At 37.2% G+C, this 72,089-nt stretch overlaps 7 protein-coding genes across 8 annotated transcripts in view; 4 read left to right on the top strand and 3 right to left on the bottom strand.

The window, feature by feature from the left end:
• The window catches only part of LOC111912289 (mannose-1-phosphate guanylyltransferase 1), a 3,034-nt gene extending 1,446 nt beyond the window's left edge, over positions 1–1,588 (top strand). The window contains exons 3-5 of the mRNA XM_023908020.3: positions 107–232; positions 309–371; positions 469–1,588. Of these exons, the coding sequence (XP_023763788.1) occupies positions 122–232; positions 309–371; positions 469–1,380 (1,086 nt within the window). The 5' untranslated portion in view covers positions 107–121 and the 3' untranslated portion in view covers positions 1,381–1,588. The remainder of the gene's footprint in view (positions 1–106; positions 233–308; positions 372–468) is intronic.
• Positions 1,589–17,979: 16,391 nt separating this feature from the next.
• Positions 17,980–20,642, top strand: LOC111912287 (pentatricopeptide repeat-containing protein PPR5 homolog, chloroplastic). Of its 2 annotated transcripts, none has more exons than XM_023908017.2 (3): positions 17,980–18,112; positions 18,547–19,062; positions 19,139–20,642. In XM_023908017.2, exons 2-3 carry the CDS (start codon positions 18,700–18,702, stop codon positions 20,279–20,281), a joined length of 1,506 nt encoding a protein of 501 aa, XP_023763785.1. In that variant the 5' UTR covers positions 17,980–18,112; positions 18,547–18,699; the 3' UTR covers positions 20,282–20,642. The 2 variants fall into 2 exon arrangements, with proteins under 2 accessions (XP_023763785.1, XP_023763786.1); XM_023908018.2 differs by having other exon boundaries at positions 18,520–19,062.
• Positions 20,643–21,973: 1,331 nt separating this feature from the next.
• Positions 21,974–25,212, top strand: LOC111912285 (receptor kinase-like protein Xa21). The gene is made up of 2 exons (XM_023908015.3): positions 21,974–24,623; positions 24,718–25,212. The coding sequence occupies exons 1-2, from the start codon at positions 22,001–22,003 to the stop codon at positions 25,089–25,091; spliced, it is 2,997 nt and encodes a 998-aa protein (XP_023763783.1). The 5' UTR covers positions 21,974–22,000; the 3' UTR covers positions 25,092–25,212.
• A 40-nt stretch (positions 25,213–25,252) lies between these two features.
• LOC111912286 (CASP-like protein 5B3) lies at positions 25,253–26,802 on the bottom strand. Its single transcript, XM_023908016.3, has 3 exons — positions 26,439–26,802; positions 25,753–25,885; positions 25,253–25,608 (listed from the first exon to the last, which is right to left on the bottom strand). The coding sequence occupies exons 1-3, from the start codon at positions 26,567–26,569 to the stop codon at positions 25,408–25,410; spliced, it is 465 nt and encodes a 154-aa protein (XP_023763784.1). The 5' UTR covers positions 26,570–26,802; the 3' UTR covers positions 25,253–25,407.
• Positions 26,803–30,342: 3,540 nt separating this feature from the next.
• On the bottom strand, positions 30,343–35,355 carry LOC111912284 (delta-1-pyrroline-5-carboxylate synthase). The gene is made up of 18 exons (XM_023908014.3): positions 35,072–35,355; positions 34,260–34,331; positions 34,064–34,167; positions 33,697–33,961; positions 33,180–33,608; positions 32,944–33,108; positions 32,784–32,861; positions 32,613–32,702; positions 32,413–32,499; positions 32,220–32,306; positions 32,045–32,141; positions 31,841–31,944; positions 31,675–31,750; positions 31,445–31,595; positions 31,287–31,355; positions 31,135–31,201; positions 30,987–31,057; positions 30,343–30,885 (listed from the first exon to the last, which is right to left on the bottom strand). The coding sequence occupies exons 1-18, from the start codon at positions 35,129–35,131 to the stop codon at positions 30,762–30,764; spliced, it is 2,196 nt and encodes a 731-aa protein (XP_023763782.1). The 5' UTR covers positions 35,132–35,355; the 3' UTR covers positions 30,343–30,761.
• A 4,511-nt stretch (positions 35,356–39,866) lies between these two features.
• LOC128132240 (uncharacterized) lies at positions 39,867–55,270 on the bottom strand. Its single transcript, XM_052768674.1, has 3 exons — positions 55,005–55,270; positions 46,433–47,637; positions 39,867–41,721 (listed from the first exon to the last, which is right to left on the bottom strand). The coding sequence occupies exons 1-3, from the start codon at positions 55,199–55,201 to the stop codon at positions 41,684–41,686; spliced, it is 1,440 nt and encodes a 479-aa protein (XP_052624634.1). The 5' UTR covers positions 55,202–55,270; the 3' UTR covers positions 39,867–41,683.
• A 701-nt stretch (positions 55,271–55,971) lies between these two features.
• On the top strand, positions 55,972–57,265 carry LOC111912283 (probable glycosyltransferase At5g25310). Its single transcript, XM_023908013.3, has one exon. It carries the CDS (start codon positions 56,130–56,132, stop codon positions 57,159–57,161), a length of 1,032 nt encoding a protein of 343 aa, XP_023763781.1. The 5' UTR covers positions 55,972–56,129; the 3' UTR covers positions 57,162–57,265.
• Positions 57,266–72,089: the final 14,824 nt, after the last annotated feature.

Below are 72,089 nucleotides of genomic sequence, written 5' to 3'. Positions count from 1 at the left end.
AGTTTATCACCTTAAATAGAAGGGATTCGATTCGAGTCGTTTTCCATGTATGCAATCAGATCAAATTCTCTCCTTTTCAGATTCTAATAGTTTTCTTCTTCTTCAGTCAAATCTTGTCAATATGAAGGCTCTCATTCTTGTTGGAGGATTTGGAACTCGTTTGAGGCCACTAACTCTCAGTGTCCCAAAACCACTTGTTGATTTTGGCAACAAACCCATGATCCTGCATCAGGTACATACATATTCACAATATTTTCACAAAAATAATCTTTTTTCATTACATTAAATTATTTATGATTTGTTTTCAGATCGAGGCTCTGAAGGCTATAGGAGTTACTGAAGTGGTTCTTGCTATCAATTACCAACCAGAGGTAAAGTTTGAATCTTTTTTTTTTGTTGTTTTTCATTTTTTCATCTGTGCATATTCAATTATTCATAACAGATTGCAACATGAAATTATTAATGCAGGTGATGCTCAACTTCTTGAAAGATTTTGAAACCAAACTCGGGATAAAGATCTCATGTTCACAAGAAACCGAGCCCTTAGGAACTGCGGGCCCACTAGCCTTAGCCCGGGACAAACTACTCGATGATTCGGGTGAACCTTTTTTTGTTCTCAACAGTGATGTCATCAGTGAATACCCTTTGAAACAAATGATTGCATTTCACAAATCCCATGGTGGAGAAGCTTCAATCATGGTAACCAAAGTGGATGAGCCTTCAAAATACGGTGTTGTAGTCATGGAAGAATCAACCGGGTTAGTCGAAAAATTCGTTGAAAAACCAAAAGTTTTTGTGGGTAACAAAATCAATGCTGGAATTTACCTTTTAAACCCTTCGGTTCTTGACAGAATCCAATTAAAACCCACTTCAATCGAAAAAGAAACTTTCCCGAAAATCGCATCTGAAAAGCTTCTATACGCGATGGTTTTACCGGGTTTCTGGATGGATATTGGACAACCAAAAGATTACATTACAGGGTTAAGACTTTATCTAGATTCTTTGAGAAAGAATACACCAGGTAAGTTAGCATTCGGGCCCCACATTGTGGGTAATGTTTTGGTTCATGAAAGTGCTAAGATTGGTGACGGGTGTTTGATCGGGCCCGATGTAGCCATCGGGCCCGGGTGCGTGGTGGAGTCTGGGGTCAGACTCTCGCGTTGCACTGTCATGCGTGGGGTCCGCATCAAGAAACACGCGTGTATTTCGAGTAGTATTATTGGGTGGCATTCGACAGTTGGACAGTGGGCCCGGGTTGAGAACATGACGATTCTTGGAGAGGATGTGCATGTGTGTGATGAGGTGTATAGTAATGGAGGTGTGGTTTTGCCTCATAAGGAAATTAAGGTGAGTATCTTGAAGCCGGAGATAGTGATGTGAAGATATAAATATTAAATATTATATATTTAGTTGGTGTTTTTATTTAAAGGTTTAGTTTTTATAAATGTGTTTGTTTTGAGTGTGTGTTTTGAATTTTCATGTGTAAAAGTGATAAAAGGAGTGATTGTTAGAGATTAGAAGATTGGAAGGTCAAGTGTTTAAAGGGTCTGTACTTTTTTGTTATGAATAAAAGAACGTTGTTTTTTTATTTGTTGGCGCAATCTTTATGTTTATGTTGTAAATATAAATAAGTTGATTTGTTTCGGTGCAAATGATGGGGATTTTATTTACTTTCGTTGTTATGTAAGAAGTGAGAATGGTTGGATAATTTATGTGGGTCCCAATAGAATAGATTACAAATCTTGCGAAAGATACAATAACGTGGGTGGCCCATGTCCTTGAGGTGGCTCTGATTCCGCCAAAAAAAAAAAAAAATCCTCATTTGCTAAAATGAAATAATTTATGTATTAGAAAATAAATGTACTACCTAACCTAAGGGCAATATGGGGCTTTGGGCACCAGCTCCTTCTAAATTCTAATATACAAAATAAATGTTAAGCCGTTCACGTTTTGAAGAGCGAGAACTACAATTTACCTACAAACATTACTTAAAAAGAAAATAAAATTTTGGAAAATATACAAAGAGCATATTTGGCAATAAGTTATTATTATTATTATTATTATTATTTATTTTTTTAATGAGCCTAAAATTTTCATTTGAAAACAAAAAACTATTTAAAATAATTTTTAGAACTTTTATGTTTTATATGTTTTATGTGATGGTATATATTTTAAAATTTAGTTCATCGAACATTTTTATCTAAACAAAAGCTAGAATTTTCGATTCAAACTTTCAATTTACAGCCATAATTACCTTTTTTTTCTAAAAGGATCCAACACCAAATATCTACTCAATAACCACGTGGATGAGTAAGTTCCAACATGTTCTATTTTCATTATGCATTTTATACACAACATTCCCGCATACCCCACGTTCCTTTTCACTTTACGAGCATGTGGGGTTAAGTTTTCCTAACGCTGGACTCGGCATCCACTCCGCTTAGCCTAAGACCATATGGAATGGATGGTAAAATTCATAGGCAAAAATGAGGTCTTTTTTAACATGTTTGTGGGTACACCGTTTCATCACCCTAACATAACACATTGTGAAAATTATGTTTTTTCAGTATTACATTACCGTCGAAAAAGAAAAATGTATATGTGTGTATTAATCTAATTTTTCCACTCTCTCTTCTTCATCTGCTTGACACCATTCTCTCTCTTTTCTTTTTCATGTTAAATCCAAAAACATCTTATGTGGAACTTAGATAAAATTTATGTGGGCATGACAAGATGACACCATTCTCTTCTACCTAAATATCTTTGTTTGTTTACATTTAGTCTTATAAAAATTTGTATGTTCTAATTTGATGTTTTATCTTCTATAAATATAAATATCTATAAAAAATAGAAAAAAAATATCCTCTAGACCAAGGGCGGAGCTACCTATGGGTCAAGTTTGGCAAACTCTTGGTTCATGAAGTGGAGGCTAGCAGTAGTGTCCATTAGTCTGTTGATTGATCACAAAATATAAAAAACCTTTAAGATTGTTGTAAATCAAACTAAAAGACGCGCAAGGAAACCGACAAATAATATTGTGAATTATATGTCGATTAGTTGCGAATAATAAATTCAATTATTATTATTATATTTACCAAGTTTCGTCCAGAAACCAGGTCTATCCTTCTCGATTGGATCTGATTATAAGAAAGGTAGAAGAAGACTGTCCTGTTATTGGACGAATTAAACACAAGACAGAAAAGTAAAACCGACCTGTTGATTGCTGACTTGATCTTGAAGCAACTGCACAGACCAGATTCTTGTCCTTAAAGGTTTTTACTTCGCTTCTACTGGCTGTAAGCAACAGAGTAAAACCCCAGGATTTAATGCAGCTAGATCGATATTCCAACAACACTGGAAATCGACAAACACAAAGCGACTACTCGGAAACTAGAAGAAAAAACCGCAGAGAGAGGGAGAGAGCTTTCAGATTTTCGTGAGTGTTCATGTGGCTCCTAGGGAGCTGTATTTATAGGTATTGTAACCCTAGAAGGCATCAAACGGGCCCCCATAGGCCGGCCCCAGAAACCCTAGGGCGACAGCTTGCTCTCCAAGCAAGCCGTTTCCTGATCCTTCTAGAATACCCTGACTTGGCCTCCACGAAGTCAACGGCAGTCAACCATTTGACCTGGATCGGTCAAACCGACTTGACCCGAACTCGTCAAAAATAAAAGCTCCTCAGCTCCCAGCGACCGATGCGTCGTGCGAAGTGCAAAGTGCGCCTAAATCGCGCCATTTCGCGCACTCGCGGCGTCGGCTAGTGCTAGGCTAGGCTAGGCGCGCGCATGGGCTTGGCCCAATCCTTTGATCCACTAAAGCCTTTGAAGGCTTACCAAGGGAATAGGCTTATAAACCCTCAAAAGTTTCTTCTCCCCACCAATGTGGGATACAAAGGAAATTGCCAACTTGCAATTCCTTTATATATATATATATATATATATATATATATATATATATATATATATATATATATATATATATATATATATATATATATATATATATAAAATTCCAACAATTCCCCACCAAGTTGGTAAGTTTCCTTTCACTCAGACAGATGATGTCACTCGGGTGTCACGAAGATTAAACCCTAGTTTAATGAGAACAAACAAGAAGAGACCAATTCAATGGTATCCTTATAGGTTTAAACCATGAACCTAAATGACCTCTCCGGTTTACCCCCACACATCACAAGTCATATTTGTGTTCTCCCTGAGCGCTATTATGGCCATGCGCTATAAATCCTTTTCATGACCCTTTAGAAGATAAACCACTAATCTTCACTTGAGGCGGCACCACCTCTAGATCATATAGGCATAGTTTTACAACATCTTCTTTGCTTAGATGTCTCCAAAATTATGTTAAGAGTTGTAACTCAACCTCATTCTCGGCAACGACACACTATCCTACCTCACATGGATCTATCATGAATGATAGTACCTTCTATCGTTAGTGATTTCGTTGTTACCCTTTAAACTTGAAAATTAGGAGCACTAATGTCAAGTTGGGTTTCCATCACTAAACGATTCTATTGTGGTTTTAGACCCATGACTCTCGTGGTAGATGTAACCAAATCTCTCGTCAGAGGTTTGGTAAACGGATCTGCCAAGTTCCTACTTGTCTTGACATAGACAACCTTGATGGTACCACTTTCAATTATTTGTCTCACAAAATTGTGTCGCAGACCTACATGTCTTGACTTCCCATTATATACCGCATTATATACTTTAGACAGTGTGGCTTCACTGTCATAGTACATGGGTATTGAAGGCATCGGAATATCCCACAAACGTATATCCATAAGTAGATCTCGAATCCACTCTGCCTCTTTGCCTGCTGCTGCTAAGGCAATTAGCTCTGCTTCCATCGTTGAATGAGCTATGCATGTTTGTTTCTTGCTCGCCCAAGAAATAGCACCACCAGCTAGAGTATAAATCCAACCACTTGTGGATTTTGAATCACTGGTGTGATCAATCCAGCTGGCATCAGAATAACCTTCAAGTATTCCATTAGATGACAAGTATGTTAATTCAAAAGTACTTGTCCTTTTCAGGTATCCTAGTACTCTACCCACTGCTTTCCAGTGCTCCGTCCCTGGATTAACTGTATACTGACTCAACTTTCTTACAACGAATGCGATGTCAGGTCGCGTGCAGTGAGTAGCATACATCATGCTCCCAACTGCACTAGCATATTCCAGTTGAGCCACAGCTCGACCAGAATTCACCTTAAGTTTCACACTTGAATCAAAAGGAGTGTTAAATTCCTTAATGTTCAAATGTTTAAACTTTGTCAGAATTTTCTCTATGTAATGAGATTGACTCAGAGAAATCTGACCACCTGTCCTCTTCACCTTGATACCAAGAATAATATCTACTTCTCCAAGATCTTTCATCTTAAAGTTCGAGGATAGGTATTTCTTCGTCTCAAGAATACCTTCTAGGTGAGTGCCAATGATCAACATATCATCAACATAAAGACATATAACTACTATGTAATCAGATGTATGTTTAGAGTAAATACATCTGTCAGCACTATTGTGCTGAAAACCAAAGGCAGTCACAGTGGTGTCAAATCTCTCATGCCACTGTTTAGGAGCTTGTTTCAACCCGTACAAAGACTTAACAAGTCTACATACTTTGTTTTCTTGTCCAGGTATTACGAAACCTTCAGGTTGCTCCAGGTAAATCTCCTCTTTGAGATAACCATTCAGAAAGGCTGTCTTCACATCCATTTGATGAATGTAGAATCCCTTCAAAGCTGATATTGCAATGAGAGTTCTAATTGAACTAATTCTAGCAACTGGGGCATAGGTATCAAAATAATCGATCCCTTCTCGCTGCCTATAGCCCTTTGCAACCAACCTTGCTTTATAAGCAGATATGGATCCATCAGGATGATATTTCTTCTTGAATATCCATTTGGATCCTATGGGTCTTCTCCCCTTGGGTAGATCAGCTAACTCCCAAGTTCCATTACCCATAATTGAATCCATTTCGTCATTGATTGCTTCCTTCCACAGAGGAGCATCCCGAGATGTCATGGCTTCAGTAAAGGTCTTAGGATCATCATCCAAATTAATTGAAAAAATGACCTCTCTCGTCACTTTCTTTTGTGTTCCTTCGACCAAATAAGAATAGAAATCATCTCCGAAGGTTTTCTCAATTCTAGCCCTAGTACTTCTCCTTGGTTCCTCCACAATGGGAGGAGGTGGGAGTATTTCTCGAGAGGTACTTGTAGGTGTTGTATGACTAGAGTTTTCTTCATCCTTAGAAAACTTGTCCTCAAAGAATTCCACATCTCTGGATTCCACAACAACACCAGAATCAATATCTAGTAATCGGTAAGCCTTGCTATTTTGAGCATATCCAACAAATATACTCTTATTACCCCGTGCTCCCAATTTGGTTCGCTTAGGATCGGGAGTCCGATAATAAGCAACACACCCCCACACTTTCAAATAGTCTAGGTTAGGCTTTCTACCTTTCCACAACTCATAAGGGCTTGTAGGAATCACACGACTAGTGATCCTGTTATGAACATAACAAGCAGTTAATAGTGCTTCCCCCACAGATTGTTTGGTTGACCCGATTGGTTCAACATACAGTTGACCATCTCACAAAGAGTTCGGTTCTTTCTTTTAGCCAAACCATTCTGTTGAGGGGTGTATGGTGATGTTCTCTCATGTTTGATTCCATTCTCTTCGCAGAATGTGTCAAACTCTTGGTTGAAATATTCTCCGCCTCTGTCCGAGCGAAGAATTTTGATGTGTCTTTCAAGTTGATTTTCGACCTCAGCCTTATATCGTTTAAATGCATCAAAAGCTTCATCTTTTGATCTCAGCAAATAAACATGTAGATATCTACTGAAGTCATCACAAAATGTGATGAAATACCTTTTTCCTCCTCGAGTAAGGATTACATTTAACTCACATATATCAGAATGAATCAACTCAAGTAAAGATGTGTTTCTCTTAACTTATGGAAATGGTTTCTTAGTGAACTTTGATTTTACAAATGTTTCACATTTTTCAAAATCTTTTGTGTCATATTTTAACATACCTTTAGTTTGCATTTTTTCAATGTTCTTAACATTAGTGTGAGCTAAACGTTTATGCCATAAAGAAATTGAACAAACAATATAACCAGAAAAGTTCACTTCATTCACATTAACAACCAATCCATCAATTACATCTTTACCAACACTCGACACACTAGCAACACTAGAAACACTACACTCAACACTAGGACCACTCACATTACCCTCATCACTAAGACACAAGCGATACATTCCCGAAGTATTGTTCGCCCTCCCAACATGTCTTCTGCCTTTAATGATCACAGTTTTGCCTCTCTCAAGCACCATCTTGAACCCACCCTTGTCAAACTTGTCCGCAGAAACCAAACCCTTCGAGATGGTAGGAACATGAAGAACATCTCGAAGAGTCACCCGTTCACCACGTGTGAACTTCAACCGAACATCACCCTTTCCTAGAACTTCAGCTCTGTGCCCATCAACACAGACGACAACCGTCCTTTGTGGCATGGGGTGGTAGGTGCTAAAGCTTTCTCGATGCCCACAAACATGCACAGTGGATCCAGTGTCCACGAACCAACCTCGAGCACAGATTGCTCGAGTAAGAGAGGAGATCATGAAAATCTCTCCTAGGTTCACACTGGCCACCATGTCAGTCACCTTCTCGACTGCATGTGCAACCGGTACTGATTTGCGATTTTTGCATTCTCTTGCATAGTGCCCAATCTCTCCGCAGACGTGGCAAGGACCGACCCTTTTTGGCTTTGAGTTAGGATTCTGATGACCCGGTTTCTTGAAGCTTTGTTTCTTGGGTCCAAAGTTCTTCTTGTTCTGTCCCCCAAATTTGCCTTTGTGGCTAGAACTCCCAGCTGACACTTGATGCACACTTTGTCCAACTTTACCTTTCTTGTCCCTGATGCGAGTTTCCTCCTCAATGCGGAGGTGTTTCATCAGATCATCCAAGGAGCAGTCCTCAGACTTGTGCATCATTCTCTTAGAGAAATCTTTCCACGAGGGTGGCAGTTTTGCGATGATCGCACCAACCTGAAAGAGTTCTGGAAGAGAGATGGTGAGTGCGTTCAACTTGTTGACCATGACTTGGAGTTCATGCACTTGCTCCATAATCGATTTGTTATCAACCATTTGAAACTCAAGGTACTTGGACACAAGGTACTTGGACACAAGGTACTTGTTAGTACCTTCCTCATGTGCCTTGTACTTAAGTTCCAACGCATTCCATAGCTCTTTTGGATCTTTGACCGGCGAGTAAAGATCATAGAGCCGATCAGATAGGGAATTCTTGATGTGACCCACACACAATTCCTCGGATTCTCTACGCAGAATCCTTTGCTTTTCCAGTTTTGTAATGACCGTTGGGTCCACAGATTCCCCCTCCTTGGGAATTGGATTATCTGGAATTGGTGGCAGTTTTGGGTCCAACACAAAGGAGAGCTTCAAGACATGAAGCATGAACTTGACCTTTTCGGCCCAACGAGTGTAGTTTTGACCATCGAATTGGTCAAGTTTGGCAAACTCTTAGTTCATGAAGTGGAGGCTAGCAGTAGTGTCCATTAGTCTGTTGATTGATCACAAAATATAAAAAACCTTTAAGATTGTTGTAAATCAAACTAAAAGACGCGCAAGGAAACCGACAAATAATATTGTGAATTATATGTCGATTAGTTGCGAATAATAAATTCAATTATTATTATTATATTTACCAAGTTTCGTCCAGAAACCAGGTCTATCCTTCTCGATTGGATCTGATTATAAGAAAGGTAGAAGAAGACTGTCTTGTTATTGGACGAATTAAACACAAGACAGAAAAGTAAAACCGACCTGTTGATTGCTGACTTGATCTTGAAGCAACTGCGCGGACCAGATTCTTGTCCTTAAAGGTTTTTCTTCGTTTCTATTGGCTGTAAGCAACAAAGTAAAACCCCAGGATTTAATGCAGCTAGATCGATATTCCAACAGCACTGGAAATCGACAAACACAAAGCGACTACTCGGAAACTAGAAGAAAAAACCGCAGAGAGAGGGAGAGAGCTTTCAGATTTTCGTGAGTGTTCATGTGGCTCCTAGGGAGTTGTATTATAGGTATTGTAACCCTAGAAGGCATCAAACGGGCCCCCATAGGCCGGCCCCAGAAACCCTAGGGCGACAGCTTGCTCTCCAAGCAAGCCGTTTCCTGATCCTTCTAGAATACCCTGACTTGGCCTCCACGAAGTCAACGGCAGTCAACCATTTGACCTGGATCGGTCAAACCGACTTGACCCGAACTCGTCAAAAATAAAAGCTCCTCAACTCCCAGCGACCGATGCGTCGTGCAAAGTGCGCCTAAATCGCGCCATTTCGCGCACTCGCGGCGTCGGCTAGTGCTAGGCTAGGCTAGGCGCGCGCGTGGGCTTGACCCAATCCTTTGATCCACTAAAGCCTTTGAAGACTTACCAAGGGAATAGGCTTATAAACCCTTAAAAGTTTCTTCTCCCCACCAATGTGGGATACAAAGGAAATTGCCAACTTGCAATTCATTTATATATATAAAATTCCAACAGGACCTCCCTGAAAAAAATTTCTAGTTTCGCCCCTACTCTAGACACCATATGCCGAACACACTCAGGGCAATCAAAACACTAGTTTAAAGAATCCTTTTCGTCAAGAATAAGCTTGATAAATCTCTAGACAACCAACTATCTAAAAATTTTGATTCCTTATATAGGAAACTAGGTGAATCTCTCCATGTTGCACAAGAAATAAATACAAAGTTAAATATTGAATTTATATGCTATTCATAATAACTTGAAGTCGTTTGGGTCATAAGATGCTTTAAGTTTTAAGTAGAGACCAACCCATAAATTATTTTAATAGGGATCAAAATAGAACATATCCTAATAATTAATACTTGAATAAGAATTTAAATACAATTAACTAATATTTAACTAAAAATACAATGGCCATTTTTACTCAAAATGAAGACTTTTATTCTTAAATTGTGTATTATTTTTAACTATTCTTTAGCAAATTAATAAATAAAAAATAATTATTAGGCTAACTTTAAAACATAAGGAAATTGATTTATATTAATAAGCTCGAAATAATGTAAACAAATAAATAAACATAGTAATAATAATATTAAGTTTAGTTATTTGAAACAAGTTAAAATAACTAAAATATATGAATTTCATTAATACGAAGCTAACTTAAATGATATGTTAAATTTTGAGCTAACTATATTTGAAAATATTATTCATAAAGTTTGATATGAAGCTAATTTAGATGATATGTTAACTAATATTGAATTTAATAACAAAAACAAAGTAAAACTTCAAATATCTAAAATCAAAGTAGAAACATAAACAAAACTAAAAACTAAAATTATATATAATGTCAAATATTGACAATCTAGAACTAAATAATTTTTTAAAGACATCTTAAGGGTTAATATAATGAAATTTAATGCCAATTATTTACTCATTAAACGATAATGAGAATGTTAGAAGCATAAAAAAATTTAAACATTAAAGAAAAATAATAATAGTGAAAATTAAACTCATATAGTCATTAACTTTTTGAACTTCAAAAAACTCCAGAGAATATATAAAACATATAAATCATATTTGATCATCAACCAAAGAAAACACATTTTTTACAAAGAAACACATTTGTAACAACGTAGATTGTCTATCTAGAAATTGCCAAAGAAACACATATTTTTACAAAGAAAGACATTTATTTGGCTATTATGAAATTCCTAATAGCATAGACCTTTTTTTCCCTAAAATATCCTCTATCTAGAAGTAGCCAAAGAAACACACATTTTACAAAGAAAGACATTTATTTGGCGACTTTGAAATTCCTAATAGCATAGACCCTTTTTCTTTCAAAATATTCTTGTACTTGTTAATATGATTCATCTTGATGAAAACTTGAACTAATTCGCCCTGCCAATATGTAGACACCCAATTCACATATTAATTTATTTAGCATCATAATTATGCATCTATCCAGAATAACTAAAAAGAAAACATAAACTAGAAAAAGTAAACCTTGTTATCAACAAATATGTAGACACATGACTTTTTATCCTACACAATTGCACATGGATAACCCGATCATCTTTCGACGGATTAAGCGTAGTTATCTTTGCATATGTCATCTCTATAGTGAAACTTTTAGTAAAAATGAACATTTTTTGGGTGCTTGTAATTAACTATCTATATGTATATATTAGGTGAATGCCCGCGCGTTGCGCATAAACACCTATATAGTTGAAGTCTTTAAAATTTTATGGTTTTTTAAATATAGCAATAACATTGTTGTTAAATTTGATATAACAATTTGTATACTAAATTGATAGAATATATTGATTATTTTGAATTATATGATAATATATACATCTATTATAACTGCATAATCTCAATCGTTTGAATGACTTATACTCGTGAGTTACATGCGAATAAAATTAAATATAATATATGCTTTAATGTTATTTATAATTGTTGTTATTGTTAATTAATTTTTTAAAATTTATTTGCTTAATGCTTTTATTTCTATCATTATAATTATTTAAAACATCAAACAATATTTTTTGATTTTAAAGGTAACAATATAATCATTTATATAGAGTTATTTTTAACTATTGTTATTGTAAGTTATTGTAAGCTACTTATTTGAAAATTTTTAACGATTACAAAAATATCTTTAAGAAATATTTTAGTTAACTAAGATTACAATTTAGTTTTTGCATTTATCACTACAATTTATCACTTTTAACTATTTATAAAATATTCTTTGGTTTTTTAAGTGGAACTGAAATTTATATTTAAGTTGACACTGTAATGTTATATTTTAATTAACAATTTAAGTATTTTGTTAAAACTGTTTAAAAATTTTAGCTTTAAACTAATAATGGTTTACATATAACAACACTTTAAATCTAATAAATTAAGTATAATATGTTAAAAGTTAAAAACATAACTTTATAAGTAGAAGTACATATACTATTTAAAAGTTGAAATTTAGTTTATTTATGATTACACTTTAGGTTTGATATTTATTTAACCTTATTTACCAACTTATAATCATTATTAGAAAAACACTACAATTTATCACTTTTAAGCATTTACAAAATATATTTTGGGTTGTTTAAGTTAAATTAAAATTTATATTTAAGTTTACCCTGTAATGTTATATTTAAATTAATAATTTAAGTATTTTATACAAATCGTTCAAAAATTATATCTTTAAAATGATAATGGTTTAAATCCAACAATATATTAAAACTAATAAATTAAGTATAATATGTTAAAAGTTAAAAAACATAACTTTATAAGTAGAAGTAAATATATTATTTTAATATTAAAATTTAGTTTATATACGATTATACTTTAGGTTTTATATTTATTTAACCCGATTAACCAACTTATAATTATTATTAGAAAGAAATTTAAAAGTCATGGGAGATTCAAATGAATATGGTGAAAGGAAAAATGCATGGGAGTTTCAAATGAATGTGGTGAAAAAAAAAATATTTCCTTTATAATATAGTATGATTTGATAAAAATTGGTTAATTTCATTGATTGCTTATTTAATGTCACTACTCTTTTAACTTCCACGTAACCTTACATTTTTCACTTAAGGTCATATTATAAAAATATCATAATATTTATGATCTATAATCACAATATTATTAAAAGACAAATAAAAGGTCATTGGAATTTCAAATAAATAAGGTTTAAGTATGTTGGCCTCTAGTATAATACTAGGCGAATCCTCGTGCGTTGCGTGTAAATATAGTTATTTAATTAAGATAATAACGTTTAGCAAATTGTGATTTAATATTTATACATGAAAACCAATGTTAGTAGCAAAACAAAAACCTATAGTTAACCTATTAGTTTTATTAATTGTAATAAGTTTATATCATTGGTCATTTATTCTATTAATTGATGATTTTATAGATTGTTTTATGTTGTGTAAATTGTATGTGAAACGTACGTCGATTTCTATATATAACAAATGCAAAGTAGTATGAAAAAATAAATACTACCACTTTTGATGATTTTATAGACCACTTTAAGTTGTATAAATTATATATAAAACGTAAGTTGATTTGTATATAAAACAAATGACAAATAGTATTGAAAAATATGGCAACTTTTAATAACATAAAAACACTACTACATCTACTATAACATTTACATCAAATGGAATTTATTAAACACTTATAAATCATTCAAAATGAATATTTATAAATCGACATACCTTGATATATAAAAACATTGTTATAAAAACTGTTTTGAAATAACCATTCATAGGGCATAACTCATTTTTTTTTCAATTTGTTCATATTTGAATCACAAACTTTTCCAGACATATAATTTTATTTATCAAAACAAACTTATATATTACTAATATAGTTATAATGTGTATAAATAAGTGGAAAATAAAAAGGCATTGTACATTAACAACCATAAGTTAAAAAAACAACTCTTGAATGTAGTATAAAAAATAAAAATACATGACAAATTACATTAAATTTGAAATCATAACTACATTGAAATTAGAAAACTCTTGAGATGTAATCAGAGTTTCGAACTCATGAGAACTCTTGAGTTGTGCGCAATAATGCAATATGAATACCGACAATTATATGTTATAATAACAATTTATCGATATTTATCATTGAAATGATGATTTTATTATAAGTTGCGACTAATACTATAATTTTTAAGTATATGATAAGATAGATATAATAAGTTGTGTTTGAAATGAATGAAATAAACTTTTTGATTTAACATTTTTTAATTATAAGTACTTCTAATTAATTTAGAAATAATTTATTTGAATATTTTTTATTTAATGTACTATTATTATTATTATTATTATTATATTATTATTATTTCAAATAACAGTCTTTTTTAATATAATATAATTTATTTTTTAGTTTTATATTATTTTTACATAATTAAAAACTACATGTTTGAAAAAATTTCATTATTATATTTAAAAACTATCTATTTTCGTCTTGTAGTTTTATTTTTGTCATTAAATCTTTGAAATACTAGAATAGAATGAATTATCCAAGTAAAATGTTTATTTGAATTTCAAAGCTATAGTAATTGTTAAGTATTATGACCATTTTTTTTATAAAAAAAAAACATGTTAAAAGTGAGTTAGGGAGGAGGAAGTTTTACATTTGAGTTATATTTTTATCATTTATATTTTTCTTATTAAAGTAGTAATACTTTCTTTATTTTACTTTTCTTTACGGTTTAAAAATAATAGAAAAAATTAAAATTGATCTAATAGATCTAGAGTGCGAAAAATTGAAACCCAAATGATTCAAAGTATAAATTCATATATACCACAGGAACCATTTCTGTAATTGACTTAAACAATTATTTGAGTTTGATTGTTAAAAAACAAGAGTAAATTATACGTCCCTTATGTAGATGCTAAAATGCACGTTTTGGTCCTTATTTTCAAAAATTAACTTGGACTGTCTCTTATATCGTAAAAAAATACACGTTTCGTCCCTAATTTCATTAATCATACCTAAAAAGAAAAAATTACCCTTATCTATTTCTTTTTTGATTTATTTAAATTTGTTTATATTAATAACAATTAAAAAATAAAATAAAATAGGCCCAATACCACAACCACTTAACGACTCTAACCCCACCCACAACATTCATCAGTTCTTTTTCATCTTCAAGCTGCCAATGCTACACAAAGAGGGAAAGAGAGACGAAGAACGGTGTAGAAAAGGACATCGCCTCCGTCGCCACCTGTGCACTTCACTCCACCACCATCGTCGGAGCTATTGAGATAGAAAAGAACATCACCGTCGTTGCCACCTGTGCACCATCGTCTTCGTAATCATTATCTGCACACTTGGAGTTGGAGCCGCCAGTGCGAATATCGTTCTGATCTACACCTCCGTCAGACCTGCACATCATCGTCTCAGATCTATTAACTTCATTTTCTTCGGTGATTGCTCCACCATCAAACAATTTTGTCAGACATGGCTGGTGGCCCATCTCGGACAATAAAATCATGGTTTCCTTATTCTAATCCATTTCCAATTTGTTCATCTTCTTTGAGATCGAAGATGCTAATCTTTTCCATTACCACTTATGTGTCCTCTGTGATGGATTTGATGACATGATTGTTTCTTGATTAAGTGAAAAATTTTAGATGAATGGAAGGATAAAAGGGGTTAAAGATGAGATGAGTCGCTTCAGTGGAGAGAGTTTGTAGGTTGAGAAAACGTAATTGTTGATTGAAGCCATGGCTTACGGGTTGTATGATCATATGCAGTTTGGGTTTTTGCCATCGATCAGGAAATGTTTTTTGCTGAACTGAAAAAGTAATCCTTTAAGTTTTGGGGATTTCATCATTGCAACGTGGGATTTGAGTCGTAACAGATATCAAGTTTTTTTTTTGTTTGGTTTGGTGCTGATTACAGTCGGAGGAAGAGGATGGTGGCTATTGAAAATGTTTCCGACAAGCCGGAATGATGCAGTTAGTTGGGTGGTGATGATGGAGAGGAGACATGTTTAGGGTTTAAGGCTCAACTCTTTTTCTAAAGGCAATAAATAACTATTTTAGTTAATAAATAATAACTAAACAAAAAATGAATGAAAAAGAAAAGAAAAGGGCAATATAGTCATCTTATGCCTGTCAGGGACGAAGCGTGTAACTTTTAACAGTAAGAGGGACGATCCGAGTTAATTTTTGAAAATAAAGACTAAACGTGCATTTTGGCACCTGTACGAAGGACGAATCATGTAATTTACTCTAAAAAAACAACTAAGGATGTGTTTGATATTCGTCTGACCGAGTCAGGCCAGACATTTTTGGCTGACTCGGTCAGCTAAAGCTGTTTGGTAAGTCGATTTTGTGCGTCTGTCTCGGAATATAGTATCTGACTCAGTGAGAAGATGAAAATTGGTTGACTGAGAATGGGAGAGGAGTCTTCCAATTGTGCCCTTTCCCTACATCTCCTTTTTCAACGTTTCCATAGACACGCTTCTTCTCCGGCAACCAGCAACGACCGTCGACAATTTCTGCCTCCACCCAACGATTGACGCCTTCTGCCTCCTCTCATCAGGTAAAGCTTTCATGTTTGGTGATTTTGTTGTTTCCGAGTTTCAATTGATTTGTTCTACCTTTTGATTAGTGGCTGTGAGAGCCACAATTAAACAAATAAAAAGCAATAAAACCCTAATCATAAGATGAAATGCTTCCAACAAGAATGAACAACAGAGAAACTTACAATCGAAATTCTAACTGTGAAGTTGTAATATTTCAGACTTGAGAGTTGTGATTGTTAGAAAGGGATAATCGGAAAAAGGCGCTTTGATTGTGAGGAGGTCATTCACAAAATTTGTGGATGATGAAATAACCGTTCGTAGGTAAAGCTTTCATGTTTCAATTGATTTCCCTGTTGAATGTTTGGGTTATGATTTTAAAATCCACCCACCAATCACTCTATCACTCCATTGATTTTGCTTTTATTATCTTGTGGAGTTTGGTTGTTGGCTTAAAATTTGGGGTTTTCTTCCACATTTTGTTTGTAAACACTTTTGAGTTTTGAACCAGGTTTTTATTCTGAAAATGATATAATTTATAGGAATTTATCAGAGTTTTTTTTTCTTCTTGAAGTAATATAATGTGTAGTTTTTTTTAGATTTTAAGTTTTTCTAACATTTTTTATTGTTTTTTGCGTATGTGATTCGGTTTCAAGTGCGATTGGTGCTAACTTTAGTCCTCATATCATCAATGTTAACACGGGAGAGGTAAATTGACTATTTTACCCTTATGAGTTTTGTGAAAAATTATATATGATAGATGTGCAAATACAACATTGGACATGATTTTTATAAAATATACAATGAAAAATGATATAAAGAAAAAGTATAAAAATTTTATAAGTTTGCGATGATTTAAATTGGTTTGTATGACAACTTTTATTTGGATTTTTAAATAATTTATGTGTAATTTACATTTTGTATGACAGTTGGTATGTTTTTATAATGGTTTGTATGACAACTTTTATTTGGATTTTTAAATAATTTATGTTTTTATGTGTAATTTACAACATCAGGGTAAAATGGTCATTTTCACCAGTCAGTAAATTCAGTCAGATGTACAATTAAACAACATGGTTTCTTACTCAGTAAGAGTTTATTACCCAAACATACCTTTCTTAGCCAGCACTTTCTCGGTCAGCAATTATCAAACGGGACCTAAGTATTTTAAAAGAAATCCCTTTTGAGTTTGAGGGCTCACATCCAAAGCACCACCTGTTAAGACGGACGTTACAAATCCACAGTCCTCATAACGGGAGATATAATTTTGAAATTTGCATATTATCACACTCCTTCACTAAGTCCCAAAATTCATACGCATTTGAATCGAATTCTCACAATTCATCATCATCTTGGCGACGATTCAGTTAAAATACAACTTTTCTGCTGCTCATCAATCTTAATCATGTGAGTTTTGATGTTTCATACTGTAATAAGTTACTAGGTGTGAGACCCATATATTACATAGGTTAAATAAAAAATTAAATATTAAAATGTAAATATTAAGTATTTTTTAAAAGTAAATTTTAAAATAAGAAAGGAAAAAACATATTTATTGCAAATTATGATTACATTTAATACTTTACTTATATAACTATATGTATTATGTGGTTTTTTAATTTTAAAAATTAAAAAAAAAACATAAAAATTGACATATTGATATTATTTATTTCAAAAATACCATAAAATGACGAGTGTCAAAATTTATGAAAGATTTATAAATGACAAAATGAATCTTGTAGATTTTTATAAGTTGGTTACCCTATTAAATAAAAAAAAAAAATCCTTATTTCACCGAATGTACCAATATACCCTTTTAGATAATAAAATCCTTATTCTAACAAATACGACGCGACTCAAACACACAGTCACCTCCATCTTCTCACGTCGTCGGCTCCTCAAGCTCTCCCCTGCTCGCCACCGTATGCCGTCGCCCCTGTCAAACCACCAACCGGAGACCTAGCACCCCACAGATATAGGTTCATTCTTCAATTTCTGCTTTCGTTCTTCCTTTTTTTCCCCTGCTCTCTGTTGAAATCGAAATCATTGAGTTCAATGTTTACCAAATGGACAGTTGTGATATTGATTATCCTAGGTTTTCTCAACTGATGTGGTATATTAATGATTTGTTTGAAGCTTTTGAAAATATTCTATATTTCCATGCGATAATCCCTTTTTTACACGATAAGATGTCCATTTTACTAAAAGCGATTTCTTTGTCCAATATCAGATTGTGTGAGATGAAATGGAATGGGTAGGCTAAGTTATCTATTAACATCATTGAACATTTTATGTTGTTGTTTCTTTATTTCACTGCTGGACTGTATTCAATTCAGAATTGGAATGTAATAATTTTCTTATATCTTTTACTAAAATTGTTGTTCAGGATGCTGATTCTTCTCACTTTAAGCAGGTGGAGATGAAGAATTAAGTAGAGTAATTTGGCTTCTGCAAGTTTTATGTCTGCAGTCGTGGGTTGTACTTAATTCAGACATATCAACAGAATAGGACATTTTTAAATCTCTTCAAGATCATCATCTGTTAACACTCCCGGCCAACATTTGAAATGTCTGCAAATCTCTTTAATGGGTCTCTTCATTTCCATTCGGGTACCACAACCCATATGAACTTTACTCACATTTCAGCCCTAAATTACAGATTCAGTCATCAATTTCGTCATAAGAAACTGAAACCTACCAGTACCAGAGACACTGTAATCTGCAGTTCAACAATTCGGCCCAAGAGAAACTCCAAGTCTGTGGAAAACACAGAGGCTCATGATTTAGTACGAATGCTATTGAGAAATTCCAACAATGACAAGTCATTGCTTTCGACACTAAACAAGTATGTCAAGTTAGTGAGGACTGAACACTGTTTCCTTCTGTTCGAGGAGCTTGGCAAATCTGAAAAATGGCTTCAATGCCTTGAGGTTAGTCCCTAATTGAAATTTCCTTCATGTTCCAATTCATTCAAATTCTAATTTCTCTGACATTTCATTGGCTTAGGTGTTTAGATGGATGCAAAAACAGCGTTGGTATGTAGCAGATAATGGAGTATATTCAAAACTAATATCAGTAATGGGGAAAAAGGGTCAAACCCGAATGGCAATGTGGCTCTTCTCAGAGATGCGAAACAGTGGGTGCCGACCTGATACATCTGTATACAATTCACTCATCACAGCCCATCTTCACTCCAAGGATAAACCCAAGGCTTTATCTAAAGCTCTTGGATACTTTGATAAAATGAAAGGTACAGAACGCTGCAAACCAAGTATTGTAACATACAACATTCTTCTAAGAGCATCAGCTCAAGCGAAAAACATTGTTCAAGTAGAAACTCTGTTTAAAGATCTTGAAGAAAGCATTTGCACTCCCGATATTTTCACATTCAATGGTGTGATGGATGCTTATGGGAAAAACGGGATGATAAACGAAATGGAAAGGGTACTTGCTCGTATGAAAAGTAATCAGATAAAACCCGACATCATTACTTATAACCTGTTGATTGATTCGTATGGAAGAAAACAAGAATTTGAAAAGATGGAACAGGTGTTTAAAAGCTTGTTGAGGTCAAAAGAGAGACCTACTGTTTCCACTTTCAATTCAATGATAACAAATTACGGGAAAGCAAGGCTTCGTGATAAAGCAGAATTGGTTTTTGAGAAGATAACAGATATGGGATACGCCCCAAATTTCATTACTTATGAATGCATGATTATGATGTATGGATGTTGTGATTGTGTTTCAAAGGCAAGGGGGATATATGATAAGATGATAGAGTCTGAAAAGCAAGTGAAGGTTTCGAGTTTGAATGCGATGCTAAATGTTTACTGTGTGAATGGGTTACCTTTGGAAGCAGATAAGCTGTTTGAGAGTGCTTCTAATAGTGGGGTTATTCCTGTAGATTCTTCAACGTATAAACTTTTGTATAAATCCTACACGAAATCCAACATGAAGGAGTTGTTGCAAAAACTATTGAAGCATATGGATAGAGATGGGATTGTTCCAAATAAAAGATTCTTTCTAGATGCTTTAGGGGCGCTTGGGTCTTCAAGAGGTGAATCTAAACCTGAGTATATTGGTTCTAAAGTTAGATTTAATAGGTCAGCACCTGCAACAACGGGTCCCACATCCAACATGGGGAGTTAAATGAGTTTGTGTAGAGTGAGGAAGGTGATTCTGCTAAAAGTTTTCAAAGAAACTGCAGAGCATAGTCAAGTAAAGGTGATCAAGGTGTTTTAATCAAATTGCAGAAACCCTTATAAAAAGGGGAATGACCATGTTTGAATCTGTTTAGGAAATCATGAGGTCCTGATAATTGAAACAGAAACCCTTTTATGAGGGCATGTTAGAGTATCATGTGTACTCATGCCATGTTGGCAATGTAGGGCGTTTAAGTGAGTCAAAGAAAGTCAATTGTGTTAAGTTGTTAGCGCGTAGTATAAATAGTTCCTCTTTGTGTAATTCTTTAAAAGAATCTGATGCATAAAAAGTTGTTTGCCTTGGTGAATGTATAAATGTAGAAAGAAACCATTGACCATCTTTTTTTTAGAAAAATTATGCTCACAGCTGAAGAATCCATGTGAAATGGTCAAATGACATGTGATGGGATTTTTGCATCTCGACAATATAGTTAATGTTTTATATATGGCATTTTTTGGTGTAGAACAAAATTACTGACTGACCACAAAAACTACTTATACCTTCTGGTAACCAACTTTACTGCTTAAGACAAAAATAACTGACTTGACTGCTAAAAGACATAAATGCCCCTCAACAGAAATAACTGACTTGAATATGGCAGCTGCAAGTCAAACTTTATGTATTGTCTTCCCTTGGCTTACCAAGGATTTGATTTTGAAGTTTTTTGGTTTCAATGCTAAATTTCTGGGGACTGTCATATATTTTGTATATATGCAGCATGAAATAGATATATCTGTTTATTCTGTTATGGCTGCAATTATTATGATTTATGAATTTTCTTTTGTTAGGTATTTTTTGTTGGCTTCCATCTATCTGGTCTGACTAAGATGGATGAGGAAGAAGAGAAGAGAATGTTGAAGCAGAAGAAGAGAACATTTACATATTTTAATCAAGTGTTATGGATTGAGAATTATTGTGGTCCGTTGACTTGACTTGTTAATCAAATGTATTTTGTTGGTAAATTCTTGGTGGCATGATAGTGAGTGCATGAGTATGTGATAACTTTAGACTTTGGGTATCCATTCCATTCCAGTGTTGTGTTTATTTGAGGATTTGGTTTTATAATTACAGGTTATATTTTTTGTATTTAGTATTTATATTGCCGGCGATTATGGATAGAAATTTAGTAGTAAAAAAAAAAAAAAAAAAACCAACCCAAAGGTTGAAGAGAATGGAATTTAGTTTAAAAAGGGTTGATGGTTCAGGATACCATAAAACTTTCTCTCGTGTTTGCCCGTAACGTGGATCGTGTGAATCATGTAAATATTGTGTTCTTGTTTTTCGTATACATTATTAGTATGTGTGTAAAATCATTTAAATTGTTTGTTGAAGTGCTTAAATAAACCCTAACACCGGTTAAACCATGTTGTTATTTTCTAAAGCCGAAGTGGAGTTGGAAAAAGTTTTTGCATTTTGACCTGTAGAGTGAAATGAATGTGGAAAATATGCGTTTACTTTGTCAACAGACTTGCATTTTCCAACTCAAATAGTTGCAACATTTTCAAGAAGTGATGATGAGAGAGATATTGGGTGGAATGGGAGGACTTGACTCTGACTTTGTGGTGTGGTATCCCTTTTTCTTTATAAGGATTGAACATGAGAAATTAATATTTCATACCATACCATATACTACTTCATTCACACAAGTCAAGTTTAGTTCCAAAAATGAAGTTTTGTATTGCTTTCCTGTCTTCTAGTCTTGTAATGTTTGTGATTTGTGGTTGTAAAGGTGATAATGAAACCGATTTTGGGGCATTGTTGTCGTTCAAATCGATGATCACCAGTGATCCATACGGAGCTCTAAGCTCATGGGGCAACACGACTTCCTTTCATTTCTGTGAATGGAGTGGTGTTTCATGTGGGAAGCGCCACAGAAGAGTGACTGCTCTATGGTTGAATTCGCAAGGACTACAGGGGTCGTTGTCTCCATATGTAGGGAACCTGAGCTTCCTTGGTAAGCTTTCTCTCTTCAACAACAGCTTTCAAGGAAGCATCCCTCATGAACTTGGTCATTTATCAAGGCTACGATCCCTCAATCTTGGCCAAAACAAATTCAACGGACTTATTCCAACCAACTTGTCTCGTTGTTCTAACATTGAAAGGCTTGGACTCTATCATAACCAGCTACTTGGAAGCATACCCAAGGAGATGAGTTTCCTCTCCAAGCTTAAACTTGTTGGAGTTGAGGATAATAAGTTAACAGGTGGAATCCCAGCTGTCTTGGGGAATTTAACATCCATGAAAATCTTCTCTGCAGCTAGAAATCCATTGGGTGGGAGCATTCCAGACACCTTAGGCCATTGGAAAAGCTTAACAACATTATACCTTGATGGTTGTAGCTTATCCGGAACCATCCCTCATTCCCTTTACAACCTCTCGCTCCTAACCAATGTTTCCCTGGCTGAGAATCAGCTTACCGGTAGTCTTCCCTCAGCCCTAGGTGCAATGCTCCCTCATCTTGAGTCCCTTCAATTACACCATAACCAACTCACCGGACCTCTTCCACCCTCCATATCTAACTCTACCAAATTAAGAGTTCTTGAAATGAGCGATAACAACTTTGGTGGGAAGTTGAAAATTGACTTTTCAAGACTGGAGGATCTCCATTCTGTGATCATAGGGAGTAACATCTATGGATTTGGAGAAGCTGATGATATGAAGTTCATCGATACTTTGAAAAACTGCAGCAGATTAACAATGTTGCATCTTTATAACTCCAGCTTTCAAGGAGTGCTGCCCAAGTCAATTGGTAATCTGTCTCGTCAACTTAGGTTTTTGCAGTTAGGAGGAAATCAATTTTCCGGAAACCTTCCTTCAAGTATAGATAATCTAGTCGGCTTGACCGTTTTACTTTTACAATACAACCAGTTCACTGGAACAATTCCCTCCGCCATTGGTAAGCTTCAAAACCTACGAGTTGCTGTTCTCATTGATAACCAATTTTCAGGGCCAATTCCAGATGCCATCGGGAACTTATCATCATTGATTCTACTTGATTTAGGCTACAATAGATTGGAAGCCCATATCCCAACAAGTCTTGGAAATTGTCATCAACTATCTGAGTTATACCTTGATCACAATAACCTGAGTGGCAGAATACCTAAACAACTTCTTCAGCTTCCATCTCTAACCATATCCTTAGATTTGTCTCGAAACAACCTGACTGGGTCAATTCCAACACAAGTTGGTGAACTCAAGATGTTGGCATCTCTTGATTTATCTGATAATAAATTATCAGGTAACATCCCTAGGGCCCTTGGTGCTTGCACTAGCCTTCTATTCCTATCCCTCCAAGGAAACTCATTACAAGGCATGGTGCCACCATCATTAAGTTCCATCAGAGGAGTTGAGACACTCGATCTTTCTAATAATAATTTATCAGGCCAAATTCCTCGATTCTTGGAACGATTCTCGTTACAATCTCTAAACCTTTCCTTTAATGATTTTGATGGTGAAATACCAATGCTAGGAGTGTTCGCCAATGCTAGTGCATTCTCAGTTTTTGGGAACAGCAAGCTTTGTGGTGGGTTGCCTGACCTTGGGTTACCCAAATGCAATGAGGCACATGATAAGCATAAAAAGAGGTTTCCTTTGTTCGTAATATTCATTCTGATTGCATCAACACTTTTCACTGTATCGTGTTTGGTGTATGCTTGTTGTAAGAAAATCAAGGGCAAACCCTCTCAATCACTGACAAATGGACAATTCATGAAACTATCATATGCTCAACTTCTCAAGGCTACAAATGGCTTCTCTGAAGCCAACCTCATTGGAGAGGGTGGGGTCAGCTCTGTTTACAAAGGAATCCTTGATGATCATGATGATACATGTGTTGCAGTCAAAGTTGTACATCTTCAAAACCGAGGTGCTCACAAAAGCTTTCTAGCAGAGTGTGAAGCATGGAGGAGTATCCGACACCGCAATCTGTTGAAGATAATAACTGCATGTTCAAGTATTGACTTTAAAGGAAGTGACTTCAAAGCTTTGGTATATGAGTTCATGCCTAATGGGAGTTTACATGATTGGTTGCATTCAAGTGCAACAACATCACGATTAAACCTTCTTCAAAGAATAAAGATTATCATCGATGTCGCATCCGCACTTGACTATCTTCACAATCACTCCCTACCAACCATTGTTCATTGTGATTTGAAGCCTAGCAACATTCTACTTGATGATGATATGGTGGCCCATGTTGGAGACTTTGGTTTAGCTCGATTTCTTGGAACAAATTCAAACCAAAACAGCACAAGTGGAATCAGAGGAACAATTGGGTATGCACCACCAGGTAAAAAAAGTCATGCATTCCAATATTGTAATACTTGTTTATAGTATTATTAGTTACCTTTTTTTTTCCTAAAGTAATTGTTTATAAGTTGCAGAGTATGGTGTTGGGAGTGAGATGACAAGTAGTGGGGATGTCTACAGTTTTGGAATACTATTGTTGGAGGTGATGACAGGGAAAAGGCCAACAGATGACATCTTTAATGAAGATCTCAACCTTCATAAGTTTGCTGACATGGCCTTGCCAGACAATGTAACTGATGTTATTGATGATTGCCTTTTAGATATTCTTCAAGAGGATGCTATTGCTACACAACATACTTTAGCATATGCAAACAAGATAGAGGATTGCTTGGCTTCAACCATCAAGATTGGGGTATCATGCTCTGTTGATTCTCCACCACAAAGGATGGATGTCGAAAATGTTGTTCATGAGTTGCAGCATATTCTGGAAAAACTTCAACATATTTGAGGTGGAATGTTAGTCGATATTCAGGGTGTTAATTGGAAGATAGTAGTATTGTATTGAAGTATTTGATAAATATTGTGTTTTTATGGATTAAAATGTGCAATAAATGGAATTTTGAATAAATGTCAAGTCAAAGCACAAATTGAGTAGATAAACAAGACATCTTGAAAAAATCAACTTTTAAGAAGATATGTTGAAGTTAAATCAAAGCTAAATAAGGCCAAGTATACAAAACTTGCTCGCATCAGTTCTCATGGTGCAACAACTCAAATTTACATTAAACAAGAATGTTTTTTTTATATATATATATATACAGGAATCAAACAGTGGCCAACAACCATAACACAACATATGAAGAAATGGCAAGAAGAAACCAGGCAATGAAAGCCAAAGCTATGGAGATTTGGAAAGTATAACATGAGAGTGAAGGCTGCAATCTGCAGATATCAGTGTCTTTCATGAACAGAATCATCACTCCAGCTGATGAGCTAGCAGCTGCAAGTGATAGAATCACTGTCACCTGTGTGAGTCATGTTTTGTTATTACAAAACTATATGTCATCCTATGAATTTTCAGTTGTGATCAAACTACTGAAGAATAAAGATCATACTAATTAATTATTATGATGGTGTTGGAAGGTTGAAAAATGGAAATAATTACTAACCCAGTCACCAACCAGAAGAAAGCTCAATAGGATATGATTGTGGAGATCTTTGTTCAACCTAAGAGCATGAATATCAAGACATGCAAGTCCAAAACTCCATAACACTTGTAGTCCCATTGCTGCAATTAGATAGCTGAAATTGATAAAGATAAGTTAGAGCTTTTGCATTTTAGACAGATACATACAATCAAACAAGGCTAGATGATGGATACACATATAATGCTTCAAAGAACTCCAAAACAATGCTCCACGATTGATAACCAGGAATGCTAATGTCATTTATAGATGCAGACTTTAAAAGGGCGAACCATATTGTTGATTATTTTCTTCACACTGGGTCGATTTTTGCATGCTAAAATCGATTGTTGATGATTTTCTCTATTTCCAGAGGTGAACAGGGTCCAATATGTCAAACCAACAATCCACCACACTTAAACTAATATAATCACAACACTTAAATCCTATCATTACTGAACCCCACCATTTCGTGATGTTATCAGGAAGGTTATCCAACTACATATCTTATCACATCTACATACAAAGCAAGATTGAAATCCCAATTGAAACGGAAACAATAACAACCAAGATGAGAAGCCCAAATTTCGAACACAGTTATACTCCAATTAAGAACAGCATATCAATAAACTTGTGATGTGTGTGTGTGTATGAGAGAGAGGGAGTAAGACCAGAAGGAAGTAGCGGTAGAGAAGCCAGAAGCAGACGCCATGACAGCAAGAGAAGCAGCAGCAAATAAGCACTGGCACAGCCTCAACGCAAGCCCACTGGGTTTCCCTGGACTCCCAAACAACGATTTCATCTCTTTCACTCTGCGTTTTGATCGGCGAAAACGAAAACGAAAACTACAAATTGTATCTGGCTACATGGATGGATGGTTGATGGGTATTTTGGGGGTTTGTGGAAATTGTGGATTGTTAGAACATTCCCCTAAATGTAAAGGCAGGTAGACCCACAATCTGTCGCCATCTTTGCAAAGAATATGCGAAGCACTTGATGTTGCCTCCTCCCCCTTTTGGTTTTAATTAAAGTTGAAGATGAGGTAAACGATTATAATACACAAGCAGCTGCGTCAACAACGTTTATTAATTTCAATAGTGAAAACGGGTTTGGATGTCATTATAAATCAACTTTACGGAAAGTGTTACTTTTTTAATTTCAGAAAAAGATTTAATTAAATAATAAATTTCATGTGGGAAAGTTAAAGAAATCAGAAAATTGAATTGAAAAACTTCAAAAAACATGTTGATTGTTGGGTAAACCGGATTGAAAAAGCCGATTTTGTTAACTTAACCAACTTTTCTTTCAAATTTTAATTTCAGGATATGATTTAGTTTCATGGTTTTGAAAGTGAACTGCAAAATATTAAATCAAACAAATTAATTCAATCAAGCTTAATATGTTTTAGGTATTTCATTAAACATATGCAATGTTTTAAAATTGGTTCAAACAAAAGGGGTCAACTAGTACTGGTGTTATGTTTATTTTTTACATGAACAAACCGATTTTTTTTTACAAAAACCTATTTTAAACCAATTAAATTAAACTGATTAAATTTAATAAAAACACATGGACACATATAAATGAAACATTTTGCATAAAAAAACTTTGGTGGTAATAAAAACATATGCTAAACATTATGAAGTTTTTTTTATACATTTGCATTCATCAAAAATATTTTGTTTCGGTAGTATACTTTATTTTATTTTTGATATACTTTGATTGATGTAAAACTTATGATTATGTATTTTTTAATGTATTTTAATTGATTTACAAGTTTTTTTTTGCGAACTTTTAATGTTTTAACTTGTGGACGTCAAATACTTAATTTATGTATGTATGTATGTATATATGTTTTTTTTTTCGAACGACAACTTTTTTCAAACACCGGACTAACAAAAAACTAGCCAGGAAAAAGAAAAATTACATAATAGCAAGATTCGGATTTTGCAACCACCCTACCCAATTAATATCCTTCTTACACCTACCAATACACAAAAAAAAAAAGATTTTGTAACTATATTATCAAAAATAAGGAAAGCCTTCGGTTTTGTAGCTCCAAAAAGCATAAAATTCATGTACTCCCATATCATCCACCAAGACACGTAAAAAACAATTTCCAAGATCCGTTTAGCGAAAGCCGGGAAATGCAAAGCCTTGAACCAAACTAACCAATCTGCATAGGAAGACAAACTTGGAGCTGGGAAATCCCTGCAACGATAGACTTGAAAAATAACACTAACCAAAAGAGAGCAATAAAAAAAAAGATGAGAGGAAGATTCCACAACGCCTTCACGAATCGGGCATAATAAACTAGGCAAATCAATACCCCTCCTACATATGTGTGTAGGAAAAAAAAACAACATAAAAATTCTAGAAACCAGGTTAACCCGACGGTCGAATCGGTTGAACCGAAAACCAATTACCATATCGGTTCAACTAAAAAATATGTTTTTAAAACATTGATTTTATGTATCTATTTGTCTTGTATATAATATAGTAAATGCAAATTTATTTTTTTAAATGCATGTATAGAATACGCTAAGTTACATTATCGTAGCGATATCCGGTATTGCCCTATGTTCTTAAGGTTGAGAGTTTAAGTCTCACAGTAGACATAGATGAATTTTAAAAATAGTTTAAATAGTTTAGAAATAGAGTATATATTTACCTTTTCAAAATAAAGAGTTACATTATCTCCATTTAAGAAGTTGTGGACATTACCCCTAAAAGAAGCTCTCTCTATGGTTTTTGTTTTATTGGCATTTTTTTGTATTTAGTGGATATAAAAACGATCGTTTTATCCATAATTTTTTTTGAAAAAAAAGTATTATTATTTTAATTAAGTAAATAAAATAGGCCATGCATACCGGCCATCTGCCCTTACTCCTTTCTTTTCTGGTAACACACACACACCGGCAACCTCGTTCCAATGAACAATGACAAACACCATATGCTTGCTAAAACTAGATAGGAATCGATGCAAACATGGAGGCCTTAATTAACAGCCATGGAGGGGAGGGGCAGTCAAAAGGACAATAGCCATCGAGGAGAGGGAAGGTTTATCTATTTTCATAAGATCATCCGTTATACGCATCACTAACTATTATAGTGGTGGGTGTCAACCCATCACCACATTTAACCACTAAAAGGTTGGGATACCTACCACTATATACCTCTTAGTTTTTTTATTAAAATAAAAAATATATATTTTTTAATTAATTAGTATGTAGAGAGATAGTGGGAGATAGATAAAGAAAAGTTCTTTAGATGTGGTGCCCACCATAATTTACCACAAATTCTTCCACAAATAGCCATCACTAAACATATTGGATGGTATTCACAATTGTGATGTTTGGCCACGTAGACCACAAATATTTTCGTTATAAATTGGTCTAATAGTGAAATGAGGGAAGGGCGTTAGGGTTGGAATGCTCACCTAGTCACTAACCTCCTTTTTTTTATTTATTTTTAAAACTAATGAAAATGAAAGGAAGAGAAAAAAAAAAAAGTAGAAAGGAATTTAAAAAGAAATAATTACATTGTGTTTTCGAGTTGGATGGAAATAATTTAGGACCTTGATATATTATACAAAACCTTCGTATAATTTGTTACTTTTAAACATATATTACCGTAATATTTTTTAATATTTGATATTTATATCATTTTGAATGTTTTGACAATCACTTTTAATATAAATTTCTATAGTAGTATAGTTAATCTTATTTTGTATAACAAACCAAATAGATACACTAATAAAAAAAAATAATAAAAGTTTAATATGTAAATATAACTAGGAGGTAAAAGAAAATGTTATTAAATCTCAAGCGAAAAGAATCTAACATTCTTATCTCTCACAACCCATTTGTCATACAAACGCTACATCAATTTTTTTTTTCTCCTATTATTTTCATCTCATTTCCAACTGTCCTAACCCGTAACGCATGAAAACACATTTCTCCCAACCCACATAATTTTCTTTCAAAAAAACTTTTAGTAATTTGAAGTATATAAATTAGGTTGAACGTTGTGTATAGGTAAACAATATAAATTAAGAAAGGCATATATCAAATTGAAGGAAGAGACAGAGAAGAGCATGGGATGAACAACTCCATTGACCCGAACAAAACTCTACTTTCGCAATAATTGGCCTAACACCGGCAGTATTATGACCAAACTACAGCCCACCATGCACGACTCCGTGCACCTTAAGAGCCAAAATGATAAAATATACAAAAGCAATAACTGGTTGTAGTTTACTAACTAATAAGTAGTTAGGAGTGACTTCTTCAAATAACTCTTATCTTAAGAAAAAGTTTTTTCAAATAGTCAAAAGACAAAAGCTGCAAAAAAAACAGCATCGGAGGTGTTTTGATTGAATATAAATAAATGTTGATTAAAAAAATATTAAAATAGTCGAGATTTGGGTCTCACTCAGGCTTTTGATTTGGTGGCATCTAAAATAATAAAACATAGAAGAGAAGAGGGAGTGATACATTTTATTTAAAAAAAAAAAAAAAAACTGAAAATTAGTCATAAAAGGAGAAGAATGGTGCGAATACGACACACACAGAGTTCAATGTATAACTACTTGACTTGACTTGTAATAAGAAATAAGAAGAATAGGTGGGTGGCTACCAGTACCTAGAAAGCAACTAACACCAAACTTCCCTCCCTCTCACACAAACAATAATCAAAGAAAGTGGAACCAATTGGGTTTGGGTGGGTTTTGTAGTTGACACTTGACACTTGACACTGACTCACAGCCTGGTCCGCTTAAGTCACGAACGCATTAAAAGCTGTTAATAAATACTCATCAATGTATCATCTCATCTCATCTCATCTCATCGTCATCGTGATCTTACAACATCCAAATCTTTCCATTCTCTGCATGCATGCCTAGCCTCCTACTACTACTACCACCTTAATTCCATTTATGATGCCATTAAGAGGCTCAACTCAACCAAACCACACAATCTAAAGCTAACATAAGCTTAAGCTGCTGCTTTATGATTATTATTATTATTATTATGGGTGGTGGTGGTGGTGGTGAGGTCTTTGTGAGTGTACACAACCCCTTTATCATTATCCACCACTTGTCCGCTTCCTCGTGCAATCCTGAAAATCATCCCATCAATCAAAGCTAAATATCATATCATATAACAACATCTTTCTTTCTCGATCAATAATTAAATAAATGGATAATAAACTCAACATACCACCGTGTTGTAAGCAATCCTTCAACACCTACGGGCCCACGAGCATGGATCCTGCTCGTACTTATACCAACCTATTCATTCCATTCCAACAATTAATTACTAAACTACAAATATTATATAGTATTAAAATTTGAATACAGATACCTACCTCTGCACCAAGACCAAACCGAAATCCATCACTAAATCTTGTGCTGGCATTGTGAAATACAGCAGCACTGCAACAACAATTATTAAACCAAACCAATATTACTTTAACTATAAATACTATGAAATATTCAATCAATTTCCCAAAACCCACACCTGTCCACTTGACTTAGAAACAGGTCTGCAACTTCTCGGTCTTCCGTAACAATACAATCAGTATGTGCACTGCAAACAAAAAATCAGCTACTCTAGTGTCATGTTAACCATATGTAAAAGCTTACACATCAAACAGATAACTTCTTTTCTTTTCTTGCCTTCCATGTTTGTGTATGTGATCAATGGCTGCATACACGTCATCCACAATTTCAAGGGTGCAATTCATTGAACCATACTCGTGATGGAACGAGGGTGCTGGTGTAAGATTAAGCACAGAGCTCGCCCTTGGACCACCATTTATGCAAACACCTAATAAAAAAAAAAAACAAAAATATATATAACATACTACTTTTCCTCCAATCCATTAACTATTAAAGAAATACCAAACCTTTAGTTTGAAGTTCTATGAGAAGCTCATTAACACCACCGTTTTCCATCAGCTCCTTATGAACAAGAAGTGTTTCCTGGTAGTAGTAGTTAAACAGTAACCCACACACATATCATATCATATCATATTACCACCCAACATCAACAATAAATTTCACATTACATACCATGGCATTACAGGCTGCAGGGTAGTCTGTTTTTGCATCCAAAACTATGTTCTTTGCCATTTCCATGTCCGCAGACTTGTCCACATACACATGACAAATTCCATCTGTATCAAGGAAAGTCAAAAACAAACAAGATTTACTACATTGAAATTCCATGCTTCTTGTTGAACTATCAACAATGTATCCATATTTTTGACTTCTTACCAGCATGACCTAGAACAGGAATTTTTGTTGAAGACTTTATTTGAGAAACAAGTTTATTGCTGCCTCTTGGTATCACAAGATCAATCACATCATCAAGCTGTGCACATCATCACAGCACAATTTAGGGGGAAACTATTTTTACATGTTTAGCTTCATATATAACAAACAAACAAACCTTGAGCAATTCAGGAATCTCATCTCTAGAAGTCACAAGTCCAATTAGTCCTCCACCAACATTTTCTGGTATAGCCGAAGTAATAATCTAAAAAATATTACAGGAAAAAGTAGTGCAAACTTATGTCAATACCCAATTATAAAAAAAAAAATCATATAAACATATGTTGATTAATTCAATAAATATATCTGACCTTATGCAAGATAGCATTGGACCGTCTTGCTTCCTTTCCCCCTTTCAAAAGAAGCCCATTCCCAGTTCGGATAGCCAATGATGCTATCTGTTCACACACAGTATTAAAAATAAAAAACCCAACAAAAATCTAGTTGCAATTAAGACACACACATATCCAGACATCATTATAGCAGAGCATCAACTGATATATTATTGTACCTGAACTAGTGCTTCGGGGCGAGACTCAAATATAACAAGAAGGACACCCAAAGGAGACGATGTCTTATCTAAGATGAATCCATCTGAAAGCTGCATTAAACAATACAAGATTATTCTATTTCATTCATACAATCACAAATCATGATTGTATATTTATAGTATGGACTTTACCTCTGTTCTCTTTAATACTTGTCCAATAGGCTCTTCCATATTTGCAAGCACACGTATGGCTTTGGCAAGACTAGCAACCTATAAAAATATAATAATAAAATGAGACTTACAGAAAGAATTTTGTCTGATTTTATTTATGAATTATGAATTTATGACTTACCTTCCCAGGCTTTAGAGCCAACCGAGACACTAAAGATGTTTCATATCCAGCATCTTCAGCAACAGAAATATCAGCTTCATTTTCATGTACAATCACTTTCTCATTTGCTTCAAGAGCATCAGCTATATCAAGTAATATCTTACTTCTTCCTTTTGCAGACATGGCCTTCAATTCATTAAAACATTATCAATAAATCAAAACTTCTACTTATAAACCAATTAAAGTTTAAAACATACCTGAAGACGCCTAGAACTTTCTCTTGCTGCTACTGCCATGTCACGTGCATTTAACTCCCCATTTGACACCCATGTATGAGCATCCTGATGAAAGAGTGTACCAATACGCTGTCCTTGAAGTACTCTGACAATATTGTCCCCAGCAAAACCACTTGTTATAATGACAGGGATCCCAGCTTGTGAAGCATAAACAGCAGCTTTGACTTTAGCAGTCATTCCACCTCTTCCTAGCCTTGACTTATCACCAAAAGTAATTGTATTCTCAAGCTTCTCCTTAATGTATGTATAAATTAGCTTTGACTGAGGATCACTTGGTGGGCCACTGTAAAGACCATCCACATCACTCAACAGCACTAAAAGGTCGGCTTTTAACTCCAAAGCTAGCAGAGCTGCCAGACTGTCATTATCCCAGAAAATACCAGAAGAATCCTGCAATAAATGTAAGAAATGTATATTATGAAAACACAATCGAAATGGTTAAAAATGAAAAGCTAACTATTAGAATAAAGAAACATACCTCATATGGAGCACGACGGGTACTAACAGCATCATTTTCATTAAATACAGGAATCACTTTATAAGACAATAAAGAATCGACTGTTTCAGTGAGTTGTTTCCTAAATTCTGGACTCCTGAAGTCGTTATCAGTGACAAGAAGCTGAGCTGATGTGACATCAAGCTGACTGAAGAGTGTATCATAAAGTGCCATGAGACCATTTTGTCCAACAGCTGCACATGCCTTACCATCAAGCTCAACCTGTGGCTTTTGGAGGTCCGCAAAGCTTCAACATATTATTAATTCACTCATTAATAACCACTTTCCATGCTTAGCTAATTTAAAATTAAAAGTATGTTTTAGTTGCATCATGTAAGTAAGTAAAGACCTGCTGTGGACTAATTTCCTGTATCTGAGACGCTGTCTACCAGCACCAACAGCACCTGATGAGACCAAGATAACCTCGAATCCTTGAGAATTTAGTATTTGAATCTGCATTTAGGACAAAAGTTCAATCATAATGATATTTCACAGAAACAGAAAAGTAAAGAAAAATAAGTATGTTAGTTTTAATAATGATTTACCTGCTCACAGAGAGCTCCTAGTCTTCCAAGCGCAAGTCTTCCGTCTTCTCGAGTGACGACAGCTGTCCCAACCTTTAAATAAAAGAAAATATTTATAGGTTCTTTAATTTACAAACATAAAAAGTCTATCAACATGTGCTTCATTTACTTTAGTCATCAAATTTAAATGACATTTCATACCAAAAAACTCATTCATGTGGCACTCTATTTTCCATAAAATGTATAAGCTTATGTTGATTGTCATTCCAGACAGACAAAAGGAATTTCATTCATAATTTCCATTAACACTATTAAACGCTATATACTATGGGTTGCATAGAGATTAATATTATGTTCTCCACCCAATCCTAATCATAATTTGCATGGTATTAGAATTTTGCCGAATATCCTTTTTGAGGATTCGTTGAATCATATGCCAAGACAATCTGTGTGATTATTATAAAAATCTTTTCAATTTTCATAATCAACCACAGATAAATAGATAGATTTCCCCTTAAAGGATTAGCCGCACGACTAACATATGAAAAGGATAAATATACCAAAAAAGATTAGAAAATCTACATTGATGAAATCACTTCAATTCTTATTAACTAGTCAAAACCCTAGCATGATAACTCACATCACACACACACAAATTATTACTTGAACAAAATAGAAAACCAAATTCACAAATGCAATCTGAAAAATAGCACATCGAACGATTTAGGGATCAAAATCTCGGGAAAACTATAAACTAATCAAACACAACTGGCAATCGAAAATCGATACCATTAATCCAGTCGATAAGAGAAATCAATGAAATTAAGAGTCACCTTAATTACGATACGCTTCACATCTTTAAGAAATCCACGAGTTGGATCGATCGCCGCCATTATTAAAAGTTTAAGCTCTGTGTGTGTTTGTGTGTGTGTGTGGTGATTTGGCAGCTGCCTTGTTCCTGAATGTAAAGAGGGATGAGGAAACTCGTGAAAGACTCCCTATCGTAGGGTTTCACTGTCTGCTCGTCGACAGCTCCGCATATATATACAGGGCCGCTGTATGTATAGTCATCCACAGACACACGAACCTAGAGAGAGATTGACTAAGAAAATCGGGCCGAACTCGCGTATATTTCAGGATAGGGAGAGCATGATAAGCTATGATTGGCACAGCTGTCGCGATCGATGTCATGTATGGAGATCGTGACACGTTGAATAATATAACTTCGATGTTAGTGGTGTCCTGTGATTGAAAGATACCAGGGTTTTCAATAAGCGTGAGAAGTACAGGAACACAGCCCATTAGGAAAACAAAACATTTCTTTAGGTCGACTCGACCACACCACTAAGAATTTTTTCCTAGGACAAACTAAAAAATAGTAATTTATAAACTATGGTCTACATAACATAAACTATGGTCTACATAACATGACAAGATAAAAGTATATGATACGAAAAATAAATTGGGACAATATAGCAATTTGTGTATACATCTAATGTAAAGACATGATGTTATATTGTATGGTATTTAAAATTCGTATCTGTCATGTTTTGTACAATTAAATGTAAATTAAATAAACAAATTGTTATTTTTGTTGTCGCATGATGTGTTTTAATATGTTCATTTTCGTGTTAGCAAAATAAAAACAAGGTATCATGTTATGTCATATTTATGTTAAATAAAAATTTGTCGTGTCATACTAAAATAAAATATGAAATGATTGTCCGATTTTATATCTTTAATAACATATCAAGGTGTACTGGTAATGTATTTATTTTCAAATAGTTAATGTTTAAGTTCCGTTATTGAAATATATGTAGATTCGTGAGTTTGATTAATGATTATTATAGAAAATAAAATAAATAAAAACCAAATTTTATATATATATATATATATATATATATATATATATATATATATATATATATATATATATATATATATATATATATATATAAACTAACGTTTCAAAAAGCTTACAAAACTTTTTCGTTGTAATTAATACTTAATTTATTTTTACTATATTAAACCATATTTATCGCTTTAGATATGATAGTTATAAATAAGTTGGTACTCAACATTTATAGCCAATGTATAGAGCCATTATTTTATAATTTTTTGATACATATATTTTATAATTTTTTGATACTTATTTAAACAAAAAGAAAATAATCAATCAATCATATAAATATAACAATTTTAATGACTAAATTTATAGATAGATACAAAGTAATGTTTATTCTCTCAAATTGTTTTAATGTTCTTTGTCAATTTAACGATTTACATTAGCTAATTTAAATAATATTAAATATAATTAAACAATGAGACAAATTTTAATAAGAAAACTCAAATAAATGTGATAAAGGCAATATTTGTTCTTCACAACTACATTTGAATGAATGACACACAAATATAATTTTCAAGATTTGTATATTTGACAATGAAACATATGTATAGAAGAAGTAGATGATAATATAAAAATTAGTCGTAAGATAACATTCGAGAGTTAGTTATTTCAGATACAATAAATTTACGATAATATTATGAATATGACGTGGAATGTAAATTCTTTTATTTAAATATAAATATTAGGAACCCTTATTTAGTATTTATTTATATTAATGAAAATAATGTATTACATATTTATCTTATAATATTGAAATTATTGTTTTAAATATCATTTTATATCGTTTTACATTTTTCATTGTTTGTCAAGTAATTTTTTCTAAATGTTGTTTTTTTATCGACTAACAATTAATTTTTCAATTATTAACTATTACGTTAGTACACGTTTCATAACAAATAATAAATAAAAGTATGATTATAATGATGTTTTATAACAAATAATAAGAAAATATGATTATAATGACACCAAATTAATGAATGATACTTTTCTTTTATCAAAATAGAATAATAACACTAAAACCATTTTATAGCCTTGTAAAGAAAAAGTCGGGCACTATCAAAAGTTATAATTTGTATTTCTTAACAAAAATGCATCCTAAGTTTATTGGGGCTTAATAATACATTCAAATTAGCTTTAGCTCAAAGTATGCATTTCAAATGATTTGTATGCAAGAATTATTGTTTGATTGAATTATAAAATTTATAAGTGTTTTTCGAAACGTCCCAAGTAGGGATATGTTTGGAACAAAAAATCAAATCGAAACCACAAATGCACACAAATTAGAATTGATTAGGACCAAATAAGGATATTCAGTTTGGTTATAGGTTTGGAAAAATGGGTTTGATCGGTTTTCAGGTATTTCGATACGGGTCCATTGGTTTTAGGCTTAATCGGTTCTCAATGAGCTTAACTGATCCTGTATTTTTATAACCGGTTCTACTTTCAGTTTTCTCGGTTTTGGAACCGTTTACACCCTAATCCTAAGTGTAATCTACAATATCTATTATGTGTTTGACAACGAACTTTTAAGAAATTTTTAACTTTTAAGAAAGAGTTTGAATTATAGGAAAAAAATTATGACACTATAAGATTTTTGCCTTTATTCTAAATAAAAAGTTTTTAATAAAAAAGTTACTTTAAGTAGCTATTAAAAGCTTTTAGCTTTTATTTTTTATATAATTTACACATTTAAAAGCTAATTGAAATTTGTGTCGAACTCCCGTACAAAAATAAAAGTTACAACTTTCAATTAGTTTTATCAATGTCTTTATTTTTTTGTCGTGTCATTATTGTTGAATCTATATGTTCAATAATCATTTTAGAGTGATGTTCTCAATAATATAAGATCACATAGGGTCACACATTTAGCAAGTTGCCACTTATTGATATTTATTAGTAATTTGATTATTAATAAAAAAAAAAATCAACTCTTATAATTAATTAGGGAATAATTATTATTTATGAAAATAATATTTCTAAAAGATAAAAACAACTAGTAATTCATAATTATTGTTTAGTAGGTTGTTTCTCATGACGAGAGGATCAACCTCTTACAAATCGAAAACTTTCTTTATCCCATGCTTTCATTTATAAGGGATGGTGCTTACTATTTGCATGTAACTATAAAAGAGAGTGTAATGCTTCCATTTTAGAGTTAGTATTTGATGATCATTCTCTTTTTTCTCTCGATAACCGTAATGTCCACATTTTTGTTAGACATTTCATGGATATATCATCATTTATGTTATCAAATTAATGTAAATTGTATTATAAATATATGAATAAATGAGATTTTATTGCATGTTATGTGTTTACGAAGTGTTCTTTTTATATAATATTGTATAGACAAAATTGCAAAAATGGTTCATGTGGTATGCATTTTTTGGGTATTCAGTCCAAACCTTGACTTTTTTGGATTAATGGTCATTTTGGTCTAGTTTGTACGTAAAATTGGTCCCCCCGACTTAACTTCCGTTGAGTTGTTGATGTTAACCCTCTCATGTGCCTCCCACATGAGGGTATATTTGTCTTTTCATTTCTAAGGGACCATTTTTGCACCTAAAAAATATATATCTTTTTTTTTTTTTAAAATAATACCCTATTTATTTATTTTAATAATTAAAAAATAAAAAAGGTCTTTCTCTCTCTCATCGTCTTCTTCATTACATCTTCCTTCTACAAATCAAACCACATACAAGCACACTTAAAACTAAATAACACATAACTGATGAACCTGTGATGAATGATCTAACAATCATCTTCAATTTGTTCATTTGGAGGATAAAAGACACAACCCCACCAAGGATCCATTCCGACCACCAACATCCCTAAACTAACCATCAACTTCGCAACAGCCTCAATACAACAATTATTTCTCCATTCCAGCCACAATTATTGATACCTACGTGAAAGAAGCACTAAACAACCAAAACATGTTCCCTCCCCCATCTTGTTATTCATTTTTCTTTTTTCTCTTTAATCTGACCTACAAATTCAAAACAAATAGATCTATCTTGATTCTTATTGAGTTTTTGGGCCGACTAGAGAGAAACAACACACATGCATACCTGCAAGCCGATTGAAAGGGAAGGGGCTGATATTGATTTTGTTCGTGTGATTATGTAACATCCCAAAATTCAGGTAAAGCTATTTAACCCTTCTCTTTTGTCAAGTTGTCAAGTTTGGCCTTTGAGTGAATTTTGCAGCAAATGAGTACGCGGGGCGTACTGGGGAGTACGCTGCGCGTACTCATGCGCTTAATTTGGACGCGGACTCGCCTAGGTACGCTGGGCGTACCCAGGGTTACGCTGGGCGTAGAGGGTCCAGATGCAAACCCTAATATTTGGCTTGTGCACTATATAAGGGATGCTAAGGCTCATTTCTCAGCCGCCATATCAGAGAGTGAAACCCTAAGAGAGCTTTCCTAATGGGTTTTGAGCATTCTAACACTCCTATGGTGTACATGCAACCCTAGAAACCTTGGATCTATGTTTGACTAAGATACATGCAAATAATTATTTTTCCAAGGTTCTTATCCTATCTAGCATGGCATAGGGAACTTGAATCAAATAAAGCTAGTAGAATTACTTACCTTGTAGTTGTAGTTGATTGCTTGGAGTTTTAGAGCCTAGCACCAATAGTGTGGATGCCTCAAATGGAAATCACAAATCACCACAAACTTTGGAACCTTGAGAGAATAGTCACAACCTTCTTGAAATCGGCCCTCTTACTTTACTCACCACAACTAGTGTGATTTCAAGAACCAAAGCCTCCTTTTTATAGTGTGGTGGATTAGGGTTACATCCATGTAAACCCTAATACCCATGTCTTTTCATTTCCATGAGATACATGGGTTAAAGCTCCATGGAGTATCCATGGACTTTCCATTCAAGCCTAGCCCATTCCAAATAAGCATTAGCCCACACTATATAAATACAAGAGCCCATATTTAATTAGTCATACTTTTGATCTCTAAATTAATTCTAGATTAATTATAGATCAATACTAATTAAATAATATGATTTTATATTAATATATTAGAACTTATACTATATTAATAAATCATAACTTATACTATTCTCAAAAGATTATCCATAAATTGTTCGGGTGAAGTGCAACCAAAATGGACCACGCCGGGTCGGGTCAAGTATATACCAAATATAGTTATGGAGTTAGACACTGTATCCAACACTTCCTTCGTCCCTAAGTGTGTGTGTGAGTGTTTTGAGCTAAAAGTGCATTGGTGTGTTAGTGAAGAAGAAGGAGAGGAGCTTGTGGAGGCTAGAGCTTGAAGTGAAAGTTTGGATCTGAGATCCTCAGAGGAAGGAGCTTCATCTAGAGGCGGAGGCTAGACCAGATTTTTACCGAGTTCGAGATTACTGAGTTACCCGAGGTGAGTCTTCTCACTATACTTTACCTAGAGTGGTAATTAGAGTTATGTGACAGAGTATTTTGTATGCTTTTTCATGATGTGATTTCTATGTGATTTATGTTATGTATGTTACAGAGTTTACAGAGTTAGGACCGGAAGGTCCACAAAGTTAGGGCCAGAGGGTCCACAGAGTTATGGGACTGGAGGGTCCCACTGAGACACATTGACCAGAGGGTCAACAGAGTTATAGCCTTGAGTGGCTAATATGTGTTGTGTGTGGTATTTTGGGGAACTCAATAAGCATTTATGCTTACAGTGTTGTGTTATGTGTTTTAGATACCAGTGAGGATCGTGGGAAGGCGTCGGCATGATCAATACACACATGAAGAGCTTTTACATATTATGATCTTGCATGGGATGTGTTGTTATGGATTGTTATGTGATACAATGACATTTTTATAACAATTATGAATGAAAGTGTGTTTTTAAAATGTGAAAAATCAGTTGAAAATTTTGGGTGTTACAAATTCGAGGGAAAAATGAAAGAGAAAATGGTTGGATCGACCTTGAGAAAAAGGGAACACACTTCGATCTTTAGAAATAGGGGAACCCCCATTACGTTCTTAATTTCACACATATTAACTGTCAAATCAATTAGGTCATAATGGGTATATTTGATGACGCAGGTGGCTGGTGGAGAGGGAGGAGGAAGAAGATGCAGTTGAAATGGTGAAGGTGCAGGGTAGAGGAGATGCAGTGGGTATTGAAAAGGATGAAGTCGAAGTCGTCGCTGGTGAAAGTTTGGCCAGAGGCAGAAGATGGTCTCATCAGAGAAAGAAAAAAATAAGGGGGAGATGCGATTTAGAGGGGACATAGGTATGGTGGGGAAGATATGATTCATAGTTTTTCACTGATCTTTAGATGTAGGTTAATGAACTTGAAGAAGATGGGTGGAGTGTTGTAACGACCCAATTTTCACGTCCAAAAATTTCGTTATAAAACATTACATGAAAGCATTAATAGTTAAAACATTGTTTGATTAAACCATTTCACATCGAAAACCAAATTGAAAACCACAACATACGATCAATCAAATATCAGAGTATCAATCCCAGAATAAACTCATAACTGCGGAAACAAGAGAGTGTGTGTGTGTGTGACATGCTGCTATCGCGTCGGCTCCTTTCCCCTAGCTGATGAGGTACCTGAAACCAAAACTGAAAACCGTAAGCACGAAGCTTAGTGAGTTCCCCCCACTGTACCACTATACCACATACCATATAATCTTATAACATACATATATTGTCAGGCATATCTGGGTGCCCGACCTACCCCTTCGGCCCTCTCGACCAGGTATTGCCAAGCATATCTGGGTGTTGGCCTCCCCTTCGGTCCTCTCGACCGGATGTTGGGGAACTATTCCTCCCCTCCACTACTACCACATAACACGTATCACAATATCAGAATCTATCTAACATGGTTGGGTATGACTACCCCTTCGGCCCTACCGACCGGATACCTCGGGGATTATCTCCCCCTACTGTCACTAGCACATAACATCATATCATACTAGCACATAAACATAACACAGGTAGTAGTAATCCCTAGATGAATATCACGGAGACAATCATCTACATACAACTCCTACTGGTGGGCCGGCATTGTGGCCGTAGACCCACCGCTACTGGAAGGTAACTCACCTCGAAGTAGCTGCTGATCTGATCGGGGACTGACTGTCTACTGCTGCTGTTGCCGCTCCGGAAATCCTCCGGCTGCAATTCCCATAACATACTCAATCAAACACTGCTAACTGTCCTTTGGGTAAAATGACCATTTTACCCCTGATCATGCCCTAAGTCAAAGTCAGAGTCAACTTTCAGTTGACCCAACTCGCCGAGTTGGCTTTCCAACTCGCCGAGTCCCTACCCAAACGATTGTCCTGAATCCCGTTTCTACTCGTCGAGTTAGGCGACGACTCGACGAGTTCTCCTTCTAGACTGATATTCAAGTCCTTCATCCTACTCGCCGAGTTGTATGAACAACTCGTCGAGTTCATCTTCATCCGATGAACACTTATGCTAAGACTCGCCGAGTTCATCTTGATCTAAGGAGATTGCCTTGAACTCGCCGAGTCAGGGCATTGACTCGCCGAGTTCCTCCATAGATGAATTCAGCTTCCAACTCACTGAGTCACACCCCGTGACTCACTGCTCACTCGACACTACGAAAAGGGGACAAACTCGGAGACTCGCGAACCGACTCGCCGAGTCAGATGAACGACTCGCCGAGTCGTTACCATGCAATTACTATATGGTCGATTCTGCTTGAATCCAGCTCATGCCATACATAAATCTGGGCTCCTAGGGCCTGGTTATCACGTAAAGTTTCCAACTTTACGTGTAAATAGACCACCATGAGGGTTTTAAGGTCCAAAATGCACCAAAAGGGGTAGATCTAGGGCTTTCATGCAATATGGTTCCAAAAAGACAGTAGATCTGAGCTCCTGGAGCTCAACCATGCCTAGATCTAAAGGTCAATCAGCTTATTACAAACCCTCAAACATACACAATCTTGGAAATGGCTCAAAGAGGACTTTAATGGAGCTATAAGAGACAATAAGCTTAAAAACAGAGGGGAAACGAGCTATACCTCAGGGGAAACGTTGGAATGACACAAAGATGCTTGGCCTCCTTCTCCTCTTCTTGATTCACTCTTCTTTCTCCTCAAAAACTTCAAGAACACCACAAAAACACTTCAAACTGACAAGGAAGCAAGGCTAGAGAGAGATACAGGGCTCTGAGGGTGAATGGGGGCGAGATTGGGGCGAGTAGGATGAAGGACTTGAATATCAGTTTAGAAGGAGAACTCGTCGAGTCGTCACCTAACTCGATGAGTAGGAACGGGATCCAGGACAATCGTTTGGGTGGTGACTCGGCGAGTTGGAAAGCCAACTCGGCGAGTCGGGTCAACTGAAAGTTGACTCTGACTTTGACTTAGGGCATGGTCAGGGGTAAAATGATCATTTTACCCAAAGGTCGGTGAACAGTGTTGATTGAGTATGTTGTGGGAATTGCAGCCGGAGGATTTCCGGAGCAGCAGCAGCAGTAGTAGGCAGTCAGTTCCCGATCAGATCAGCAGCTACTTCGAGGTGAGTTACCTTCCAGTAGCGGTAGGTCTACGGCCACAATGCCGGCCCACTAGTAGGAGTTGTATGTTAGATGATTGTCTTTATGATATCATCTAGGTTTGCTACTACCTGATATGTTGTATGCTGGCATGATATGTATATGTGATAGTTGTAGAGTTCGGTTGTTAGGACCGAAGGGTAGGTCAGACACCCCAGATATGTCTGACAGTACGTGATGATATGTTTGCATGCTGGCTTGTTGTGTTATATGAGATAAAGGTAGTAAGAGGGGACTAGTCCCTGAGGATCGGTTGTTAGGACCGATGGGTAGTCAGCACCCCAGAATGGCTTGACATGGGTAGTCAGCACCCCAGAATGGCTTGACACGGGTAGTCAGCACCCCAGAATGGCTTGACACGGGTAGTCAGCACCCCAGAATGGCTTGACACGGGTAGGACGGCACCCCAGAACGGCCGTACCGGGTAGTCAGGCACCCCAGAATAGCCTGGCAGTATGTATGTTATGTGTTTGTATGGTATGTGGTACGATGGGGGAACTCACTAAGCTTTGTGCTTACGGTTTTCAGTTTTGGTTTCAGGTACCTCCTCAGCTAGGGGAAAGGAGCCGACGCGGTAGCAGCATGTCACACACACACACACACACTCCTCGGTTTCTGCATTTACGAGCTTCACTGGGATTTGTACTCTGATATTTTGATTGGTTGTATGAATTGGCTTTTAGACATGGTTCACTTTGTGTTATGGTTTGATCAAACAATGTTTTTAGTTATTAATATTTTCTAAAGTAATGTTTTAAAACAAAATTTTTGGTCGTGAAAATTGGGTCGTTACACATCCTCATGTATACGTCCCTGATCGGCGCCGCCTTGCGGCTAAGCACATCGGCCACCACATTGGCCTTCCCCGGGTGGTAGAGGATCTCGCAATCATAATCCTTTACCACGTCCAACCACCGACGCTGCCTCATATTCAGATTCGGCTGATCCATGAGGTACCTCAAACTCTTGTGGTCCGTGTAGATGGTACATCGAACCCCCTAGAGGTAATGCCGCCAAATCTTGAGGGCAAAAACCACCGCCCCCAACTCCAAATCATGCGTCGAGTAGTTCGCCTCGTGAGGCTTGAGCTGCCTCGAATCGTAGGCAATGACATGCCCTCTCTGCATCAGTACCGCGCCCAACCCAGAAATGGACGCGTCGCAGTATACCACAAAATCCTCTACGCCCTATGGCAGGGCTAAGATCGGCGCCTCGCACAGTCTCTGTCTCAGCGTCTCAAACACAGCCTGCTGCTCGGGTCCCCACCGAAAGACCACGACTTTCTTCGTCAGCCGCGTCAGGGGTACGGCTATCTTGGAGAAATCCTGAATAAATCTCCGATAGTAGCCTACTAATCCCAGGAAACTCCGAATCTCAGATGGAGACTTCGGAACCTCTCATCTCATCACGGCCTTGACCTTGGCCGGATCGACCAGAATCCCGTTCTGGTTGACAAGGTGTCCGAGAAATTGCACCTCGCGCAACCAAAACTCACACTTGGAGAACTTGGCATACAAGCTCTCCCTCCTCAGGGTCTCCAACACCTCTCTCAGATGCTCCTCATGCTCCTCCTGAGTCTTGGAATAAACCAAGATGTCATCGATAAAGACTATCACAGACCGATCCAGCATCGGTCTGCATACGCGGTTCATCAGGTCCATGAATGCAGCAGGAGCATTGGTGAGCCCAAACGGCATCACCACAAACTCATAGTGGCCATAGCGCGTCCGAAACATGGTCTTTTGCGTATCCTCCTCCCTGACCCTCATCTGATGATAACCCGAACGCAAATCAATCTTGGAGAACCAAGATGCTCCCTGAAGCCGGTCAAAGAGGTCATCAATCCTCGGGAGCGGGTAACGGTTCTTCACCGTTACCTTGTTCAGCTCCCGGTAATCTATACACATCCGATGCGACTCGTCCTTCTTCTTCACGAACAAAATCGGGGCTCCCCAGGGTGAACTACTCGGTTGAATGAATCCCTTGTCTAACAGCTCCTGCAGCTGTGTAGACAACTCCTGCATCTCAGGAGGAGCCAACCGATACGGTGCCTTGGCTATTGGAGTCGCACCAGGAACAAGGTCAATCCTGAACTCCACCTGTCGCTCCGGAGGTATCCCAGGAAGCTCCTCCGGGAAAACATCTGCAAAATCTCGAACCACCGGAACCTCGCTCACTGTCGCCTTACCCGCCTCCCGGGTATCCATCACATACGCGACATATCCTGCACATCCCTGCTGAAGGTAGCGTTTCTCCCTTGCTTTTGAACATACCGCGGGTCCACACCGCGGCCTCTCGCCATGAATCACTAACTCTCCCCCGCTTGGGGTCCTGACCCGCACTAGCTGCTGCGCGCAATCTATCACCGCCCCATTAGGGCTCAACCAATCCATGCCTATAATCACCTTGTTCCCGCGCAACGGAATGGGAACCAAGTCTACCAAGTAGCGCTCCTCAAACAAACGCAATACGCAATCTCGAAACACCATCGATGCTCGCACCGATCGATCATCAGCGATCTCTACCTCTAAAGGGCAATCTAACTCTCCCGAAGTCTCATGAAACTTCTTGCTAAGCGCAAGGGAAACAAATGATCGGGATGCACCCGAGTCGAATAACACCTGAACTGGGATGCCGTTCACATGGAACGATCCTAATGCATACATATACATACGAAGCACATATCAATATCATAACATCATAAAAATAAAATAGAGGGAAAGAATCATACCCGTCACCACATCGGGTGCGGCGCGTGCCTCCTCGGTAGTCAACTGAAACGCTCGGCTCCTCACCACCGGAGCCTCTACCTTGCCCTGCCGGCCATCCGTGATCCGCACAGTCGCTGGAGCTGGCGCCTTCACCGGCGCTGAAACTGTCAACTGGGGGCAATTGGCCTTCTTGTGGCCCCTCTGGTTGCAGTGGAAACACAACAACTCCGATGTCTGAATAACTGCTGCCGGAGCAGTGCAATCCCTGCTAAAGTGCCCACGCTTGCCGCACTTATAGCAGCCTGATGATCCCAACCGGCACGCTCCCTCGTGTGTCTTTCCGCATTTCCTGCAGCGTCCCAGTCCCTGTTGGCCTTTCAGCCCCGCATCTGATCCCTTGGGCTTCTTCCCCGAAGCCCCTCCTGATTGACCCTCTTCTGCCTTCCGTTTCCAGATGTGCTCCAAATCTATCTCCCTCTCCCTCGCCCTGGCAATCATGGAGTCCAAGGTGGGGCAAGCTGAAAAACTAACGTGCTCCCGGATATCAGCCCGAAGCATGTCGTGATAGCGGGTCCTCCTCATATCCTCGTCACCAGCATACTGGGGCACCAATAAAGCCCTCTCCCAGAACTTGGCGGTGATCTCCGCCACAGTCTCCATCGTCTGCCTCATGTCCAGAAACTCCCTGGCCAACTGCTGAAGCTCGATAGCCGGTGCAAACTCTGCCCTGAACCTGGTCACAAAGTCCGACCAGGTCATAGCCTTGATAGCTGAGGCTCCCAACGAGTCACCCACTGACTCCCACCAATCCCGGGCTCGGTCCCGTAAACACCCGGCTGCATACCTCACCTTCGACCCCTCGGGGCAGAAGCTAGTCAACTGTACAGACTCGATGTCTGCAATCCATCGCCTGGCGGCAATGGGGTCTTTCACCCCATGGAAATCCGGTGCACCACTGCCCTTGAAGTCATTGAAGGATAGTGTGCGAGATCCCGACTGGCTAGATGCCATATCACTCCGAAATGCCCGAAGGCGATCCTCCATCAACTCCATGATCCCTTCTTTGATCGACCCAAAGAGGATGGGGGTCGACTCAAGGATGCCTCTGGTGATCTCTGACGCGATGAACTCGCGTAGTCCCTCATCTACCGGCTCGGAACCTGATCCCGAACCTGACCCCTCTCCTGAACCGCCATCTACCGGCCTCGATCGAAGTACCACCATTCTGCAATACATCACAACAAACATTAGAGGTACTGATACTTCCTGAGGGATCACTGCTACCTACGAGTTCCCTGGTCTTATCTTGGCCTTCCTTGGTTCGGGTACGGATCCTTTGCTTTCAGTAGTACGGGCCCATACTACCTTCCACATCTATCCGTACCTTCTTCAAGGAATGCCTCGACTCCACCAGATCCCTTTCACTACTGCTGATCACTGCTATACTCATCCTAGGCTTGCCCTAGGGAAATCTTTGATTCTACTCTATCCAGTCCTCAACTGCTGCAGGCCTCCTTGTAATGCCAATTAGCCATTACCCGAATACCATCACATGTGACGAGGCTCAGATAATCCTTCGAGTACCCGACTCGTCCCTACAACGGTTGGACTCAAACAAGAGTTGCGCAGTAGGATCAAATCCGGCACTCTAAGATTATTCAACCCTGATCACATGTGACGTGACGTATTCGCCTAATGGCTAACTCCCATTATTCAGAGTCCCACATAGCACGAAGCAAGCAGCATTCAGACAAGGGTAACAATCCTAATCAACTCTATCTGCTTACAGGAACTGTACTAGCATAAAGTGCTAAGCTCATACTATCAGGCATAACCTAATCAGGCTATCCTACTTGCTGTCTACTCAATAACTAGCATGCAATTCTCATACGACTGAAACACATAAAGTAGGCACATAAGGCATCACTCCTATATCCTTAGTCCTATTCTAGCATGCTGTTCTACAAAAGTTGATAAACATAACATAAACTCGTATGGGTACTTTGGGGAACACTTACTTGAGCTCGGCCGGTCGCGCACATCACACACTTCGTTCTTTCTCGAAACTCTTTTCTCAATTTTTAGAAAACATTTTCTTTTAGAAAATCTTTTAATCCCTCGATTTGAGTTCAGACACCCCGGAAGGTGTGTCCGAATCCCTCAAACCAGGGCTCTGATACCAACTTGTAACGACCCAATTTTCACGTCCAAAAATTTCGTTATAAAACATTACATGAAAGCATTAATAGTTAAAATATTGTTTGATTAAACCATTTCACATCGAAAACCAAATTGAAAACCACAACATTCGATCAATCAAATATCAGAGTATCAATCCCAGAATAAACTCGTAACTGCGGAAACAAGAGTGTGTGTGTGTGTGTGTATGACATGCTGCTACCGCGCCGGCTCCTTTCCCTTAGCTGAGGAGGTACCTGAAACCAAAACTGAAAACCGTAAGCACGAAGCTTAGTGAGTTCCCCTACTGTACCACATACCATATAATCTCATAACATATATATATTGTCAGGCAGATCTGGGTGCCCGACCTACCCCTTCGGCCCTCTCGACCGAGTATTGCCTAGCATATCTGGGTGCTGGCCTCCCCTTCGGTCCTCTCGACCGAATATTGCCTAGCATATCTGGGTGCTGGCCTCCCCTTCGGTCCTCTCGATCGGATGCTGGGGAACTATTCCTCCCCTCCACTACTACCACATAACATGTATCACAATATCAGAATCTATCTAACATGGCTGGGTATGACTACCCCTTCGGCCCTACCGACCGGATACCTCGGGGACTATCTCCCCCCTACTGTCACTAGCACATAACATCATATCATACTAGCACATAAACATAACACAGGTAGTAGTAATCCCCAGATGAATATCACGGAGATAATCATCTACATATAACTCCTACTGGTGGGCCGGCATTGTGGCCGTAGACCCACCGCTACTGGAAGGTAACTCACCTCGAAGTAGCTGCTAATCTGATCGGGGATTGACTGTCTACTGCTGCTGCTGCTGCTCCGGAAATCCTCCGGCTGCAATTCCCACAACATACTCAATCAAACACTGCTAACTGTCCTTTGGGTAAAATGACCATTTTACCCTTGATCATGCCCTAAGTCAAAGTCAGAGTCAACTTTCAGTTGACCCAACTCGCCGAGTTGGCTTTCCAACTCGCCGAGTCCCTACCCAAATGATTGTCCTGAATCCCGTTTCTACTCGTCGAGTTAGGCGACGACTCGACGAGTTCTCCTTCTAAACTGATATTCAAGTCCTTCATCCTACTCGCCGAGTTGTATGAACAACTCGTCGAGTTCATCTTCATCCGATGAACACTTATGCTGCGACTCGCCGAGTTGTATGAACAACTCGCCGAGTCTGTTCTTGATCTAAGGAGATTGCCTTGAACTCGCCGAGTCAGGGCATTGACTCGCCGAGTTCCTCCATAGATGAGTTCAGCTTCCGACTCACTGAGTCACACCCCGTGACTCACTGCTCACTCGACACTACGAAAAGGGGACAAACTCGGAGACTCGCGAATCGACTCGCCGAGTCAGATGAACGACTCGCCGAGTCGTTACCATGCAATTACTATATGGTCGATTCTGCTTGAATCCAGCTCATGCCATACATAAATCTGGGCTCCTAGGGCCTGGTTATCACGTAAAGTTTCCAACTTTACGTGTAAATAGACCACCATGAGGGTTTTAAGGTCCAAAATGCACCAAAAGGGGTAGATCTAGGGCTTTCATGCAATATGGTTCCAAAAAGACAGTAGATCTGAGCTCCTGGAGCTCAACCATGCCTAGATCTAAAGGTCAATCAGCTTATTACAAACCCTCAAACATACACAATCTTGGAAATGGCTCAAAGAGGGCTTTAATGGAGCTATAAGGGACAATAAACTTAAAAACAGAGGGGAAACGAGCTATACCTCAGGGGAAACGTTGGAATGACACAGAGATGCTTGGCCTCCTTCTCCTCTTCTTGATTCACTCTTCTTTCTCCTCAAAAACTTCAAGAACACCACAAAAACACTTCAAACTGACAAGGAAGCAAGGCTAGAGAGAGATACAGGGCTCTGAGGGTGAATGGGGGCGAGATTGGGGCGGAAAGAGAGTTTAAATAAGGTGCAAACCCCTGAAACTTAGGGTTTCATCCAACAGCGGTGACTCGTCGAGTCCGGAATATGGACTCGCCGAGTCACCAACTTAAATGTGTCCCGGGTCCCGTATCTACTCGGCGAGTCGGACCTATGACTCGCCGAGTCCAAGGCTAAAAGAAGAGAAATACTCAAATAAGATTTACGTACCAGGAACCAGGTGCTACAAGTGTTTTCGGTTAAGTGTTTATGAGAGAGAGAGAGAGAGAGAGAGAGATACCTCCTTTATTTTTTAATTATTCAAATAAATAAATAGGTATTAATTTTTTTCGAAAAAAGAATATATTTTTAGGTGCAAAAATAGTTCCTTAGAAGTGAAAAGACAAATATATCCTCATGTGGAAGGCACATGAGGGGGTTAATAGCAACAACTTAACGGAAGTTAAGTCGGGGGGTGGGGGGCACCAATTCTACGTACAAACTACGCCAAAAGAACCATGAATCCAAAAAAGCCGAAGTTTGGACTGAAACCCCAAAAAAATGCATACCACAGGGACCATTTTTGCAATTTTGTCTATTATATATATGTTATACTTATAAATATTATAATGATATAATATTTGTATAAAAATACAGTTAAAAACATAATGAAAAACTAAAAATATCAATTAAAAATAAAAGTATAATTAGAATAATGATCTAAATGAAATTCGAAGTACTCGTCAATACGAAAACGTTGATATAAAGAATGCTTAAGTTTGACTGTTTATAAGGAAGTTATGATTTTTCGAAGTTTCGAGTGCGACATAGTACAACAGTGTGCGACACATAATCGAAATAAAAATTGGTTGATTTTTAGATAAACTAATGTAAATGAAAGTTTTATTACTTTTCAAAATGAAATCGACGATATAATGAACGTCGAAAATAAAGCTCGTACGAAGAAGTTATGAGTTTCACAACATCATTTATAGCATAAGCCATCTCGAACCGTAAAAGGAAAAATAAAGTGTGAATTAGCCGACGAAGTCTAAATGAAAATTATAGTACTCATTGATAGGAATGTGTGGATATAAAAACCATCGAAAACGGAATATGTATGCAAAAGTTATAATTTTAGAAAAAGTATTAAATTTAGACCAACGAGGGAGTGACACGTGACACCGCCAGGAGTGTGACACATGTGATGCATATGAATTGAGTCGGCCAGGTTAGGGAAACCTGGTGAGATACATAGGTATTTCAATCCCACGATATTGATCTACTCTAATAAATGAAGGTTTCTTGCCACATGTCCTCTTCTCCTTCATTTGGACACATGGAATTTTCTAGAATTTTTAAATTTTCTATTTCCACTTGTCATTTTATTGTATTTTTCATTTTATTAAATTAAAATTCCATATTTAATATGTAAGGTAACATATATGTAAGGTATTTATTAGAAAGAGTTTATATATGTAATGTATTCAATACATTAAAGCCTCAATAATTCAAATTTTTTCTAATTCTTCTTATAAATTCAAATTTTTTAAATTGTTAAAATTTCATATTTAATTTTTTTTATTAAACTCATGTAATACATGAGTCTCACACCTAGTATGATAATATTCCATAATTATCATACCTGCAAACCAGTCGTTACCATACAGTAACCATTCCTATATAGTAACCATTCCTATATATTCATTCCTACTGATCCTATCATATCCTAGACTATCCATTTCTATCGATCCTCATAAATCCTAGACTATCTATTTCTATCGATCCTCACAGATTCTAGACAATGATTATCAGAGAAAAATTATCTCGCCTGATGAATCGTTGACTGCATAGCTAGGGGCTTCCTTTGCCAGTGTAAGTCATAAAGGCTTATGGGCCGTTAAAGTATTTGATGAATATGGTTTTCCAATTCATATACGGCTGTGACTAATGAGCTCACACTAGCAACGTAATTCACAAGACCGTCTAGAACGATCGAGTGTTGTCACATACTCTGGGGGTGACCAACCATACCGCTAATAGTTGCCTGATCGGGACCCACCATTTATGGTCATCCCGTACGGAGCTATCGTACATTGACACTTGATAGTGTCATGGAACAAAAATTTACTCTCCGTTCCTAGGTTACGCGCATCCTCCTAATGAGACTACCTAATATCAAACGTAATTGAGCTAGGTATCTTCCACGAGTCTATGTTTATCCCTAAATCAAATTACAGTGTCTGTAACCAACCTTAATACCAACTCTATCCTTGGGTGACACCTACCTAATTCTAGTGTATTTATAATCTCTACAGATCATTAGGTATTATTATTCTTTTTATCTTCTTAGCAATGTTACTTTTAATACTATTATATATTGTTATCTATTTAATTCTAACATAAATTAGAACGATATTTGGTTCGCATATAGCATAATATATATCCTAACATATAATCCAAGCAATAAGCATATAATTCACATACGACTTCCAACATATATTTAATATTTTAATTTAATACTTATATTAAATCATGTTCATGAAAGGGATTATGCACTCACTTGATAAAAAGGGTGGCTCATGATTTTGACACCGCTTCGCTACACCCTTCCGAAGAGACCTAGACGTAAAAAGCACCAAACCTTAGTCTAGTTTCATAATCGCGGTGACTATAATGATTATAGTCTAGATTCATTGATAATCCCAATGTTTACATCAAGATCTAAATAAGGAATAACCAGGTATCATCATATCGGAGGTAGGATCCGTTTGGTATACAGAGTATACTGTTTGGAAATCCTATTTTAAACACCTCACTAAATCCAACCTAGACATCACTCCCGTAAGTAGATCAATCAGTATAACGACATGGAATTACTGATAAATCTTATTTATAGGTTCATAATAACGATTTATGACCATAAATATATGTTTAATTGAAAAGATAGAGTGTAGCTTAACTTACAAAGTTTTGTTAGTGAAAAGCTGAGAATTATGTGGGCATAATTCTTATCCAAGAGCTTTTACTCATCGACTATCTGACACCGCAGGGCTTCTACTTGATAGTTACTACTACTTCAGAGATCGCAGGGCTTCGCCGAAGCCTAAAACCAAGGGGAATAGGCTAAACTTAAGAGGAATTCAATAGAAAGGAGGATGGCGAGTGAGGAAGCAAATGTGTAGCTGAAGCCTATTTATAGCACAATTGAACGCCATGCGCACCTGAGATGTTGCTCCTCCCATTTTTCTGCCACGTGTCACAAATATGGTGGTCCACGCCCTACCTTCTAGAAGGTGTGCGCTGTGCAACCCACTTGCACATGATGTTTCCCGGAAAACTTCCGAAAATCGTACCTTATTTATACGAGATCCATTTTGACGTTCTTTATATCCCCGGAAAGATTTCGACTAGATCTACAAATTTCTTTTAGACTCCGTCGGCTAATTTTGACTTTATTTTCAAAGCTATATTTTTAACAGGCTTAGACTGTTAAAGTCCGTTTAAAATTCATAACTTTCTCATATGATATCTGTTCTCGGTTGTCTTTATATTGACATAACCATATAGACGAGACCTTCAACTCTAGTTTAGTTTGTTTTTTCTAACGATCAATCGATCCCTACTTCGGTTTCTGAGTCATATACTGCTGCGCTAAAACTTTGAAAAATCATAACTTCATCTGATGAAGTCAGATTTGGACATTCTCTTTATGCACACTCTCAGTTTAACGACTACTACGACTCTCGTTTAGATTAGTTTCCCTAAATAATCTACTTTGATAATGTCTAATTATCGTTGAGGCTATTAATTATCCTATAATTCTTTAATTATCTAGCCATATCTTGCGGGCGTTACAACTTGAGTAAGCGGTTTCGCATCACAATATCACCATGTTCACACCAATAATGAAGCTACTGAGAGATAAATGGATCATAAGCTCAAATGTTTTTTGCTTGAGGTCCGAAATCTAAACTCTATTATAGATTCTATTGCTTTACCATATAATTTTGTCTTGGTTCGGAGCAAAGGAATGCCATGAAGAGGAAGTTGTTCGCTATCAAATGCTTTGTGTTGACGAATTCAAAATTGTTGATCCATGAGATAGAGCGATTGTTGGTTCCTTGATCGATGCAAGAAGATTTCAAATTGACAAACGATTTTGAGTTTTATTTCTACGGTTCTACCGTTTTATCGGAAGGCGCTCCTGTTGTTGATCTGGGAACCTATCGTTTAAAGAAACCAACTACTTTGGCTCTTGCCGGTGTCCCACTAATACTTCCGATATTTATACTGCTGTGAGGATATCAATGCAAGGTATTGATGCATTTACATTAATGGCAATCTAGTCCTTAACTTGGCTATTTGGGTTGATATCTCTCATTGTGCCAAGATCTTCTCACAAATTCAAATGGTCTTGGTCTAGGCCTTGGCATCTTCAGGATAAAGATAGAGATAAGAGATAAGAAAGGCAAGTGAAATGACTATGTGGATATGCACCTGAGCTGATAAGGGATTTGGATGCAACGTGAGAATCTTGGATGGACCATCATTATGCTCGTGGAAACAGCGAGTTGGTGATGACTTGTCAGGAAGTCAAAGGTGTGTTTCAGGATTTTGGACACAATTGTCAGGAAGTCAAGTGTGTGTCCCAAGGACCAATCACAGTAGAAATTAAAGTTACATGGACCTGCCATAAAAAAAAAAGGTTAAGGACTAAAACCTGGATTTTAAAAGATGGCATAGACTATTTATAAAAAGACAAAATTTTACAAATGATCCATGTAATGGGTATATTATTAGTCTTTACAAAAATAGGGATAATGACTTAAAAGGGTCGAATAAATCATAAGTAAATCCATACTTGAAATGTTTGCTCAATAGATAAATCATAAGTAATTACATAGTTAAAATGTTTGATGGATGGATAAATTGTAAGTACAACCATACTTAAAATGTTTGATAAATAGATAAATATGCAGTTACGCGTGTTCGGGTGAGATCAATTCGGGGAGGGGTGACCCCTGAGAAGGTTTTGTGTCTGGAGCCAAAAGCGAACAATATTGTGATACGTGCCAGAGAAGGATGCTACACGATAGCAGGTCATATAGATGTTTTTTGAATAGTTCAACGAGAAAATATGAACAAAAAAACTCAGTGACTAAATATATACAAATCAAAAAATATATGGGCACATGAGATGAGATAACGATAAGAATTAACAATTGTTATCTTTAGGGACCAAACCACAAGAAAACATTATTTTGGAGACTAAATTTGCAAGTTGGTATAATATTAGACCAAATCCAAGAAAATGTAAAGCCTCATGGATCAATTTTGCAATTTTGCATATTTCTAAAAATAATAATAATAATAATAATAATAACAATAAAAACTATTGTAGATAGTGTATCAGTCTTTTATTTTTGTTTTTATTAAAAAAAAGTATATTAATATAAGGAGAAATAAATGTTTTAGATTAAAATATATCGAAATAAAGTAACATGAGTCGGAAGAATGACAGTACTATGACATTTCCTTCCAAACCTACCACAATCATCATGTAATCACTGCTTCCTACCACCCAAATCCTCTGTTGAAGCCTTCACTTTTGCCCCTTTTTCCATGGCTGCCATCTTCCTCCTCCTCCTCTCCCTGCTCACCTTCACCGGGGATGTCATCTCCACCACCACTCCCTACCTCTCATCCGAGACCCTCTTTTCCAATTACGACAAGATGCTCGACTCTTTCAAAATCTTCATCTACCCTACACCACCCATCACCGGAGGCACTATCTTCACCACCACACAAGAGTCCCAATTCTATACATCCCTCCTCAGCAGTCCTTTCGTGACCGAAGATCCTAGCCAGGCTCACCTCTTCTTCATCCCCTTCCCTTCATCTCTCTCAACGCGCAATCTCGCACGTCTGATCAGAAATATTCGTGGTAATTACCCTTTCTGGAACCGCACACTAGGTGCCGATCACTTTTACCTCTCAGCCGCCGGTGTTGACTCGTCTTCAGACAGAAACATCGTCGAATTGAAGAAGAATTCTATTCAGATCTCTTGTTTCCCGACGTCTTCCGGTTTGTTCATCCCGCACAAGGACATAACGCTCCCACCGGTGCATCCGTTCAAAGCAAAATCGTCGGTCAACAACACGCTGTCGTTTCTCGGTTACATGAAACCAAGCGGGAGAAGTTCGTCAACATTAATTGAAGAAATTAAGAAGCATCCGGAGTTCAAGGTTGAATCGGAGCCGGGGAACAGAACGAGGGAATTCATAAAGAGTAGCAGATTCTGTTTATTTCTGTACGGCGACGACATGACGTGGATGGTGGAAGCGATGGCCTTACAGTGTGTGCCGGTGGTGATTACCGATCGTCCGATTCAGGATCTGCCGTTGATGGACGTGATGAAGTGGTCGGAGATGGCGGTGTTTGTGAGTTCAAGTGGTGGCGCAAAGGGACTGAGAAGGGTGTTGGACGTAATAGAGTTAAACGGGTATGAGAAGATGAAGGAATCTGGTGTAGCGGCAACACAGCATTTAGCATGGAACGCGGAGCCGCAACCGCACGATGCATTTCACATGATTATTTATCAGCTGTGGCTGAGACGGCATACGATTAGATACGCCAGATGGGTTGAACAGTAGCTGTTTTTTTTATTCCTTTTCCTATTTCAAGATACCAAATAAAAAATATTTACCACAATAGACGTGAACGAGTGATTTTTATTTATAAACTTATTGTACAAGTACTTTTTATTTTTTAATTATTTGGACAATTAAAGACTTTCCCATAACAAGGTTACAAATTATTTTCAAAACTATTTTACTTATAATAAAATAAAAAACACGATGGTCCATGGAAAAATGGATGTGATGCATAGAATAGAAAGAAAGTGAGTTCGAGAATGACAAGAACAAAGAAAAAAGCAAAAAGGAAAGAAGAAAGGGAGGGAGTGAAACGTATGCGTTCAAAGTGCTAGTGACTAGGCAACCGTGTTATGTCCTAATAATTAATATAGTTTTTTTTAACATTAATGTCAATTGGGGTCTTCATAGAATTTGCATCAATCTTAGAGGGAAAAGAAGTTTATTAATATGTTTTGGATTAGGCTATGAACTTGATAACTCATTTTAATTTAAGAGCAAGTTTTTTCTGACAATTCGAATGATAATAAGCTTCCTAGAATAGATTTTTGGGCTTTGGATCCGTCCCAACCCGAACTATTTTTGTGCTAAGTGGCTTGAGAATCCTTAGAACAACTCCAACCATCAAATTAAATGGATGCATTTTTAACATTAAAATGATGATTGCATTCCAATCAAACATTAAAATAGTGTTTTTTAATGGTCAAATATTTTAACCTTTATATTTAAAATGTAAAATTATCCAACACACTAATGATATTTTTTTTAATGGTTGCTTGGAATGAAAAATAAATAAATCATTACACAATGGTGTTCATGGTCTTAACTCTTTAAGGGAAATGGACACTAATCTTAGATAACGCTCTGGGCTTTGGACAGATTCCGGGCCAAAATCTCCCAAATGATACAAGTCCTGTACTAAAACTGGACTTTTTTAATAATGTTTTTTAAAACAAATAAATAAATAAATAACCCTACGAATAAATTAAAGTCGTCTACTTTATTTGATTATAAAATACGAAAAAAAGACAACTTTTATTTATTATTATAAAACACAAAAAGGATAAGAGTACGTAGTTAAAAGGTCGTCATTATAAACTTCGATTTTCTAAGTAATAATTTTTCCAAAAACATAAATATGAAAATATAATAGTTACAAAGAGAAATTGAGGCGAAAATACAAAAAATATGAAAGTCGTGATCACAAAAACAAAAAGTTGAGAACACGTATTTAATGCCTTTGGGTTCTGGGCTAACAAGGCATCAAGAAGACCATGAAGTTCATCAAAAAGACCATGAAGTTCATAATCAGGAAAATGTCTTGGTTTAGAAATACCAACTTTGGATCTGGTCCGCATTTGATGGCTAGACCCATCATGGTTGAGTCGTCTCATTTGCAAGGTTAGAAGAAGAAGAACGAGTCGTTGTAGATGCGACTAATGTGGTAACGGGAATATCAACAGCTGAGTGGACCTGCTCATCAGAATGCAAATCTAACATGAACCAGAGGAATGAGGTTTAGCCAGGACTAGAGATAGGTCGATCGGAATGAAAATCGGAAAATTGTCTTCTAACGGGCTTGAAAAATAGAAACATCCAAAGCAGTAGGATTAGTAGAGTCATTTAAACCATAAACATACGGAAAGAGATGCTCATCAAATTAAGCATGACGATAAACATAAGTGCGCCCTGTTTAAGTGTCCTAACAGCGAAAACGTTTGCGATGAGAGATATAACCCAAAAAGATGCAAGGTATAGTTTGTGGCGAGAATTTGTTTGGAACAGTAGCTCATAAAAGTGGATAAACACGACAACCAAATGGATGAAAAACCGAGTAATCAAGAGTAAAGTTAAATAGCAACTCAAAGGGATACTTTCCTCCAAGTAAAGATGAAAGTAACTGGTTTATGGTAAAAACTGTTGGATTAGTGTCTAAGTCCATAACTATTTTGGTATGTACTTGACCCGATTATGAGCATGGTCCTTTTGGGTTGCCTTCACCATATCAATATGTAGGATGATTTAAGGAGAGAAATGTTTAAATATGATTTATTAATATATTATGAGAATAATATATTAAAGGAGAAATCATATTGTTTAATTAATATTAGTCAAGAATTAATTAAGAATTAATTTTGTGGCTAAAAGAGATTAATTAAACTTAGGGGAATGAAGTTGTAATTATAAGATAATTATAATTGGGCTATGGATCACCTAATAAAATATAAGTTGGATGAATTCTATGGGAAGTCCATTAGAAATCGTCCAAGGGATATGTTAAAGGAGTCCATGGGCTGTTTAGGGCTTAAGTAGCCAGATTAGGGTTTCCTAGTTGAAAACCCTAATAGCCTACATGTATATAAAGGGCCCCTATGCCCCAAAAACGTGGCTAAGAGTTCATTTAGGGTTTCTAGACGTTCTTGGCAGCCCCCTCTCTTCTCCTCTTCATCCAAGTTGCTTAGTGGTGTTTGTGACTCCATTAGAGGTGCAGCACTTGATGCACTAAGTTTTCTGAAGCCAATCAAAGCAAGGAATTGATTGTTATTGCAATATAACAATCAAAGGTAATTACTAAACCCTTATTTTAGTTCTTATTTGATAGATCTAGGGTTTATAGCTTTGGATATTCAATTGCATGTTCATTAGACAAACTAGATCCAAAAGCTATTAGGGTTTGCATGTACACCATAGGATTGATGTTTTGCTCAAAACCCATCAAAAACAACAGCTTCAAATGCCTCAACATAGTAAGTGAGTGGAACAGAACCATGAAACGCCAAGGCTAAACCAGTTTCTGTGATATGCCGATGTTTGCGCTTAGTTTTACCATTCTAAGCAGAAGTATAAGGACACGACATCGGATGATGAATACCACATTTCATTAAATGTTCGTGGAATGATTTAGAGGTATACTAGGCTCCATCATCTGTTTGAAAAACTTGATTTTAACCGAAAACTGATTTTCAACAAGTGCTTGAAATCGTTGAAATATATCAAAAAATTCTGATTTTTGGCGCATAGGATAAAACCATGTGAATTGGGATTAATCAACAAAAATGACATAATAATAATAACCATGCTTATACGAAATTGGTGCAGTACCCCACAAATCACAATGAACTAAATCCAATACACGATAAAGCACGTTTATCATTATTACGAAAAGGTAACCGCTTACTCGTGGCCAATTGGCAAGACTGAGAAAGAGTTTGTTTGGACAAATGAGAAGTAACAGACATAATCACATAAGTTCTTGTTTATTAAAAAAAGTAACAATATCATAAGCAACATGAACCAAATGAGCATGCCAAAGTTCAAAAGAAGCATGAAGATGTTAGTTTTGAAGATCACTGACGAAAGCAACATCACTTCGTTCTAAAATATATAGACCAAGTTAACGTCCGCCTCTTCCCACGATCATCCCTGTTTTCTTGTGCTGACTAACAAATGAAACATCATCAAACAAAATAGTGACTGGAAGATCTCGAATTAGTTTACTAATAGATAACAACATTTTGGTAATCTGGGGAACAACTAAGACGTCCCGTAATAATAAATCACGAGTAATGGAACTCGATCCAATGTGAGAAATAGATAATCGATTACCATTACCAACATAAACTTGATTATTATCATTATACGTGGTCGCCGAATCAAGTTGAGAAGCGTCTGAGGTCATATGTGAAGACGTACCATAATCCACATACCAATCTGATGCATCCGTTAACTGAATATTCATAGCATTAAAAGCTAAAGCCAAATGGGCTTGCGGTGATGAAGTAGTTGAGCGAACATAACGATCGGGGTATTCAACAGCAAAATAACCATCAACTTTATAGATTTGACAGTGTGGTACATAAGGGAAATGGTTATTTTGATGCCCTGATTTGGACTTATTGGAAGAGCCACGAGCATGAGAAGAGTGGGTGTAACATCCAAAAATAGAGATAAAATTTTCCATTTTAAAAATCATCAATCCATACATCATGTGTCTCAAAATCAAACACAATACAATGTATCAAAATCATCAAAGTAAAATAGTAATCAATGCAGAATCATAAGAGGGATGTTGTGTGATCATGCCATACCCTTCCCTTTCGAACCGGAAGTACCTGAAACATAAACATGAAAACGTAAGCACAAAGCTTAATGAGTTCCCCAAAATACCACATGCCATACGAATCAGTGAGCCCAACCTTGGGGTATATTCCAATGGGCCTAGCCCTGGGATATATTTCAATCTGAACATGCAATAATGGGCCTAACCCTATGGTATCTTGCAACCCAATACATATAAATAGGCCCGGCCATGGGGTATCTTTCAACCCAAACATACTTGCAAATGACACAAAAATAAATAGCATCCACCATAACGCAATCTAGTGGGTCGGCATTGGTGTCTTTAACCCACAAGTATAGTGAGAAGACTCACCTCAAACTGAAGAGTAATGAATCTCACACCCAAGTCGTCGAAGCTAGAATTCCCACACCAAACAATACATTATAAGGCCCTAATTAGAAATTAACATAATAATTCACACTCTAAGGTCTAGGCCCAAAATCTTTCTTTCTTTCTTTCTTTTTTTTCTCTCTCTCTCTCTCTCTCTATCTATCTCTCTATCTTTATGGTTAAAAGACCATTTTACCCATCCATGGCCATGATCCACTCAACTTGATCTAAATCCATTTGAACAAAAGTCAACATCTGCGGGGGTACGCCATGAATACTAGGATCTAGGCCCAACATAGAGGCTTGTATGGTAACCAAGACAAAATCAGGCTACGCCCTGCATAGCCTAGATTACACCCTGGTATTAGCACTGTTTGCTAACTTTCTCAATAAGTCCTTAATACCTTAAGACCAAACGTACAACTCCTAGATTTGAACCTAAGGTATGTATTAAATGATAAAGTCACAAACTTTATGTAACACCCATAAAATTCAAGCCAATTAAAAACTTTTTAAAACATTTAAAACCATTAAGTTATTACAATTTGTTTTCAAAATAGTTTAAACATCAGAGTATCCCCAGAATCAAATCTTGAAAATATAAGGAGGTGTACGATCACGCATTCTCATTGCCGTGATCATCAGAAGTACCTGAAACATAATCAACAACTGTAAGCTCAAAGCATAATGAGTTCCCCTAAAATACCAACGCCATACGAATATAACCATATAATATAACACAAACACAACATGCATAACGATCCATCAGTTTGACTGGACCGCCTCACATACCATCAGTCTATCTGGACCGCTCTCCAAGCCTTCGACCTGACTAGTATGCCCTAGTCGGGTCTATAGTTTATCTGGTCCGCCCTGGGTATCTTGGCCTACAGCACAAAACAGGACCTGCCTCAACCCAATCCCCCAAACCAACAAACATGTGCACATAAATATCATACGCTAGCTAGCATGTACAGATAATCATACAGATCTACAGATCACTAACATAGCAACCATCCTATAACTAAGATACCGATCTAATCGATCATTAATGCAGCAACCATTCTATAATCATGATACAGATCTAATAGATAACTGACAAAAACCATCCTATAACCAGGATACAAATCATAAGGTCCGGCCTTGGTGCCTTACACCCTGTTGATATAGTGAGAATAACTCACCTCACACTGCTAAAGTCTCACGGATAAACTCTAGCTGCTGGATGACAGATTCCTGAACTATCAACATAAAAAAGACACCGAATTAATAATTGGGTTCCAACACATAATCATAAGTCCATGCTTAGGGTAAAAGACTACTTTACCCCTAACCTAGCTTTATTCAAGCCCAAGGCGCAAGCTCACACTCCAAAGGCCCAAAACGTCAAATAATGGACCAAAGCCTAACGTATGACCTAATTTTCCAAATTAGGCCCAAACCCCTCACATGGTCTTACCTTAAGGCCCAAACATTTATTCTGGTCCAAACACTTGGCATTCCAATGGCCCAATATCTCATACTCATAAAGGCCCAATTATGGCCCAATTTTCCAAATTGGGTCCAAGACTTTCTAATAGGCTTTATCCTTATGCCCAATCCAAATATTCTAGTCCATATACTTATTCTTCGATGGCCCATCAATAACTCAATCACCAAAGCCCAATAGAAGGGCCCAACTCAAGGCCCAAGCAAAATTAGGGTTTTCGCATAAAATGACGATTATGGTTAAGTATTTCTCACTTAACCCATTAAGGACTTAATCCATTAAGTCCATCACTCTACTAGATAAATCATACGGTGTGATCGGTGAAATTCACAATTCAATTTCAATGGCCCAAAATACGGGTCCCGATAAGTCCAAATTAAAATCTCTAAGATTAGGGTTTTCTAAACCCTAATTAGGGTTTCCAACCCAAAACATACTAATTAGGCCCAAAATTTAAGACTTTAGATCAATCAGGGTTTCATTAGGTCAACTAGGGTTTCATAAGTCAGGCACCATGCACTACCACCTCGGGTAGTTGTAACCCCCGGGTTTCAGGGCTAAGCATTTTTGTCAATGTAATAGTCTAGGTCAACTCTTGTAACTCTTTTTGAAGTAATAAAGATGAAATATTTGAGTATTATGTGAATTATATGTGTTTATTATTTAATTATAAATGTATAATTAATAAAGAATAAAAATGAGCGTCAAAATTAAAGTGTGAGATAATCCCGATATCTCTACATAAAGTTGTAGAATATGTCTCAAGGTTTCCGTGCATATAAGGAACGCCGAAATCCGAGTTATAACGAAGAAGTTATGACCCGTCGAAGTTTCACGACAGAACCGGCACGATACCGGGAAGCGTGAATAGTGAATTTACGATAGAGCGAGATTTAGCCTTAGTGATCTAAACGAAAGTCGTAGAATATGTTAAACTAAGAACATCGATAAAAAGAACGCCCAAATCTGACTTCGTATGAAGAAGTTATGAGATTTTAAACAGACCAATCCTGTCCCGGCTTGTTAAAAATATAACTTTAAAAATAAAGTCAAAATTAGCCGACGGAGTCTAAACGAAAGTTGTAGAGTACGTCTTCACCTACGCGTGGATATAAAGAACGTCAAAAACGGAGTTCGTATGAACGAGTTACAAATTATAATAGCATATTTACGTATTAAAATAAAGTATAAATCATGTATACGTACACATATATATATATATATATATATATACATATGTATATATCATTAGAAAGGTATCGACGATGCGGTCATTATAAGACTAATGTTGAGTTCTTTCGACATTAGTTTAATACAAATATCATTAAATCCATTTATAATAGTATTATAGAGGGGTGTTTAGTTGTTTATATAACTAAAATGTCATTAAGTAATTATGGAGGGTAGTTTTTGAAAATTCAATTAGTATAAATAAGAGCCTTGGGCTCTCATATTTCTTGCACCATTCTCTTGATTCAAGAGTCTTTCTCTCCTTATCCCCCGAGCATTTCGGTCTCTCGTGATTCGACTTCTCTTTCTGTAGCTTAGTATAGTAAGGTGAGCGCTGAAGCGCTGCACGAATCTTTCTTAGAAAGATTCAGTGACGAAGTTCTGCCCCTGTAGAGCCCGACTCCTAGCTAAAACCCCCTTGTAAGTAAGTTATGCTTACCTTATTTTAATATAGCTTATATTTAAAATTAGTATTGTTATTATGAACTTATAATAAATATTTGAGCTATTATTATAACTTATATAAGTGTCGTTATAATATTTTTTTTAACTACTCGCGGTACGGGGAATCTGGTTTAAAGGGCCGCATAGGGTTGTTGGATTTCAGAAGTGCTATATGCCAAAATGGTCCTGCCCTCCGGTGTTTTATGTCTGGCCCCTGTCTGTACATAGTGGTTGGAAAATATTGTTTAACGCTTATATAATAATAATAATACTAAGACTAATAGTTGGTCACGGTAAATATTAGACTAAAATTTAGCGATAATAATGCTAGGTTTCGTCGAAGGAAAATAGAATCGTTAGAAGCAAGCGCTGCCCGATTTTGGAATCATCACCTTAACAGGTGAGTGCATAGTTACTTTCAACTTACACATAGATATGAAGTATTTTATATAAATTACGTGCTATGTGTGCATATTATCTGAATACTTGCTATCTATGCTAGATGAACGTTGTTATACATGTTTTCAATGATTTAAACTGTATATGTATTTTATATCTACGAAAATGTTGGGGTAAAACATGGGTAGATGCAATAGGTGATGTGTGATAAAATGATGAGAGGCCTCGATGTTGATGTTGTTGATTCTGTCATCTAGCGGAGTATGGATGACGACCACGGACTCTTCTAGACAGTCCAGTGGAACACTAGCAGGCTCGCAACCTGTAGGTCTTTGTGAACGATATGTTCACCGGTGTACTCCATCCCCCACATGGTTGCCTTTAGGACATTTATTGCTGAGGAATCCCCTTAGCAGTAGTGTCCGTCCCGATGATGATCCTTAGGCTAGGTCCCTTATGATAGGTGTTTAGGGACGTAAAGTGAGGATAACGGGAACGGGTAATCGGGTTATTGTTGATCGATGAAATTAATAAACTTATTTATTGTGGGTTGAAAACCCTATGTGCTCACCAGGCTCCCAAGCCTGACCCACTCAGTTTTATGTATTACAGGTAGTGGCGCATGAGCATAGGTGTGATGTTTTGGACGAGGGATTACGAATATAGGCCTGTAGATATGAAATAATGTAGTAAGGCTTATATTGTACTGTTTATGCTTTTGATCTGTACGAACATGACATCCCGAGTCTTTTAATGAAATACATTTCTATGGAAATGCTTTTGATAAATCTTTATCATATTTTTGTTTTGGGACAAATTCCGCAACACTTTCATTTAAAATGTAACTTTGATTTTTAAACAAAGCATAAACAAACCGGTCTTTTCTGGCCGTGATTTTAGGGATGTCACAGTAGTGGTGGTCAACGGCGGCTCACGGCAGCGGCCACCACCTCAAGGTGGTGGTTATGGTCCTAGTCCAATTATGTCTAAACATCCCAATAGTAGTCTAAAAATAAGCAAAAACACACCGCCACCCAACACGACTACTGATGGTGGCAGGAGGCGGCAGCCACCACCTCACGATGGTGGTTATGAGTTTTCTTTTGATTACTCTGTTACCAATTACAATTTTACAATGCAATGTCAAAAAATAAACACACACACACACAATAAGATAAACACACACCTCATGGTGGTGGTGGTGGCTTTCTTGTGAAGTCTGGCTAAGCAACACACGCCTACAAACTGAAACACGCACACAATACACGTATTTTGCTCAAAAATAAACACGACCACCCACCTCACGGTGGCGTACGGCGACGACAACAATAGCACTAGCGGTTAACGGAGGTAATGAGCGCGAAATGGCGGCGATAGCAGCAGCAACAGTGGCGGTCATGGCATTTGGTTGTAGGCGGCGACTAACATAAGAAGAGAAGAATAAGAAATGGTGGCAGTCGAACAGAAAGGCGGAGGCTGGAGAGTCACGAACAACGGCCACCACGACGCCACCTCTTCGTCGGTCTTCAACTGCAACACCATCCCCGAGTTACCTTCGTCTTTGTTATTACTGGCACATGGGTCACCAGCGGCTGGAGGGGGAGCGGGAGGTATAAGGTGGTGGCGGCTGAGTATTTTTAGGGTTAGGTTTTGGACAGGGTGGGTGACGGGTTATATACCTCGAGCCTTATAAAACATTATCCCATAATAACAACATTGGTCCCTCCTTCTCCCTTTGCTTTTAAAATGAATCCATAATTTACCATTTAAACCCTGCCTTCTGAAATCCCTTACAAATCAAGTCTGAAATATTACCAAGCAGCCCTTCCCTCTACAAATTATTTTCAACTGAAGTCCTTATGTTACCAAATGGACCCTCCTCTACAAAACCTTTTCAACTTAGGTCCAAAATTTACTCTTTAGTCTCTGCTTCCATAAATTATTTCATATTAAGTCCAAATGATACCAAACACCCCTGACTTCTGAAAATCCTTACAAAATAAATCCCGGATCTTACACTTTAACCCCCGAAACTCCAAATCATGTCATTTGACTCCCCGAAACCAACACCCCGATAAATATTATGGATTTTTGGGCTACTATTCATTTATAAATCTTTATCTATTTATTTATTAATAAACAAGATGTTACAACTCTCCCCCATTTAAATTAGATTTCGTCCTCAAAATTGTTTCTTATCATTCCTTACACGTCAGACAACTTGAACTACATGGCTACAATCCCAAGCATAACCCCAGCCTTCCCAAGGCAATTAAAACTAACCATCACACGGTTTTAAAACCGAATATGGACGAATTCCCCGCATTATGATCACATTACTCAATCTGAAATTTGTAGTCTCGAGATGGTCTGAATCCCTGACAGACTGCCCATACTGAATCATTATTTTTGAACCTAGTCCGCTTATCTCTCAACTAACTATTCAACTTCTGATAACCATGGGTTCCGACTGCATGACTTAGCATATCCCCAAATAATCAAATACCGCTCATACACCCGAAACCCAGATTACTAATACTGCCCTAAACACAGAAACTATCCAAACAGTAGGATATCTCTTGATTGCTTCCCACAATCCACCGAGACCTCCCTGGTCCCAACTTATGTGGAATAATGAAATCTTACCTAGTTGCTGAGTCAAGAGCAATCTCACAGTCACCCCACGCGAGTCCCAAGGAAAATTCAATTATCAATAACTGCCATAGTTATATCGCCACTCATGGCTCCACCAATCCTTCTGGTCCATCCAATCGTAATAGCCTGACAACCTGTCGCCATCGAATCACGTATGAAAAGTGAATGCTACTAGAATATTGTAGTCTTACATCATTCCTGGTCCCCAACGACATACCGTTTCCTGATTCCCATCATGATGTGGTCTACCCACAATCTTAAGAACTGCCCCACCTTGGCCTAATCATCTGAAAGAATTCGTGAATGCTACGGGTCCTCCCACAGTCTCACAACACTTCCCTCACTATCTGACCACTAGATTTAACGGATTACATACATAGTCTTCAGCATGACTGGACCGCCTCACCGGGCCTTCAACATATTTGGACCACTCTCAGAACCTTTAACATGTCTAGACCCCCCAGGCCTTCAACATGTCTAGACCGTTCTCCAGGCCTTCGGCCTGACTAGCACGCCCCATTAGCCTTCAGTTTATCCGGACTACCCTAGGTCTGTTAAGAAAAGCCTTGAACCCATCTTGGTGCCCTTTCCATAAATAACCAACTCTCCCCCACTTGGGGTTAGAACACTCGATTCAATTCGCATACTGTAATCCTGACCTAACCATACACGTAAGTTGAACCAAACCCCTTAATGCTACCTTGAACACCTGCAAATATACTCGAAAAGATCGCCTCCATATCTATACTTGTGGAAACCCTTGACCTCCTGCTTGATCGCCCCACCTCTATGGAGCCCATTATCCGGATAACGACAGACAAAACCTTCAATGGCATATGTCTCATCTGAGAATTCTCATTTCCCCCTCCGATCCCAAGTGACAGTAATTAGTCCATATTTGCAATCCAAATGACAATCCGACACTTGGACCACCTGAGAATATGGTACCTAACTTTCCTCGCATGATACTCATGCCACATCGAATCACTTACGCTTACCAGCGCTGAAATACTGCCGCCAACCCCTGCGACCAACGGACCCCGACTGGAACCACCTGACCCTGGGGCCACTAGCCTGCTCACTCCTGTGAACTCGGAAAACAGAAAAGGTACAACCCTTGCCATAAATGATAAAATTCCAATCCATCAGTCAACCATTCTACTTCCGATCCTCTAATGAATCCCTGAACTCTAACTACCTACAATCCTATGATAATAAAATTCTCTGACACTTCTAGTGACCTAACGACTCATGAAGTTCCAGCACACATGGATCAGACAATACAGGTAACTAACCCGAAGTTGCTGCTTACCCATACATAACGAGATTCCAAGGCAAGACAAATACCGATCAAAGACAATTTGACCACAGTATTATTACAGAATGGGGGTTTCCAATTACATACCTGAGATTTCTTGTGGCTCGAAGTTGACCTCCTGAGGAACGATGACCGTTGGAATCTGAATTCCTTCCGCCCCCAACGTAGGATAGCTGGACTTGAAATGACATGGATGGTGACGGTGAAAGCATATCTGATCCTTCTTGCAATCCCGTTGCACATTCCTTCTCTATCCGCAATTGTAGCACCTGAATTCGTGACAAGCAAATCCATGGGTTCCCCCCCCCCCCCCCGACACTTGCCACACACCTCCTGACCCTCCTGAATTCCAGTACCCAGGTCATTAGCCTCCAACTCTCCGTCCTCTTCCGGAAAGTCCCTCTTCCTCTTTTCCTAGTTATGACCATACAACCGACACTCCCCCAGTAGTCATCCCAGTAGCAACGTCTCTCATAATTTGTAGGACTACACTAAGCTCCCCGTAGTTGGCGATCACCCTGGTGGTGACCCGGTTCACGACACCGAACAATTCTTCTTGAAAAATATGAGATACCTCCACGGGAATCATCTCCTGCATTTGATTAACGGACAATATCGGCTTATCCTGGCTGCTAGCTCCTCCCCCTGTCGTCTTTACAGCTGCTGCGGCAACCATCTCATTAATGGATGCATAATGCTCGTCAAAGTACTCAACCATGGTGGTCTTAGTAGAACCAAAAATCTCTGGAATCTGACCCTAGACAATCTCAACCACCTCCTCCCGGATAATCTCCCTTATGCGATCCTCTGTCAACGCTGGCCTATCTTGGATGCCAACTCCTGATCCTGACCCGGATCCGACCTCAAATCGTTTCGTAACCACTATACCAAAAATACATACCAAGAAGATATCATACATTCTGTGCAACAACGGAAAACCAACTACCAACAAAACCCTAGGGGTCGTGACTTCCTTGCTACGCGTATGGGTCCTGTGCTTTCAGTAGTACAAGCCCATACTACCTTCCACACCTACCCATATTTGTCTCAAGTATCATCACAACACCCTAACAATATACGTAAACATGGCGAGCGCTCAATCCTCACTCCTGGAGGAAGGCTGAATATCCCATAACTAGCCTACCAACCTCGCACAACCCACCCACGAAACTTCCACCAACCCTGCAGCATTCGTGTATGCTAGCCATACATAACGTTGGACCCTAGAGAATTTCAAATACCTGATCCTACCCTAAGCCCTTCATCAAACAAGAACATGAAATAAGGCCAAACCAAACATTCTCAGGCTATAAGATCTTAATTATGTACGACCGTGATGCATACACTAAGCAACTACAGTAATGATGTCAATTTCACATAAGGAAAAACCCTAGGCTATCAGGCATCATACAATCAGACAATTTTATCATGCAATTCCTGAAGATCCCTAGCCTAGTACTAGCATGCTGTTCTAACATATCACAAAATCAAATAATCTGTAAGGTAATTTGGGGTCTACTTACAGGCTCCGGCTGATCGTACACTTGCATCTTCCTTTAGTATTTTGAAAACCGTTTGAAAAATCATTTTAAAGTTTTGTCCTCGGTTTGAGATTGGATACACACGAGTGTTTCCTCCAATTCACTCAAACCAAGGCTCTGATACCAACTTGTAACACCCATCAAATTCAATCCAATTTAAAACTTTTTAAAACATTTAAAACCATTAATTTATTACAATTTGTTCTCAAAATAGTTTAAACATCAAAGTATCCCCAGAATCAAATCATGAAAATATAAGGAGGTGCACGATCACACCTTCGCCTTGCTGCGATCATCATAAGTACCTGGAACATAATCAACAACTGTAAGCCCGAAGCTTAGTGAGTTCCCCCAAAATACTAACGCCATACATATATAACCATATCATATAAACAAACACTACATGCATAACGAGCCATCAGTCTAAACAGACCGCCTCATAGGACATCAGTCTATCTGGACCGCTCTCCTAGCCTTTGGCACGTCTGGACCGCCTCTTAAGGCCTTCAACTTCTGTGGACCGCTCGTCAGGCCTTCGTCCTGACTAGTATGCCCTAGCTGGGTTTGCAGTCTATCCGGTTCACCCTGGGTATCTTTGCCTACAACACAAAGCAGGACCTGCCTCAACCCAACCCCCCAAACCAACAAACATGTGCACATAAATATCATACACTAGATAGCATGTACAAATAATCATACAGATCTACAGATCACTAACATAGCAACCATCCTATAACTAGGATACCGACCTAACCGATCACTAATATAACAACCATCCTATAACCAGAATGCCGATCTAACAGATCACTAACATAGCAACCATCCTATAACTAGGATACAAATCATAAGGGTCGGCCTTGGTGCTTTGGACCCTGTTGATATAGTGAGAAGAACTCACCTCACACTACTGATGTCCCGCGAATAAACTCTAGCTGCTAAATGACAGATTCTCGAATTGTCAACATCAAAACGACACCTAATTAATAATTGGGTTCCAACACATAATATTAAGTCCATGCTTGGGGTAAAAGACTACTTTACCCCTAACCTAGCTTGATTCAAGCCCAAGGCCCAAGCTTACACTCCAAAGGCCCAACATATGGACCAATTTTCCAAATTGGGCCCAAACCCCTCACATGGTCTTACCTTAAGGCCCAACCATTTATTTTGGTCCAAACACTTGGAATTCTAATGGTCCAATACCTCATAATCATAAAGACAGCCACCACGACGCCACCTCTTCTCCAGTCTTCAACTGATGCAACTGGTGGCGGCTGAGTATCTTTAGGGTTAGGGTTTGAACCGGGGGGGGGGGGGGGGGGTGACGGGTTATATAACCCGAGCCTCATAAAACATTATCCCATAATAACAACATTGGTCCCTCCTTCTCCCTTTTCTTTCA

This window comes from Lactuca sativa, chromosome 2 (assembly GCF_002870075.4).
Source record: "Lactuca sativa cultivar Salinas chromosome 2, Lsat_Salinas_v11, whole genome shotgun sequence".
Classification (NCBI taxonomy): Eukaryota; Viridiplantae; Streptophyta; class Magnoliopsida; order Asterales; family Asteraceae; genus Lactuca; species Lactuca sativa.
This window is presented reverse-complemented; position numbering and strand designations above follow the sequence as displayed.

Coding starts and splice junctions, on each gene's coding strand:
- LOC111912287 (XM_023908017.2), top strand. CDS start 18,700: ATGTCTGCAAATCTCTTTAATGGGTCTCTTCATTTCCATTCGGGTACC. Junction 19,063..19,138: donor AATGGCTTCAATGCCTTGAG/GTTAGTCCCTAA, acceptor TCATTGGCTTAG/GTGTTTAGATGGATGCAAAA.
- LOC111912285 (XM_023908015.3), top strand. CDS start 22,001: ATGAAGTTTTGTATTGCTTTCCTGTCTTCTAGTCTTGTAATGTTTGTG. Junction 24,624..24,717: donor AATTGGGTATGCACCACCAG/GTAAAAAAAGTC, acceptor TATAAGTTGCAG/AGTATGGTGTTGGGAGTGAG.
- LOC111912286 (XM_023908016.3), bottom strand. CDS start 26,569: ATGAAATCGTTGTTTGGGAGTCCAGGGAAACCCAGTGGGCTTGCGTTG. Junction 25,886..26,438: donor TCTACCGCTACTTCCTTCTG/GTCTTACTCCCT, acceptor TATCAATTTCAG/CTATCTAATTGCAGCAATGG. Junction 25,609..25,752: donor TTCTTCTGGTTGGTGACTGG/GTTAGTAATTAT, acceptor TGACTCACACAG/GTGACAGTGATTCTATCACT.
- LOC111912284 (XM_023908014.3), bottom strand. CDS start 35,131: ATGGCGGCGATCGATCCAACTCGTGGATTTCTTAAAGATGTGAAGCGT. Junction 32,142..32,219: donor AGATTCCTGAATTGCTCAAG/GTTTGTTTGTTT, acceptor TGATGTGCACAG/CTTGATGATGTGATTGATCT. Junction 31,945..32,044: donor TCCTGTTCTAGGTCATGCTG/GTAAGAAGTCAA, acceptor TCCTTGATACAG/ATGGAATTTGTCATGTGTAT.
- LOC128132240 (XM_052768674.1), bottom strand. CDS start 55,201: ATGGCAGGTCCATGTAACTTTAATTTCTACTGTGATTGGTCCTTGGGA. Junction 47,638..55,004: donor CAAATCCCTTATCAGCTCAG/GTGCATATCCAC, acceptor GATGTATTGCAG/AATGGTGGTACTTCGATCGA. Junction 41,722..46,432: donor CGCACCCGATGTGGTGACGG/GTATGATTCTTT, acceptor TTTTGGTTTCAG/GTACCTCATCAGCTAGGGGA.
- LOC111912283 (XM_023908013.3), top strand. CDS start 56,130: ATGGCTGCCATCTTCCTCCTCCTCCTCTCCCTGCTCACCTTCACCGGG.